This window comes from Drosophila mojavensis, unplaced genomic scaffold (genome assembly GCF_018153725.1).
Source record: "Drosophila mojavensis isolate 15081-1352.22 unplaced genomic scaffold, ASM1815372v1 contig_136, whole genome shotgun sequence".
In the NCBI taxonomy this organism is placed as follows: Eukaryota; Metazoa; Arthropoda; class Insecta; order Diptera; family Drosophilidae; genus Drosophila; species Drosophila mojavensis.
Window position 1 is genome coordinate 13705620 of NW_025318667.1, and position 72089 is coordinate 13777708.

The 72089-nt window shown below is 39.1% G+C and overlaps 3 protein-coding genes and 1 long non-coding RNA gene across 6 annotated transcripts in view; 3 read left to right on the forward strand and 1 right to left on the reverse strand.

The window, feature by feature from the left end:
- Positions 1 to 213: 213 nt before the first annotated feature.
- LOC6583785 lies at positions 214 to 20344 on the forward strand. 3 transcript variants are annotated; one of them, XM_002009414.4, is made up of 9 exons: positions 214 to 1172; positions 10751 to 11682; positions 13514 to 15920; positions 15990 to 16116; positions 17216 to 17856; positions 17922 to 18017; positions 18871 to 19005; positions 19066 to 19589; positions 19661 to 20344. In XM_002009414.4, exons 2-9 carry the CDS (start codon positions 10760 to 10762, stop codon positions 19794 to 19796), a joined length of 4989 nt encoding a protein of 1662 aa, XP_002009450.3. In that variant the 5' UTR covers positions 214 to 1172; positions 10751 to 10759; the 3' UTR covers positions 19797 to 20344. The 3 variants fall into 3 exon arrangements, with proteins under 3 accessions (XP_002009450.3, XP_015016914.2, XP_043864002.1); XM_015161428.3 differs by having other exon boundaries at positions 215 to 1172; positions 10751 to 11499; XM_044008067.1 differs by lacking the exon at positions 10751 to 11682 and having other exon boundaries at positions 1015 to 1172.
- Positions 20345 to 22974: 2630 nt separating this feature from the next.
- Positions 22975 to 24738, forward strand: LOC6583786. The gene is made up of 3 exons (XM_002009415.4): positions 22975 to 23085; positions 23155 to 23511; positions 24385 to 24738. Exons 1-3 carry the CDS (start codon positions 22990 to 22992, stop codon positions 24535 to 24537), a joined length of 606 nt encoding a protein of 201 aa, XP_002009451.4. The 5' UTR covers positions 22975 to 22989; the 3' UTR covers positions 24538 to 24738.
- A 24324-nt stretch (positions 24739 to 49062) lies between these two features.
- On the reverse strand, positions 49063 to 53516 carry LOC116804522. The gene is made up of 2 exons (XR_004364509.2): positions 51129 to 53516; positions 49063 to 49506 (listed from the first exon to the last, which is right to left on the reverse strand). It is a non-coding gene; the product is annotated as an uncharacterized LOC116804522 (long non-coding RNA).
- Positions 53517 to 63858: 10342 nt separating this feature from the next.
- LOC6583787 (UNC93-like protein) overlaps positions 63859 to 72089 on the forward strand; it is a 30908-nt gene continuing 22677 nt past the window's right edge. Inside the window, exon 1 of the mRNA XM_015161429.3 lies at positions 63859 to 65006. The gene's annotated coding sequence lies outside the window, so the exon portion shown is untranslated. The remainder of the gene's footprint in view (positions 65007 to 72089) is intronic.

Below are 72089 nucleotides of genomic sequence, written 5' to 3' on the forward strand. Positions count from 1 at the left end.
TAAATTCATTGTTTTGTATATATATTTGAAAACTTATGCGTGGGGTGTAGGCAAAATTAACAGCCAGTCAACAGATTATGTTATCATCGTTGAACAGCGCAACTAACATAGCTGAGATCAGTTTAGCAGTAACAGCCAGCCAGCTAGCAGCACGTTTTGAGTAATAACATAATGGCAGCAGATCATTTGAGCAACAACAGCGAGTCAACTTAACATAAATAGTATTTTAGCATTAAACAGCAAAAACGCAACATCGGTAACGTCGCAACAAAAACAACAACAACGAAACGGTCCATCAAATGTATAATGGGCAGTCAACAAGTTGTTTGCTGTTGTGCTCTTGTGCTCTTGCCGTGATTCCAACTGACCGACAACTTCGTTTCTGCTCGTTCATTGCGAGAGACTGTGTCAAGTGTGTAGTGTAGATACGTGCGTGCCTATTATTGTCTTTCAACTTTATATATTTTTGTTTTGTTTGTTTTTGTTGTATTTTGTTTTCGTGTTTTATTGAAGCAGTGCATCGAGTATTGTCGCCTAGCGGTCAAGAAACAAATACGCATAATCGCAATCCAAATTCCATTCCGTTCGCGAACCGCGACTCATTTGGCTCGCCAGTGGAACAGAGAGACGGCGGAACGGGAGCGGCGACCTGCTGGTCGTGATAAAAAGCGCTGCGCTAGTACTAGTATTCATGGGGCATGGAAATGAATCATTCCACTCAGCCCGTCTCGTTCCCGTACTAAAATAAAAAAAAATTAAAAAAAAAACAAACAAAACGTAAAAGACAAGAGAGCGAGCACCAATCATAAATAAAGTGTATGTGTCCCAAGCTCAGCGAAACGATAAGAGTAGTTGCAAATACAGCCCCGCGCCGGACCCGGACCCGCTGCCTTTCCCACTCCCGGATTCCCTATGTATCAATTGCTTCGCGTTGCAGTTGCCGTTGCAGTTGCGCGTAGGCTGTCGCAAATGTGGCCAATGAGTGCAGTTCGTTTTTTTTTAATGTGAGCGTAGCGTGCCTCTCTGTGTAAGTGTGTGTGTGTGTGTGTGAGTGTCGTGCACAGGTTGAACAGTTTTGTGTTAAATGTGGGCCAGCGGCGACAACAACAAACAGCGACACAAATTTCGCATAATTGCATAGAAATTTACAGCTGTCCAGCGAAAAGCGAAAGGTAAAAGTTTGTTTTATTTTTGTTTTTTATTATAATATTATCTTTGGCTGCTATTGGGTTAATTTGCATAAATTGTTCACATACATACATACACATGCATGTGTGCGCGTGTACAAAAACATCTGAATGCGTGTCGAAGACAATAACAAAACAAAAACGAGAAAAAGAAGCAGCAGGCATCACAGTTTCGTCTCTCTCTTGTCTTCTCTCTTTCTCAATCTCTGGCTCTACTTCTGTCTGTTAACCTTTAGGCGGGCGCCTGCATGTTTGACAAACAATGCACGTCTTACGGACTGCATGTATGTGTGTGTTTGTGTGTGGTAGTATGCGGATTTTCTGTTGTGCTGCCTGGTAATCCATTATCTAACTCTTAACAGTTGCTTAACACCCGAAAACGCTGAGCGCAGCGCATTCCAGTCAGCAATTGTCTGACGGCGCTCTCACAGCCAGTTTCGTTTTACACTTCACACGCAGTTGCTGCATTCTCATGCGCACACACACACACACACACAAGCATATGAATACATATGCATGTACGCACACGTCTGTTATTGTTGACGTTTTATGTTGTTGCTGTAACATTATCATTTTAGCACAAATTGTTGTTTCTGTGCCCAATAGCTTATACATAACTGCTTATCGGTCCAGTTCTGCAAAGGGAAACAGAGATAATAACAGTGAGACATAGGAGTGTGTGAGCGAGCGAGCGAGCGACAGAGTGTGCTGGAACAAAATGTTAAACTTTAAACGGTGTCATCCGTAATCGCTAGCCCTTTCTCTGTCACTCCTACGATAAGTTTCCAGCACAGTGTCCACCTGTTGCTGCAAAATGGGGCAGAACAGGCGCCGCTTTGGCCATGGGGCAAAATTCGCATTCTGCTTCTCGTTCTCGTTCTTGTTGTTGTTGCTGTTATTTGCTGTTGTAGTTGAGTACGCGGTTTTTTAATTGTTTGGCAATTTAAACAATTATAAACATATTAACTCTGATGCTGCTGTTGACGGCTGACACACATTCTATATCATATGTACATACATATGTATTATAGAAGTATTGGTATGTATGTTATGTATTTGTATGTACATACATATGTACATATTTGTGTGTTGCTCTGTCAAATTGTTTTGCCCTTTGGCAAGTGTCATCAAGAGTTGAGCTCGCAGTTTGATAATCGTTTATTGATATTGTTAATCATAACGGTATACAATATGTATGTATGTATGTTAGTGTCGGACTCTCTAAAGAATATCTATAAGCAGATATTAATTGGTTGCCTTTTGAGTGTCTGTCTATGTAATTATATTTTGACAAAATCAAAGCAAACAAAGAAGAAAGTTTAACAGTGCTTACATACATACATATGCATATGTAATCATGCATATGTATTCATGCATATGTATGTATTTTCGCTTGTTCTCACTGTAAATTTCCATCATTCGCATTGGAATGCCTTTGTATCTTTTGCAATGCGAGATGGCTGCAAATCGAATCGAACCGCAGTTACAGGGTATTTATATGTATATAGGCACGGATTGAACAAGTTGTCATTCTGTTAAGCTGCACACACAAGCGACTCGTTCAACTTTTCAACTTGTGCAAACAAAGCACATCCAGCTCCACAATTGCAGACAAAGACAACAAACAAGCAACAACAACAACATCAATCTGTACGGCTGACAAGCCCAAAAACCAGATGGGTCAGCATTCGCGCGACACGTTGCCTTCAAATGAACAGCGTATTGAAGCAAACACATACTCACACACACACACACATGCATACGTACATACATACAAGTGTATTTGTTCATGCTTAACTGTCTATGTAGTTGCATATCAGCTTTGTTATTCTTTGTCAGCTAATCAAGCAACGCATGCGCCCCCTTGATCTTTTACTCTCCCAATCCCTCTCACCTTCGCTCTCTCTCTATGTGTCTCTCTTTCCCACTCGGTTGTTGATCATTCATTCGTTCGCTCTCTGAAGTGCATTCAAATGCTATGTGCGCCGGCGCGTGTATAAATCAAATCAAAATCGTTAAACCTACGACAAAAATGTTGTTGGGCCACTTCACTGCATCGATAGGATCGATAGTAACAAGTATGTATCGAAAAGTGTACAAATGTATCGATGGCAAGCATTAAGAAATCACTTTAATGACATGACCCAGTGAAAGGTTAATGTAGAAGGAATTGTTTAATTCAAACTACTAGGCAATTTTATATATTATATTATATTTATAGATATATAGATGGTTTTTGGGGTGCCTCCATGCACAATTAAACTTAAAACTAATTCAAGCAGCCCAGCATTTATGACTTGTATTATTTTAAAGTATAAATCTAGAAATATTGTACATAAAACATGCAACATTATAATAGTAATACAGTAATACAGTACAGCACCGTGGCAGTATAAAAGTTCAATAGTATCAGTATAACACCATAGAAGTATATTCGCATATCAGTACAACAATATAACAGCATATCAGTATAACAGTCTGACAAGGCAATAATATAACAGTAATGCAGTAAGACAGTAAAACAGTTTGCAAATAAAACCGTATTACACATAACTGGATGGCTGTATAACAGTATAACTGTATGAGACTAGAACAGTATAACAAAAGAAACCGCAATAACTGTCTCAACTTGAGACTCTCAAGTCTAATTACGGGGCATCATAAATGATGTTGATATGCATGAATACTCAAAATGGCACTTTTTGCTCTTACTCGCGCATACATATTTCAGTCTGCTGCTATCGCCGCACATATCATATACTGTACAGTGGAGCATCGTTAGTCCACGCTTTGCCATATAGTTTATAGTTTTAATCACGTTCGTACTCACATCCCATATCCAGTGGCTCGGAATGCAACTTGAACTCCTGCGGCATCAGCGTTTTTATTCTTAGCCGGACATGCCGGCAGATAAACACGAATGGTATCAATACTCAGAACTGACTACTACGAAATTGTTTATTCATTTATGTATATGCTTGCCTTTGCATACATACATAACGTATGTAACGTATGTGTATGTATCTACATAATTGTAAGCCATGCGAATGATTCACAATTGGCAACAGAGATAGCATTATGCGATGATAGCAACAACAAAGATCGCCACCAGCGAGAACAATCAAATGGAAGGGCAAATGATTCATGCGCCGCTGTCCCACTCGGCGCGTACATAGGCCGTCCTCAGAGGCAGCGCTTACTAAATTCCAGTCTAAGCGAACTAAGCACAGCTCACAGAGTGCAAAGCAGCTCCGACGAACTGTTCCCATTCGACGAACGTTTCGGAACATGCGGAACCACGCTCAATTAGTTCCCATACTAATAATCACGAAAATAATAATAAAGTTTTTATATGAAAATGCGAATTTCGCCAGAATATGACTAAGGGGCATTCCGAGTGCTTACATATACTATGTATATTATGTTCTCTTTGTGTCAATTAAACGCAAATTATTGGATGACAATCTCAATTGCAAAATGCATTGCACAGTAATCAGTTCAGGACTCTCCATAGTAAAATTATTAATCAAGCTTGTATATAGTTATATTTAAGTATATAATGATTCAGCTCACTTTGATCTAGTCGATATATATATTTTATGTGTATCTCTATTATAATTATAATTATTATTATGCGCTTTCTTGTAACTTAAACTGAAGAATATGCGCCGATAGTTCACACTCAACCTGTATCTATCGATTTAAAAATTTAAGTTTGATCTCCCATTCCTCAATATTTACTTTCAAGCTGCTACAAATGGGTGTTTTTTCTTCTTTTTAATGAGTTTTTCGCTTACACTTGTGCATTTGTGTAAATAATTGAAATTTCTCAGCCAATTTCGTTCAGCGTTACATGTACTACATTAGTATTTGTTGATAATACAAATGTTCAACAGCTGATAAGTTACTGCAATCGACGGATTGAGTCGAGGTTCCTTCTGTGCGCCTGGCTCAGCGTATGTCGCGCTGATAACAAAGCTCTGATTGTAAAGCTTAAAGCTGCATTCACAATCTTTCATCTGACTCGAGGGCACTGGGTAAATGTTATGAGCAATATGTTGAGGGAAAAGAGAAACGATGTATTCAAAATTATAGGGTATTGAGCGACGTCTCAATATATTATCTCTCTCTCTAATATATTATAATGAAGTTGGATATATCTATAAAGATATGTACCTTGGTATGTAAAGGTAAATACATATACAAATGTAGTCATCAAAATAGTTGTACGAATGAGCACTACTCTTAGGCATGCATGTAAATAAACTCTAAATGGCTACAAATCTCTGAATCTTCTCAAGAGTCTAAAGCGTATAGAGAAAAAAGAGATTAAAGATGATATAACAGTATAGATGCCCTTGTCGAACATTAAGTGCTTTGTCGCACGACTACTTTCATGAAAACAGCTGCATATGTATGTACATGGATATATAGATTATCATCTACCTGGTATTTCGGGTGGAAACTGTGGCAAATACACATTTTCGCTAGGCAAACAAATCATAATACAATATTTAAGAGTCGTACGTCTATGTATACAAACCTTGGGGTCTAAAACCGCAAATTTCGATTATAAAGACAAACAGCCCGATGGGCGGGGTTGCTTGACAAACAATAAAAGATTTTTTTTTTTTTTTTAATTATTATATTCATGTGAATATAGTTTATAGTTTTTGAATTATATTATTATTATTTTTTTTTTTATATATATTACATTGATTAGAGCTAAAACTAATGTCAGATCTCGACATTGTAATCGCAGTTGATCTAGCTCAGTTTTTTGTATGTTGAATTTTCAAAAACAATTGACCTATTTAAAAAAAAAACTTTCTATGTACAGAGCCCCCATCTCTATGAATAGAATTCCAACAGTCTGAATCGATAAAGGGACGACAACTATAGATAAGTATATACATATATCCCAAGTGTGCCTTAGGAATCTCCCACTAAATCAACTTTTTACCAGACATGCGATAAGTGCAAGATAAGAAAATACTTCTGTAGCTACACTCGTTCCGCTTTTGTCTTTAGTCATTTACTCATATAATGTATATGGATATGTGTATATAGTTCTGGTATATCCAGAACACAGAGTATACGATATACAATATTTATAAATATATAATATTATATTATATGCTTGTGTGAACTGAAGCGAGCGTCATGTGAACTTGAACCACTTTAGTATGAGTCTCTCATGTGTCCCGCCTTGTGCTGAATATTGGCTTTCGTCACATATGCAAGGAATTTGATATGTCATTCGTCAGAGCTGCAGAATGCGCAATGAGGTATAGGGGAGAGCAGGCAATTGCTGCGAGTGCGCACTAATAATGATATATCACAATTGTCTGGGGAGACAAACTTGGGAATGGTTAATGAATTTAACGAGCTGCCATTCATGCCTTATTTGTGATTTATAATTGTCGCAATATCGTTCTCGTTGTTGCTGTTATCACAAAACTGTAAGTGAAACAGCACAGCTCCATGCGATACGCAGTCTATATATGCGATATATGTATATAATGTTTATATACATTTGCAGAGCCATTGATTCATTGGGTCGTAAACCAATTGCCCAAAGCAACTTTACGATTAATCATTCGGCGAACTTTATTCGATTGACGGGGGAGCGGGATCGGATGGCTAGATTGATAGAGATGGATATCTCGGAATGAGTTCATAGAAATTGTCGCCCACTCTGAAGATGTTCCGAGCGTTGTCAATCTATTCATCTTCAACTCTCCCTTCCAGGCAGATGCACGGCCATGTGCATCCACTTATTCAACTTGTTGCACAGAGCAACAACAAGTTTATTAAACATTGTAAACAAAATCATTGAGCCAGATGCCCAGAGCAACTTCCATTTGAAGCCACTTAAGCAACAGCAACTGCAACAACAACAATCGCATTAGCTCCAGCCGTCCGGTTCCCGGTTGACAGCTCCAAATAACAGCTCACAGAGCCGGAGATATCCAGAAATGAAATATACATATAGCAAATAGTTAATGGTGCTGATAAACTATGGCAATCGCACTAATCTATATGAGTTTAGGCTGTGTGGACAAAGTGAATGATCCCTATAAAAATGTTGATACAAATTACAGAATTACAGCCGGTTCTAGGGCAGCTCGCTTCGCATTGAATTTCAGAAGTTATTTGCACGCTGTAATGCCTAAACTGTTAAGCCAATGCTGTGAAGGAAGCGCTGTTAAGTTAACAGTAATGCATTGAAATACTCGGATTCTTATTTCTATTCCCATAAACGAAAATCAAACTATCTGCATAATATACCATACCATATACGTATATACTCTACTATATATATATACACACTATGCACCATCTGTGCTGCTTTGTTTTCGATTTATATCCATCTATCTATGTATATGTATATGTTTTTGTATGTATGTTTGTGCATCTTAATGGCGATTCGCATTGGCTTTCTTTGTGAATTGGCCAAGTTAAAGTGTCATTAAAGACTCTTCATTTTTTTGCACAAAGAAAGAGAGTGGGAGAGAGACAGACAGCGATCAAGCTGCACTGTGAGGGGAGCGAGATGAAAGCGGAAAGTGAAAGCTAAATGGACAATTAATGATGCCTATCGCCTATCGACAGCGATTGCTGTGTTTCAAATTAGCCCATGCTATATTGGCTGAGGGGAAACACGTGTCTATCATTTTTGTCGAATGTTGGTTTTCTTTCATTCGCTTCTGTCTCTATTCATCTCTATTGACCTGGCCATTTCACTTTGTTGGCATAGGGAACTAGATGATGCCCTCTAGTTAGCAATGAGTTGAGGTTCATATAGATATAAATGGATATTCTTGTACTCGATCCTGTTCTAGAGCTGTCCATTGATGGTAAAATTGATACTATCTGTGGAGACTAATCATTGTTGATCGTCTTACTTGGTGAAGAGCTGAAATAACTCTTGGGAGTTAAATAATACATCAGTGTAGTAGTAAGTAATATTGCATAACTTCTTCATGATGTATGTCTTATTGCTTAAATTTTATATTGATAAAAATAAATTGATGATAAAAATTGATTGATAAATTGATTTGAATACCACCAATCTCCGTTAAAGTAAAGAATTATTAAATTCAGAAAGTAGATTTTATTTAATTAGCTTTATCTTAGTATTTATAGGAAATGAATCATGAAATTTGTGGACTTAAATTCTTATATTTAAGTTAAATAAAAATAATCGATAGTATCAATTGTTATAATTATCGTTGGGATACCCCATCGAGCGGATCAATTGCTAATAGTTTTACAGTTGGAATATGTAACGTATGCGTGTTCACACTTAAATTCATTCATGATTCAGTACAAGAAGTATTTCCTGAGAACAACATTCTGTTTGATATATCTAGACAAGATATATTTATAGATCAGCGCACTTTTACGAACTGACTCAGTAGTTGATGCTGACTAAGAATATATATATACCTATGTAGTATAACTTTATTCTGCATAAGATTGAAAGAGTCTACGAAATTTCCATTTGAATCTGTATCTTTAGGCTCGTCTTCAGATAGATCAACTGGTCAACTATTATCTAATTTGATTTGATTTAGATCTGCGTTCAGCAGATTTCATTTGTCGCTGAATCGTGTGTTCCTGTAATTAGAGACTTACTGAAGGTACTTTCAAGTTGCTCTCGCATATATATAATCACTATATATGTATATACAATATATTCTATATATAGCGATGTCTCTGTGCAATGTTCGATAAAGTGCACTTTCATTCCCTGGCATCCAGCTGATAATTGCGTATTTAGTTTGTTGTTTTTGCTGCTTTATTGGTCACTTTGTCAGATCTTCTAGTATGATAATTTCCACTTAAATATGCTAAACTTAAACTACTTAAGAGATAAACTGCGTACGAGCAGAGTGCGCCTAATTGCTCAACTCGAACTCGAGTCGCCGTCGCGCCAGCTCTAGCCTCAGCAGACGCCGCTGCTCCAGCTGCTGCAGCTGCTGTTGCACGAGCAGTCGATGCAGCAGCTCCACTTTCTCATAGCCCGTCGTCGTCGCCGTCGCTGTCGCCGTCGCCGTCGTCTTCGTCTGGCACTGGGCGGCGCGTGGGCGACGCAGCTGCTCTGTGGTCTCGAGGGCCCTTGGCAGCGACTGCATCGTTGTCGTCATGGCAGCACAACTGAGAATCGTACAAAATAACTGGAAAAGCAGGCAGCTCAGCAGGGTCCACAAATTGTACTGACTAGCAACGTGTTGCATGCTACTGCACTGACTGGATTGCGTTGAATGCGCTCCTGCCACAAGCTAGAGCACACTTTTATACGCAACAGGTACGCAACTGGCCGGAACACCGTCCCTGCCTGTTGCCCAATCCCAGTCAATCGAGCCCTTAGCTCCATATGGCCCAAGGTCGGCACAGGCAAAACCCAAAAGGCAAAAGCCATAAAAACTTTGACTTTATTTCAAATACCTAAACTACCTTTACGAGTCTTTGAGGAATCCCTTGACATTTGCAAGTTTTAGATGTTTCCCAAATAATTTCTTTTATTTAAAATAATAAATATTTATTGACAAAGTATTCGTATTAAATATTTATATTTATTTTATATATGTTACCTATTTGTATATATTAATAAATATATTTAAAATGCATAATTTATATGCTGCCATATTATCAGCAATACTTTTTCCAATATGTATATAACAATGTATATATCTAAATATCGCTGTATATTTAAATATTAAATTAGACAAACTTCAACCCATTGACAGCATTAACTAATAAAATAGCCAAGTCCCTAAGTTCAGTTCAGTTCAGTTTTATACGAAAATAAATTTAAGGCTAAACAAATTTACCTAAGTGAAAAGAAATCTAACGTATATCTACCAGGTTCAGTTCATTAACTACATATTGACAACGTCACTATCGTCAGGGAACTGTCGATTAGTATATATAAAGATAAGAGCTTTGTAATATACTTTATCATCTATCATATAGCCATAGAGTTACATGTGTGCATAAGTATGTACATACATATGTATATGTATATGATATATCATTTAACTATAGCATGTATACACTTTTATATATGATAGATGATAAGGTGAATGACACAGTTCATATCTTTAGCTCTTACAGATATAGACAGAGTTATAAAGTTGGCAAAGTCATTGTATAGTTGACGTACCCCAATATCAGAATATCGGAATATCGAAAGCATCAAAATAGAATTTTAAGCAGAATGAAGCGTGGCTGAGCCTATAAAGTATATATATATATTCTTGATCAGGATGACGAGTTGAGTTAATATAGCCATATTCGTCTGTCCGTCCGTCGGTGTAAATATATATGTATATATTCTTGTATTCTTGTATACCCTACGCTTATTTTGCTATTACCCATCCCATTTGATGAGTAATGGTAAAAATTGATTACGTAAACGTAAAACCTTATGCGAATTAAATTTTATTGTATATATGTAGTATATATGCGATATTTGCTTTGCTTAAGTCCGTCTTTTGTATATATCAAAATTTATGCTTATGCGAAACTCTTTTCGCTCTTTGCTCTGCTTTTAGTCCTTGGCCATGGAGAAGGCGGGCACGCAGACGCGTCCAGTGCCGGCACCGCGTCGCCTCTACCCGGAGATACGCGCCGCCAACTATGAGAATATTGAGATCAATGTGGGCAGCAATACGATTAATCGCAGTCCAGCGAACGGCAACAACATCAACAGCAACAACAACAATAACAACAACAACAACAACAACATTGGCATCAGTAGCAATAGCAATAGCAATAGCAATAGCAATAGCAATAAGAAGAAGCTCAACATAAACGCAGAGAATCTGCACGGCGGCTGCGCGGAGAAGAAGCTGCCGGCCAGCGGGCAAAGCAAACTGATACTGCAGGAGCAGAATGTGGAGCAGCCGATCTATGGGCCGGATGCCAATGAGAATGTGCCTGCCGAGCCGTTGTACGCCACGCCCCGGCCAGCGCCCAGGCAGCGAGCGCGGGCTGAGCTGCTGCCAGCGGCTGAGGAGGAGGAGGAGGAGGAGGAGGAGAGGAAGAAGGTGCAGGAGCAAGAGCAACCGGCAGCAGCAGTGCCTCTGGTGACGCGTGCAGCCCCACAGGTGCCATCGAAGCCGCTAAACATTGAGCTGGATCGCCGGAGGCCCGAGCGCTGCTCCATCTCCAGCGAGTTCTCCACGACGAGCGTCAGCGGTGCGAACGGTCAGCCGGAGAACGATTCCCGGTACACGTCCAGTGGGTCGCTGAACTGCAGCGAGAGCTCGCAGAGCGGCAAGTTCAAGTCGCCGTCACCCGGGTACGTAGACGAGGGCGAGCAGGTGGCTGAAGATCAAGTGCAAGATCATGGGCGTGATCTTGAGGGCGATTACGAAACGAACACGGAAACAGAAACAGAAACGGAGGCAGAGGCGGAGGCAGAGGCAGAACGCGCCGCCTCGTCCGATCAGTCGGAGCTCTCCGCCAGCTGTGACGATGACAAGTAAAATTTTATCTACAATTTTCCATTTGTTTTTTAACTCTTCTCTCTCCGAATCTCTGGTGCCTTTTTTTTTATCCTTTTTTGCTAATGGTACTTCCCAAATTGTTTTTTACTTGACTCGCACCCACCCTCTATAACTCTAAGGTATACGAATTGTTTCATTTTGTTTGGCAACTAACTTAAAGTACTGGTTCGGGTCCGGTAAGTAACCCCGTAGAAACGCTAACCGAATCATTCAATCGCCGTGCACCACAAATTTCCCCTAAAAGAAATGAAATACTGAAACACTGAAATACCTTGGTTATGGACTCAATCACAATTTGTGTACAGGTAGACATGGGTAGCTGATAGTTGAAAGCACTGTAAATTAATGACATTCATTGAATGCCCAAAGATCTTTTACGATTATATAATAATATTTACCATACTATATATACTATCTGTACATTTCTAAGATCATAGGTTGGATCTCTTTAAATACGGCCTAGTTTTGTATGATAACAGTTCTAAACACTGTAAATTTCCATAGCTGGCATAATTTGATTAACATAAAAACAATTATATGAATTAACATGCACTTTGACAAGAACTTTAGAAACTAGGCCCGAATACGTTTATCTTGAGATTTTGTTTGATGTGTGTGTGATTGATTCTTGTTATTTCTCTAAGATATTATTGCAAATTGTTAATTTAACATGCATTTCTTATTCCTCCTTATTTTCCTGAGTCAGATGGGTTAGATTCGTATAATCGATGAAGAAAATATATATAGAATTCTATATGTAGCAAATCATATGCTCGATTCATTTATTCAGCAACAATCCCAAAATCAACTGAAAACTTCTTTAATATTCTTTTCGACACGTGCTAAATATTTCTATCTAGTTCTAATGAACCAATCCCAACTGAACAAATATAAGCTAAATTATTGCATACGGAAAAATCTCTAAAAATCGAAATTTTATTATGTTCTAAACACTATTAACATCAGAGATTAAGAAAATGAGAACAAATATCAGAATATATTTATATATATAAATATCAGAAACGAGCACCTCTCAAAAATAGGTTCACATTCGATATATGTATTATTTTACCGAAACGTTGGGAAATGCAATATGAATATTTGGAATTCTGGTATCCGGAATAAATTTCTTTGTTTGTAGAGCAGTAGAAATTGAAAATTTGTTGTTTTGATTACGATCGATAGTAATATTCGTGTTGCGATCTTGCTCCATTCTTGACCCTGGGTCATTGATCTGACAAGTCAAATGCCTTAGCCTTACCACAGCTAGAGACAGGCGACAGCTGAAACTGTTTAGGGAATCTCAGCTCCAATTGCCCAAATCTGGCACGCTGCGCACACTTAACTATCTCTGTGTGTGTGTGTGTTTGTGTGTGTGTGTGTGTGTGTGTGTGTGTGTGTGCAGCTGATCTGCCTTAAGGCTGGCTGGCTTGAGGCTCTATTGTACGCTCTATTTATAGCGTCCCCTGTGACTTTTGGAACTCGAACTTCCGCCGACGCATTAATCACACTCCTGTCGGGCGCATCCAGAAATAGTCGCCCGCCGATTGCCATTTCAAGATCAATGACAAGAGATCTGTGGGCTCTGCTCCGCTCGATCTAGTTCCGTTCTTCGCCTCGGCTAGTTGTGGAGTTTAGTTGGGGCTGAGCAGTTGGGCGCGAATGTTCGATAGCGAAGTGTAGCTGTTATCTGGGACTAACTGTTTTTTTTTTCTTAGTTATCTTTCTACTAACCTCGAATGGACTCTGGGCGACTTTGATCTATTCAAATGAATAACGGAACGAATTAATCTGAATTTATCGCAGAAATTTGCTACGTTCGCTGGGCAACACGTCGAAGCTGCTCGGCGAGGCGATTGGCGAGCGGGTGGCCTTCAAGGCAAAGGGCGCCAAGAAGCGTCTGGACAAGAATCTGAAGAGCTCCACGGAGGCCATAAGCAGTCTCAGCGCCGACGCCAGCAGCCGGCTGAAGCACGCCGGCAAACGATTCGGATCCAATTTCTCGCTGGGCAGGAGGGAGAAGACAACGGGAACGGCAACAGGAGCGGGAACGGGTGCCTTATCCGAGCTGGAGCAACAAATGGAGCTGGACCGACGCTGCACCATGCCCAATACGGACGTCTTCAACACGATTCAGTTTAGCAGTCCGCTGCATCGCAATGCCGTCGGCGGTGGCCAAACGGATCTCAGTGGCGCCGGCGGTGACGGTGTCGTCCGATATGAGAAGCAAACGTTTCCCGATGAGCAGGAGTACGAGGTGCCCAAGTCCAAGGCGAAACCCAAGATCAAGTCCAAGCCGCCCAGCTACGATGAGGCGCTGCGCTCTCGTCCCGCGCCCCATTTGCCGCTGGCCAAGAATCTGGCGCAGGAAGCCGCTCAGGTGGTGCAGTTGCGCAATCCCCAGCCGCAGCGGCAGTCCAGCAGCGGCGACTCCACGGGTGAGGAGCTGCCCATGCCGACCTTTCCTGCGCCGCGCCTCTCGCAACAGTTGGACGCAGTGCAGCCGCCGGCGCGCCATAAGCGCCGCAAGAACTACGAGAACATCCAGTTGCGTCGGCCCAATGTGGACTCGGCCGAGCTGCAGGAGCTCAACCGAGTTGCCGCCGTGGCCGAGCGTGAGGAATCGCTGCTCATCTCTGCCAACATCGCCGCCGAGGAGGCCCGTGCGCCCAAGCCCGAGCGCAGCGATTCCTGGCACTTTTACGGCGACGCAAACGACCCCGAACCTGACCCCAATCCCGACCCCGATGCGGAGCCAGAGCCAGGTGCGGAGTGTGACTCCTGCTCTTCGCCAGAGCCGCTGTACGCCAACCAGGAGGCCACCTACGGCAAGCTCTGCGAAATGGGCACCAGCAGCACCAGCCGCAGCAAGCTGCTGACGCCCCAGCTGGAGCTGGCCTGCATCAGCGAGGACGGGGAGCTGGACAGCAACGATGGCGCCGTTGGGGGCTGGTCGTCGCCAACGCCACAGCCGCCGCCGCTGGAGCTGATCGAGGAGTTCGATCCGCTGATGAGCAAGTGCTCGACCCTGGCCCGCTCCAACAAGAGCAACGAGCTGCTGCTGCTCGAGCACCTGCTCGAGGAGGACACCTACGGCACCATCAAGCGCGAGCAGGACGATGTGAGCATGTGCACCTCCGAGGAGGATGGCCGCAACGAGGCCCCAGCCGCCAATGGCAATGGCAGTGGAGGACCCACGACATCAGCTGCCGCTGCTGCGGCTGCAGCTGCGACAGTAGCACGCAATCAGCCGCAGATTGTGCACCAGAATGCGCAGCTGCTGAGCGACAGCATGGAGAACATGCTGGATGATGCGGACGCACTGAACGTCTCGGAGCTGCGCGCCCGGCCCTATCTCAGTCGTGTGGAGGAGAAGCCAGCGGCCAACCAGGCAACTGTGGACCTGGCAGCGCCGTCGCGCAATCGCACCAATTGGTTCGTGGGCGACAAGGCCCAGGCTCCGGCGCAGGCGCATATCGAGGGCGACAGTCCGCCAACCTACTTGGAGGCCATTGGGGGCGACGGCCAGCCCGTGGCCAGCGCGGCGGCAAGCGGCAGCAGCTCGGAGTCGCGAAACACGTTCGGCTCACGGTTCCGGCAGACGATGAACGCCTTCTCCAATGTGAAGCTGCGCGTGGACGCCATGAAGCGGCGGGCCAGCTTCAAGGCCGCCAGCCAGCGGCAGTCGGATGTGAAGGTGGCGCTGCAGATGGTGCCCAGGCCGAGCCTGTCGCCGCTGCTGGTGCGCTACGAGGGGCCCCTGGTGCGATTCCCGTCGGGCGTCGTCGAGGACATACTGAAGGAGATGCAGAACCGCAAGGCCATATTGCGGGATCGACAGTTCCAGACGTACCTCGACCAGGAGATGAAGACGCCCAAGGAGCTCATTCCCCTGGAGACCATCACGACGATACAGTGCGTCAGCAATAGCCGCGTCACCGACAGCGCGACGCACTTCTACTGCTTCGAGCTGACCACGTCACAGCCAAAGAACGGTGCCAGCGGCGTCGATGGCATGTCCTCCAATCCCAATCTCCTAATGACGAGCAACAACTGCGGCAACGTGAAGCAGCTGCGCGTCGCCCATCTCTACGGCGTTGGCAAAGAGTCCGAGCGCGGCGTCTGGATGCAAAAGATACTCGAGAGCCTCACGAACATTGTGCCCGTGAAATACACCTGCCACTACTATCGCGCCGGCTGGTGCTACTTAAAGGTAAGTCCCCCACTCCCCCACATCCCATCTCCAAGCCCGTGCAGCTAATTGAATTACTTGACTTTGCAGAATTCCATCACCTCCGAGTGGAGCGGCACCTGGCTGGTGCTACGCAAGAGCCAGCGTCGTCTCATCTTTGTCAGCGAGTCCAATGGAAATGTAGAGAAAATGGACCTGAGAAAGGCGCGCTGCATAGGTGAGATCAATGAAATACCCGCGAGTCCAGTTGAGTTGGGCGTACTGCATATGAGACTGCCGTTACCAGGAACTGTACCGTATGGAGAGGGTCGAGCAAACCTAATCATTCGTTGTTCTTTTTAATGTCGAACTTTTGTTCTACTTGGGAAATGTGTTTATTAATTTAATTCCAAATTATGCCAAGTCGAGAATTCCAGCATTGAATACATAGGTTAGGGGGAGAAAGAGATTTAGGGTTTAGAAAATAAGGAAAGAGTTTATAGGACCTTTACCACATTTTTGCTTAAGCCCAGACCCATAGCGGAAGGCCTTGAGGGAGGAGATTAAGTCATTTCCAGCACTCATGCCATAACTTCTCGTATTCCTTATGCAAATTCACCTAATGGGCTTTCCGAGTCTGACGCTTGTTGGCGTAAACTCCATAAAAACAAGTCTGGTATAATAATCGATATAATCAGGTCATCTGATCGACCAGAAACGCGAGTTTAAGCAACCCGGAAATGCTGCCTTCATTTTTCACTCCGTACCCTGCGGAATAAACATTTCCCTTAAAGCACATAATTACTTTTGCCCCACCCTGTAAATGTGTGGAAAGTTCAGGAAAGAATTTACTGGCAATATATCAGACATGTAATCCACGAAAGTTATCCCACACAGATATTAGCCTAGAGCAGTCAGCTTCAGATGGCTTCGACTACTTGTCTACTAGAGGCTAATAGAACTCTATTTCATTTGTCTTACAGCAGGAACTGTTTAAGCCAATTACAATTTTTGAGTCGCCAAGAATCGTGCTAATGGTATAACCATATTGATAAGATTCCGTTGTAGTTTGTTATGTTATAAATGCCCTACCTAGTCGATAATGTTGGAAAAGAAGAAAACAAAACAAAACGAAAATATGATTGATTTGACAAATATTAGATACAGCTCGCCGAGATAATAGATACATAGAAAGAAACTCACGTCCATTGTCTTATCAATAGTTTATTTGTTAGCGGCAGCCGGAATGAGTGAAGAACCGAGCATCGATTAAAGAGGCGACGCCTTCGCCCTCTCACTTCAATTCGATATTCACCTCTTGCTCTTGTCGTTTACAGTTCTGAAAGAGAACGACGAGTCGATTGACAATCTGCACGTGGAGAGCGGGCCAATCCTGATGATCGACTGTCCGCCGTACGCTGTCTACATGATAATGAGCTCGGCGCGCGAGACTAAGATCTGGCGACACATCATCCGGGAGGTGGCGCACAATAACGGCTTCTCCCTGGGCGATCAGCAGCTGACGCGCTACGACGTGCCCGTGATTGTCGACAAGTGCATCAACTTTGTGTACATCCATGGCTCCATGTCGGAGGGCATTTACCGGAAGTCGGGCTCCGAGAACTCCATGCACAAGCTGATGAGCGCCTTCCGTGCGGACGCCTTCAACGTGGAGATCACACGGAACGAGTACAACGAGCACGACGTGGCCAACGTGCTGAAGCGCTTCATGCGCGATCTGCCGGAACGGCTGCTGGGCAAACTGACGGACAGCTTCGTGTTTGTCACCGAGCTGGCCGTGGCCAGCGAGAAGATACCCATCTACAAGGAGCTGCTCAGCCGGCTCAGCACCATCGAGCACGAAACGCTGCGTCGCATTGTTGGCCATTTGGTGTTCATCAGCTCGCAGCAGAGCAAGAACAAGATGAGCGTACAGAATCTTACCATGATATGGGGTCCCACGCTGCTGGCCAAGAAGGTAAGGCCACAGATCCGCTTCCACTTTACCATGTCATGCCTAAAATGTTGCCTCTTTCTCCACAGAGCGACGAGCTTATCTACTCACAGAAGGAGGCCGATGTGCTCAGCGATCTGATTCTTCTCTACAAGAATCTATTTCCCTGCGGTGCGGAAGAAATGGTAATAATCAAAGCAACACTCGGTGCTTTTAAATTGTGATTAATTTTGTATTCTGAATATGACCACATATTGTACTTGTGACTAACCTTCACATTAATGGATATATATTTGAGTATATAAACCACAACGACAATGATTAAGAGAGCTCTAATCGTTGCTGGTCGATTGTTCAATATCCCTAGATTGAATTCTCTTTGAGATACACCTCTGGACTAGAATGAAATCTTGCCTGTAGTTCGATCTGTATGAATCATACAGAATTTAAATCCTCATTCTCATTTAAAACCTCATCCAGTTATCGATCTGTCAGTAGATATAGTGATATTGTAAATCGAATTACCTTATATTATATATATAATTTTAAAATCTCATATCTCTCTATCTGTATGAATAATTAAAAATTTTGAACTAGTAGTATGTTGTATAGACGGAATTTAAATTCTCATCCAAAATGTTTTTTCCGAGCTCTGCAAAGCTGCGAGATATTCTTGAGAAGCATCTGCAATAGTCAATTGCTATCGATATCTCAGTGGTCAGGCGATATCATAATAGTTATATTGCAAATCGAAATCTCTTATATTCTCTAATTAATTTTAAAATATCACAACTTTCCTATCTGTATGAATAGTTAAGAATTTTGAGCTGGTTGTATGTTCTTTATACGGAATTTAAATCCTCATCCTCCTTATTCAGTCATCAATCAGTCAGTAGATATTATGATAGTTATCGAATTCCCTTATATTCTCCAAAGATAATCCTAAGACTGATTGCCAATTAATATTGATCGCATAACTTAATACTATATTTAATTCTGTTTCTAAATTCCGCATTCTTCGATGTTTCTCCCTTTTAGAAAAAAGAGCAAGCGATGTTAATGTGCCTGCAAAAATACTATGCTGCCGCCGAGACACTAAAGGATGCTGTAAAGCAGTCGGGCGACATCAAGATCTGGATAAGTCTCAATCCCAACCCGGACAATACCACAGAGGTGAGCATATATTTAGCATCCAAATCCAAGACCTTACCAAGTCCATATATTCGTTTGCAGGAGAAAACTCAGGTAAATGCCACAATTTCGCCCACAAAGACCGCCTATGAGCTGTGCCGCGAATACTCGGCCAAGATGGGCCTGCCCACGCATCAGCTGACGCTGTACGAGGTCATATTGAACGACAGCCTGGAACGGCCGCTGCACCATGACACCAAGGTGTTCGATGTCATCCTGAACTGGTCCTACTGGCCGGAGGAGGATCGCAAGCACAACTATCTGGTGGTGCGGCCCATCGAGATGCTGCGCGAGGTGCAGCGCGCTATCAAGAATTTGGCAACGGTGACGCCTGGCAAGGAGCTGCGCTTCGCTGACTACCGCACCAAGTCCTTCAAGCCGCTGCAGTGCGAGCTGCGCGACGGCAAAATTGTTGTCTCCAAGAAGGACAAGAACGACAAGACGAGCATTGTCCGCGAGATCTTTCTGCACAGCTCCACGGCGTACTTGGGATGCGAGCGCAAGCGCGACTTTCCCTGGAGCTGGGCCATCACATTCGTGGAGCGCACTCAAGCGCAAATTATGCGGTAAATAACGGAGCTTATCCATTTGTCTGCCAATCTACTGATCTCCCCCTCTCTCTCTCACTCTTTGGCAGTTCACGCGATGCACCGTACATTGGACACGTGTTGGCGGGCAGCGAGTGGGTCGATCGCACCATCTGGTATTCGAGCATTTGGTACTGTCTATACGGCGACAATATATTGCCACCCGCAGAGATTATCATCAAGTGAAAGCTGAACAGCCAAGCATTCGCTTGATTGCCAACCCAATCTGCCTGCTTCAGCATTTAAATGATAGCCAATCATGACTGCAATTTTCCACTTTCTCATTCGTGCGTCAACTATTTTGTATGGCATACTCTTGGCCGCCAATATCGCTGGCGCTTTAACTATTAGACAGTCCGAAAAGTATGCAATACGTATACATGTTTGTAGAGCTCATTTGAAATGGAATTTGCAAGCATGGCTGATATATATTTTTATTACACAAAATTTTTTTTTTTTTTATAGTTTAAGTATAGCTTGCAATATCGCTTAGCTCGTAAGCGCGTTATTTTGTAGATACTTGGAATTTATTTTAGCTACATGCATAGATACTTGTATACATACATACATGTGCTATGTATGTACATATATTGTATGTAAACGTATTTCGTATTTCTACTCAAATTCGATTTTCTCACACGATCGTGATAGCAAATGTACTAAGAACTTGTCAAGAGATATTTGTCATTTGTGCAATGCGAAGAATAAAATGGACCTAGCCTAGACTAAACTTAGATGGTTTAATGCGTGCATACATTACACCAAAACTCTTAAATACTTCGAATAGCCATTCTTCTTTTAATTACTACTATCCAGAGATAGCCTGCTCTCAACTTAACCTCCTAATCAGATCTGTGTACTTATGAGTAATCTGCCAAAATCACGATACATTCAATTCGAAATCTTACAGCAATCACTTAAAGCCCATGCCATTTGTCTTCAATGTAGCTAGTTCTCTAAAGGGAAAGCTCTTTCAACTGAAGATCAACTAGCATTCCGCTTAGCTTATCTCTGTTCTTATCGCCTTTCCTGAATACTTATATGACATACTTACCAATTATAAATATATATATTTATATGACTTTATTTATATGACTGTCGAACAACATTCTGATTGTACGCACTGTAACCATATTGAAAGTTCGAAAAAAATAATCATATGATGCACAACAATTGTTTCATTGCCAATGCAATACGATATTATAAGAAAATAAAATATAAATTTATTAAATACATTGCATGATTGAATTATTTAATTAAGTGAACAAGAAATGAATTAGTTGCTTACCCTACTTGAAATGAAAAAGTAGTAGAGAACAAGGCGCAGTCAGTAGAGAAGTTTTTTGTGAGATGTTGACAATGGAATACTCTAAATTAATTAGGGTACACAAAAGCCTGAAAGACGGATTTAATATTATCTGAAACTCTTGAAAATTGCATTTGACTGTATAAAGATTTTGCGAGAAATGTATCTAACAGGCGGAGTCATGTCAGGCTCCATATGGTATATATGTATATAAATATATTTATATATCCAAGAGTTACCTGACTGATTGCATATCATTCTAATTTAGTACTTTTAAACTGTGCCCAATAACGAATTCTCGGTTTGCTCTCTCTTAAACAATGTGCTCTATGATTTGGCATACACTCCTGGACCAAGTGACTACCCAGACAACTTCTGTCAGACTCCCTATACCTAGTCTCTTCGTTTATGGCAATCATCGTGACCTATACGAAAGTCTTCACTCTTTCGGGACTACGTTCTCAGATGGCTCTCTCTCTCTCTCGCAGTGAGAATAGAGAAAAACAGAATAGAGATGCGTAGATCTAAAACGCAAACTCACTGGGATAATGCGAGCTAGTCAGACTCTCTCTAATACTATGACAACAGCAGGAGCCAATCCCGACAAATTAAACAGATACAGAATATCCTAAGCATCAACGACAAAGCGTAGAGCAACACAATAACCTACTGACTCTGTTTTTAATTTTAAATATCATAAATAGTGAGAGGTCGCAGTCAAATATATGTATATACGTTTTAGAATTTATATTTTTTCAGGACATTTCATTATTATTCATAAAAATTGTTATTTGACTTTTTGAACGTAACTAAAATAACCCAAAAGCTCCCAATGTAAATATGAGGCCACATCCATGATCTGTGTGATCCCATTGGTACTTCAGTGTAGCTAACAAATTAAATTAAAAATTAACTAGTCAAGAAAGCTAAACAACACTTTTGAGATCTTAGAGAAGCTCTTTTATAATGCTGAGTACTATTTGTATTATTAATCGAGTTATGAACTCGATAAAAAGTTTTTCAGATTCAGCATCGCCAATAGAATTTTGTCCTCTTAAAAGTCCACTCTCAGAGGGTAACTGCCAGTCGAATACTCCCGACGGGAGTACTCCTACTTGCTTTCTAATCGCCTTAAGATAATATGACACATTATAAAACTTAGCTAAGCAAATTTCTGGAAAACTCAAATTTGGGTCTTGCGCTAGTTGTTTGTCTTGTTGGGTATTCCAAGAGTTGGCAATTGGTATGAGCCATAGCTGAGTAAACAATTTGGGATTTATGACTGTTGACAGTCGGACGAGTGTGATAGAGGATCTTTCGAGATAAATGATGCGCTTGTCGTAAATGTCTAATTAGCAGAGAAGAGCAAATACGAACTATTAAAAACATGGACTATGACTATGCGCAAAGGAAAAGAGCAGACGGCGCCACGCGCTTAGGCGCTATCGGGTGGGTCGGTTGGCTGAGCTAGGCGTGTGGCACACATTATTTGCATTTGGCCAAAAATAAAGCGCTGCGCACATTGTTTGCAATGGGCCATGGCCCACAATGCGCCCTCACGCCGCTGGTCGTCGAGGTCAAGTCCCACAGGCGCACACGGCAGGCGCGTGATCAGTGCAAACGGATCGATCGACCCACTTGCTCGAGATATGCGTGACATAGTCTCTATCTCTCCCTCTCTCTCTCTCTATATATATATATAGTATATAAATTTATACACAAGCATTTTTGTGTTTTGCATTTGCATGGGGCCAACTTCCGTACAGGACGGCCTCGCTAGCGCCTACGCCGGCGGCATGCCGAGCGCGGGACATCTATTTGGGTGCCAAGCGAGACGACCATAAAATGTTGAGTGCGATTCGGATCGGAATCGGAATTGGAATTGGAATTAAAATTAAAATTGCCATCAAAATCGAAATCAAAATCGCCATCAAAATCAGTGGCAATTAAATGCTAATGGCTCTGGCTCTGTCTCTGGCTCTGGCAATTAGGCCGATAGACGGTGCGATAGCCGCAGTTGCATTCTAATTCAATTGCCGGCCAATTAGTCGCCGGCTTCTAAATGGGCTATAAATGAGCGGCATCTGCTGCAGCCGCACGACGTCCACAATGCTGCAGCTGCGCCGCACTGTCTGTCTGCTGCTCGCTCTGCTGCCGCTGCGAGCTGAGGTGAGTGAGTCTCTCTTAGAGAGAGAGTTCCATTGTAGCTTCGGCTTTGAATCTGAATTTGATTGGCAGCTGGCCACCTACGATGTCTTCCTCGATGAGAACATCTTCCAGGAGTCCTGCGACCCCAACGAGGACAGAGGCAATGTGGCCCTGAGTGATTTGCTTGAAAACAACCTGACGAGTGTCATGGTCGACGACACATCCTACATTACCGGCGAGGTCGTTGTCAAAGTCCAGCTCCCACCCGGCCGCATCAGGCTGGAGGCGGACATCAGGCGTCAGGAGCGCGGCCGCTGGGTGCACACGTTTATTTCCATCAAACGCGACGACTTCTGCAAATCCCTGTTCGATCCGTTCGAGCTCTGGCACATCTTCATCATAACAAATATACCCAGAAGCCAGCGCATATGCCCACCGAAAAAGGGAGTGAGTAAATTATCTATTTATGCAATTAAACATTTTATGGGGGTTAAGCAAGGGAATGGAATTAGAGCTAGAAGTGTCTTTGATCCGTAGGAATCGGGTGGGGGAAAACGCTATACAGTAGAGTCCGTTCATAACGACGCTCAAGGGACCCTCTTTATACCCGGAAGACGCAATAGCCGTATAAGTGGGGACCAGAATCGTTATAATCGGATTCTACTGATTATGCTAACTCAGACGAGTTATATCTATAGATCAGCTAATACATATGTATTCCGATTAGTAACGGAATTTAGAGATAGGTTGGGGGAACATTTTCTAAAAAGGAAGAAAATTTTCTTTTACATATTATTTGTAATAATCTCTTTTTAATATATAGAAAAATGTAATTATTATAAATATTTCACTACATAACATATATAGTTATAATTTGTATATAGTAAAAACGAGCGATCAATAGAATTCGTATTTCCTAGACAGATCCATACATAGATAGAAAAAAAGGCAGTTAAACAAATGGATATACATACAATATATGAATATATGAACACACCCAAGAATATAATTAATTTATTTATTGATTAGACATTCGAATTAATATAAAATGAAGACTAACTAGCTTAGGTACTAAGCAAGTGGAGTCTTCGACATCCAAGACTATTATAAACTACGTATATAAATACATACAGAGAGAGATTTAAGATTCTTACAGTTTGCATGATATCACGTGTATGTATATATCTATTCTGTACATTAAAAAAAATTATATTTTGAATATGTCCTCCTTATAATAGACCACATTAGCCTATCGCCCAGCAATACACTACATATGTATATAAATGGAGTTTCTGTTTCCGTTTCTCCTTTGTCTTCCAGCATGTTTATACCTTTCAGAATATAAGCAATCGAATGCATCTGGAGAACATGCCCCGCTGGAACGTCTTGGGCAATGTCAAGGTTGTGATGCACTTGAGTGTTGGCAATCTGACGACTTGTGTGGCGCTCCACTGCACCGTTAGCGACGATTAGGGCAACCACTTGTGCAAATAGTACACATATAGTTCTTTTAGATGGGACATCAGCTCTATATATAGCCCGTGGATATGCACCATTTTGCTCGCTGGCTTCCCCGTTGGCAGCTTATTTGATGTTTGCACTGATTTAATGGGGCCGTATTATACTTCTATCTAAATTATATGCAAATAAACAAGATTTCATGTTCAGGTACGACAAAAATGCCGCGTAATTTGCAGCCAAAGTTCTCATCCGCGGACGCGATAAGCGGCCGTCGTACATATTCGTAATCCCAGTGAAACGAAATGGAACGCTCTGCTCCCGTAATCCCCGTTGCTATTTGCCCACGGCTCAGAGCCAGCACCATTTCAGCAAACTGAACTCATTCGCAGCGTCTATCTCTGTTCCGTTCCCATTCCACAAGTCGTTGGCGCGTGATGCCCCCCAAACACCCGGAGAATTTATGACATCTATATTATTCTGGCAGCCTGTACTGATTCTATTGTACGGATTCCCTCGCCCATTATCTTGGCCATATCCACGTGGTAGCGCTAGCTGGCACTGCCATGGTCATGGCCATTGTCCCGAGGTCGCTAAGATCCAGCAAAAGGCCAGTTTACAACAGATGAACCTGAACGGATGAATTCTGATCTCAGTACAGTAAAAGATCTAGGATGTTCAGTGAATCACTCAAGATACCTACAAATTTTATCTTGGGCAATATAAATTATTTATTTATATAGATCCCAACGTAATTCCTTGATTCATTTATTTGCTGGACTTAACAGTCGCTTAACATCAGAATTTAAGACTATGAAAAAATTGCTGACACTGATAATGCTTAAATTTTAAATAAATAAAGTCGAGCAAAAAATGGGGAAAAATGAGTTGTCTCTTTTTAGCCTTGACCAAATGACTGTACTACATATGTATATCTATTTGGTTGACAGCGAGAAACTGTAAAACTTAAAATGGAATAAGCAAATATAAACTAGATAAAATATTTGCTTTAAAACTAAACAATACACTTTGGGGACGTGTGACAATCGATAATAATCGAAAACAAGTAAGAAAGCTCTAGTCGAGACTGCTCGACTACGAGATCCCCTGAACCCTTGGAGCAATAGATATTTCAATACTTTTTCGCGACTTTCAGCTTACAAAAAAACACGCACACACACACACACACACGCACGTACGCACACACAGGTATACATACACACACACGCATACAGACACACATACACACACACACGCATACAGACACAAACGCATACACACACACACATACACACACACATACACATACAAGCAACCACGCATAAACACGCATGGGCTGCAGTGTGCGCTTACTATGAGAACTTAATTGTTTAATAACTTTTTTTATGGACGTACGATCTTCATGAAACTTTTAGATTATGATTATAACATGAATATGCATGTAATTGCCAAAGCACAAGTCTCTAGTGTTTGAAATACGCTTTTTACAAAAGTGAGGGTGAGGGGGTGAATTTAGAGGTGGGGGGTAAATTTTAACAAAAACCGAAATTGTATAAATTGCATATAAGCATACATTAAAAATTTGGAGACTCTAGCAATAAAGGTGTAGAAGATATAATTTTATAACTGGGTTTCGATAAGGTTTTTTATCGATAAAAAAAGATCGAGATGAGTTATCGATTTTTAATGATAAACTTGATATGCGCGCTGTAATTACGGACATTTTAAAAAAAATTTGAAGTCTCTAGCTCTTATATCTTCTGAAATCGACGCGTTCATACATACGGACAGACGGACAGACGGACAGACGGACAGACAGACGGACAGGGCCAAATCAACTCAGCTCGTCACCCTGATCAAGAATATATATACTTTGTGGGGTCTGCCACGCCTCCTTCTCCCTGTTACATACATTTCAACAAAACCATTATACCCTGATTTCCCATTGAAAATGGGTTCAGGGTATAAAAAAAAAAAACTTAAGGCCGATGAATATGAATAACAGCTAGAAAAGGGCTAAACATTTTAAGTACATTTGTATGTATGTGCATGTATACGTAAAAATATAATATATCTATAATATATGTATGATGCCGTTGATAAAAATAGTAGTGTTGTAGTCTACAAATCTTAATCTAAATGAAACTGTACCTTTTTCGTTAAACGAAATGTTGCCCATGATTTGCTTGGGAATGCTATAAAAGAGAATTGAAAAACAAAAGTCACTATTTTATTATACCCTGAACCCGTCCGTCCGTCCGTTCGTCCATCCGAATGTATGCACGCGTCGATCTCAGAAGATATAAGAGTTAGAGACTTGAAATTTTGTTTCCTAGGTACGTGTATATCACGCGCATTTTCTCTATATATCGATAACTACCCCCGATATTTGATTATCGATTAAAACCCTTATCGAAATCTAGTTAATTAATTATATCTCCTATACCTTTAGAGCTAGAGCTTCCAAATTTTTAATGTAGACTTATATGTATTTTATATAATTTCGATTTTTGTTGTATTTGATACACGACACAAAAATACTACTGCGCGGTTAGAAGAGCGCGTTCTAATACGTGCGTGTGTATGTATGTGTGCCGAAAAGAAGTGCAGAGTGATTAGAATATCAGATTGGAGGGTTCAGGGTATCTCCTAGTCGAGCAGTCTCGACTAGAGTCTTCTTACTTGTTTTTCCTTTCATTTAGTTTTTAATTTTTATTTTTTTCATGATCAATTAAATTTTTGTTTTCATAATGGTATTTATATATGGGATATCTGGAGAACAGTATTGGCAAATTAATGATTAGAACAAGCTGCTGTAAACTCCTTTCCTTAGACTAGTTATTCATTCCCTGATCAAAACATCATAATTATGTACACATTTCTATAAATAAGAACTGTCGATCAACGAATGAAACCAGTCTGAGGAAAGTTGTTGACTGCAGTCACCTTAATCTAAACACTAATTTGTCACTTCTGTTCCCTATTACGTCAGTTAATCCACTACATACAGTCATTGCTAAAAAATCGTGACTGATAGACTAGAACATACCCTGCAACTTGGCTAGAGTCCTCTTGCAAGTTTCATTCAATTTAAATAAACAATAATATGTATATTAATATATATAAATCGAAAATTAATATATTTGGTGCAAATTATATATTCAAAAGTTATTAGCTAAAGCTCAAATGCTGGAAAAGCTGAGCAAGTTTCTAAAGGCTTAGGTAAAATGTATTTCATAATCAACAAAGCAGAAACCGTTAACTGTCCGCAGTAGGCATAGTAGCACTTCCTTCCATATATTTCATTTATATACCTTGGATAGATTATTTGATGCAGCAATAGCTCTGTCATATACTTATAGATATATGGCCTGGCGAGTGTGTGGGTCGGTGCCTCTGTTTCGCAACGATAAAAATGAGTTGAGTAAATAGTTGAGGCTATTAAGCCTAAGCCCCAACAAATAATAGAATCTATATGCACTTAGATTTTCGCCTATATTGTAAATATCAATAAATTTCGCTTACGTGACGTCTGATATCTTCGCAGTCTATACTTAATTAAAAATTTACATATTTTACGTGAAACATGTGCTGCCTGATATTTTTTAATTTTCTCTAATGATAGGATAATGAACATCTATTAGGTGCACCTATTATAGTCTAGAGTCTCCACAGCACCCTTTGACAACATAAATTGTGCTGTAATATAGAGGAGATGGAGTATATGAAATAAGGTCATTAATATCATTGGATTGAGGTGGGTGAACTCGCATTATGATTGTTTGATACACTTCAGAGTCTTTGCGCTGGAATGTGCCAGACTTCAAAAGTGATTTGTATTCATTTCGTCTTCGCTGGTATTTATAGGGTATTTGGTGGCATATCCATTGGGCACAATGTATACAAAGTTAGTTGAGCGCATGAAAACAAGTTTAGTATACGTACCAGGTACGTTTCGCGACCTTAATATGAATGCAATCCAAACTTCTGGGTAAACAAATTGAGACGCAGACTAGTGTAGGCTATCTAGGGGCAATGACAGTGGGGGGCAGTGGCAGCGCTAGAGAGGTTGACTCTGCCTGAAATTCGATGTGATTGCACAGCTGACATAAGCCCGGCACCGGCGATCATCGTATCGATCGAGGTGGCAAAGGTGTGATGGATGTTGTGGCCAGTCGCCGGGCTATTCGCAATGCAAATAAATAAATAACTTAGAGGCTCTTATGTGTCTTTACAGTCGCACAGTGTAGTGCAGCCATAGTTTCGCATACCCGCTGCCACAATAATATAGTACTAATAATAGAGCCACATGTGAGCTGCCCCGTGTTTACATCATACATACTTATTAACTACTTATTTGCTAGTCGCTCGACTTGCGAGTGCCTCAAACTAGTCGTGACCTGTTATTTGCGGACTGAGGTTACAAAATACAATAACATAAAGCACTCATCTACATATACATATATAATATATATAAAGTATATATAGTCCAACTTCAATATAAAAAATTGCATCTAATTAAATTGTGCTACGATAAATCTACCATGAATGAGCATTAAGCAATATCTTGAAATGAGCGAACACAGCAGAAAACAAGCTGCAGGAAGCTGGGTCTTTGACTGGCTTGCTAACAGGGTATCTGACTGTCGGTCTAACCGACTAGTGCCATCTCACCAGGAACAATGAATCATACTCCCAAATAATGCTTCTTGCCTTGAGCACTTATTTAACATTGAAGTCATATAGTTCCGTTATGAACTGAGCCTAAGCTCCTTGATCTTCACTGAAAATGATTAAGAATTTGAGATTGGAATTGTGTTATAAAGATATTTATAATAATACAAATACTATTAAGAGTATTATTACAACACATCTAGACAGCTCGTATAGACCGTCAACACATCTAATCTGAACACCAACAACAACAGGCGAAGGTTGCAAAGATTACATCTTCCGGAGCGCAGGGGGATCTGATGAACTTGAAATATTGTAGAATAAGATAGTATAAGGAATAAAAGTCTAGATTTTAGATGTACAGGCTTACAGCTAAATGAGCTACAGAGTCTAAGAACAATACGTTGCAACAATATGAGCTGACTACAAGCGAATTAGAACGTGGCAATCGGGCGTTACCGACTGCATAATACTCATTAATGTTCAATAAACAGTTGAATATTATTTGGCAGAGGTGTCTGAAAGCTTTTTGGAATTCTTTCTCATGTGAGTCATAGCTACAATTTGGACCGACCCCAAAAATCATACATATATAATTTTGAAGTAAGTCGATAGAGGAGCTCAACAGTAGTCATGTAGCTTTAAGTTTCTAAATGTCATATCGTGGATGCATATCTTCCCTATTTGCTAAGTTTCCAGTAAACGTAGACATGCAATATTTGGCAAGTCCTTAGAAGGAATCTAGGTGTATGTAATTACATGGAAAATATGTTATCCCTAAACAGTTCAAGAGTAACTAAATTTTAAGCTTCCAGATTTCTTTTTTTCTTTTTAATTAATTAAAAAGTTCTACAAAAAATAATTACAATAAACTAATAATGATCATAATAAATTTGATAAAAATAATATAAAATAAAATTATAAGAATATTCTAAGTAAAAAATAAAAAATAATAATAATAATATTTATATACAATATATAATATTAATATAAAGAATAACATAATTACATTTTTGAAATTTCGAAATAAAAATTTTGTTTTAACGATTATTAAAAAATAAATAAAAATAAAAGAAAAAAAGTACTAATAAATAATAATATTTATTTTTATATCTTAATACATATAGCAAAATTCAAAGGCATTGTTGTATATTAGGTATTGCCTTATTTAGACTGCATCCACTTAGAGCCTTAGTATAACCAAGCCTAAAAGGCTAACCCCTCTTCGCACAGCCAGAATCAGTATAATTTAGCAACTTCAACTCTCAATCTCTCAATCTAGATGAAGTTTCCATCTGGTTTTTATACCCTGAACCCATTGAAAATGGGAAATCAGGGTATAATGGTTTTGTGAAAAGTATGTAACAGGCAGAAGGAATCATCTCAGACCCCATAAAGTATATATATTCTTGATCAGGACGACGAGCTGAGTCGATATAGCCCTGTCCGTCTGTCCGTCCGTCCGTCCGTCCGTCCGTATGAGCAAAAGGATCTCAGAAGATATAAGAGCTAGAGAGCTGAAATTTGGCATGCATACTCGTGTATACCATAGGCAGTACAAGTTTGCTTTATTTTTTCGATAACTTGTCCGATAACTCTTTTATCGAGAATAATCGAAAAATCGACATTGTTTTTTCAGCTTAATCTGAACACTTTTAGACCTGGAGACTTCAAATTTGCGTTGTATATAAAGTTAATAGATACAAAGATTTTGTAATTTACAGATTTTGGATACCACGCCCCCTTCGCCACCAATTTGTAAAAAACGCATTTCAAGTACTAGAGACTTGTGCTTTGGAATGTACACACATTAGCCATATGATTACGCTCCAAAAGTTTCATTAGGATCGTATGTCTACAAAAGAAATTATTCAACAAATAAATTCTCATAATATTGCCCACACTGCAGTGCAGCCCAAGCGCAGCCGCTGCTAGCTGCGCAGTTTGCAGAGCGCGTGCTTATACGTGCATGTGTATGTACATATGTGTGCATAAAAGAAGTCCAGAATGATTAGAATATCAGTTTGGAGGGTTCAGGGTATCTCCTAGTCGAGCAGTCTCGACTGGAGCCTTCTTACTTGTTGTTACTGCTATCTAAATTTTTTCGTAAGCATGAAGCGAGCAGTGTGCAGTCGTGCATAGCCGTTCGCTCTGGTGCAATAATCGCTGTCAACTGATAGCTGAAATCGGTTTCGCCTGCACACATCTGATGTCAAAGTTAGCGCTGTAATCCAATCCACGTTACTCCATCATGGGTCGTCCCAGTCAGTATGTTCAGGAGGCCTTTGCGTGTGGCTTGGCCGCAGCTTGTCCCTCTCTAGGGATAATTTTGACAGCTGGAGCTGCCAGCAATAACAATGGCCTGACGTAATTTTGCTGTTGGCTGATTGCTTTCCCAAGCGCTTTTCATTGTTGTGCTGTTGCGAGGGCTTTTCCAGTGCACTTCCTTTTGTTAATAATTTAGCAAACCCCTTTGTATATCACTCATACGTAGCGTTGGCCCTGCCACGTAAATTGCATGAATTAGGCGCCTTATTTATTGTATTTATATAACTGTTAAGCACACACACACACACACCGAGATAAATGTTATGAAATGCAAATAGAATGTCACTGTTAAATGCCACACACACACACACATGCACGCATACAGAGAAGCGTGTGCAATTGCTGTTGTGTTGTTGTTGTTGCTGTTTGCTTGCATTTTAATTTGTCAAGATTGTCAAGAAGTTACTGCAATGTAACACAACAAAACAAAACAAAACAATACAGTGAGAAATTAAAGAGAATAAACAGCAACAAATTCGCAATATTAATAAAAAAAAAAAAAAAAGGTTGTCGCACCCCGCTGTCAGGCGATGTCATGGCGCCCCCTCCGCTGCCGCAGCCCCTGCCCCCTGATGGCGACTCCTGTGCTGACTCTCAATTCATTTCATTTGATTAAATAAAGAACAACATTTAATCAAATAAGGGGAAACAGTCGAGTGCAACTGAAAAGTGCAAACAAAGCCCGGAGCCAAGCCGAGCGTTTCATTCAATTCATCTGCTTCTACTTCAGCATATTTATTTTATTATTATTTTCCAACTGCTTGTATGTTGTTCTGTAAACATTAAATAAATACAAATTAAATTAATTAAATGAGTAAACAAATGCGCCAGACACGAAAAATGTTCGCGAACAACAACAAAATAAATATTATAATAAATATAATAATTAACTGCCCAAGATGACACGCAAATGGAAGGTTATTTTGCACTCCTTCAGCAGTTCCCCCAAGCCAAAAGCTCAGCTCTCCCCTCCCCCGGACGTCGCTTAAACACGTTGAAGTATGTCAATCACGAGACTCCGTCGCGCTTAGCTGCATTCCCCGGAAGACTGTAAAGGGGATGTTGTGGTAGTAGGGGGAAGTGGGGAGCGGTCAGCAGGCTTACTTACAGCCAAGAGGCTAAATATCTTTATTATTAGCCTAAACTATTTTCAATTAATTGCATTCAATTTATGCATTAAATGTTCGAGATTAGCTCCGGCAAGCGCATGCAACAATTTTCGAAACGAGATGAAGGTTGCCCCCGCCTCCGATAGGCTTTGACTAATTGGAAGCCTTAATTATAACAATTGTGACTTAACAATTATATAATTGATATCATCGCTTAGCATGCACTGTGAGAACTGGCAAAATGCCTAGCTCGATAGCCAAACCAAATTGCTCTATCAAACTACCGTAGTCAGGCCTTAAGTGCCCAGAGGCGATCCGTGAATATTCCAATCAAATATCTACATCATTTAGCCTTATTTATTGAATGCACTACTATCAGACACTGTCCATAACAATGTTTAACAAATTGGCACTTTAGCTGTCGGGTCAAAAGTGAATGTTGATTCTGAATGAATTTGAAATCTGATCTGAAATTTATATTCAACTGTGCAGAATTTATATGAAACTGTGAATGAAAATTTGTTTATGATATTTGTAATTTATTTATGAAATGGTTTAAAGGATTAATAAATTAATATAACAATATTTTATATTATTATACATATGTGTATATAATATTGAGAAAAAGTATATCGAACTTGGTAGACGAAGTTTTTTATTATAATTAGGCATTTTGCCAAGTGAATTCCTCTCAAATTTCTATGGTATGGATTATCTGCAGCATATTGAGAAATGTTATAAATATGCAAAAAATTAAGTCAGCTATTTCAATGAGCTAGACCGTTCCAGCTATAGAATATCGGAAGGAAGGATATCGGAAGGAAATGTGTACAAAGCTAAGTGAGGACAATGTTGAGGAATAAAGAAAATTCGTTACATATTTATGGTGTTTTCTTGGTTAAGTCTGTCGTGTTGAAAAAAAAAAAAACAAAATTTGTAAATGATAGATTTTATTTATATAAATTCATTTTCCGCTAACCGAAAAAGGCTAAAGCCACCTGCTATATATACATACATATGGAATATGTTACTTAAATTTTGGGAAGTCCCCTTTCTTTTATTTTATTATTTACATATGTTGATTTTTTTTTATCATTTTTTTTTTTTTTTTTAATTTTCGTTGACCCCACTATTAAGCAGTACTAGGAGAATGTTGATGTTGACCTCATTTATAATTATGCTAAAATATACGAAAACGGTATATTTTTTGAGACCATCTCTTAAGGCTGCTAGGCATTATATATGCACGCATATTAAAGAGCTTGGATTATCGAAAGAAAAGCATATTTTTTCTCAGCCTTAGGGCTTATATCATCAAATGTGGATTACTGCTGACTTTCTGCAAAGAAAGATATATGTATAAATCCAAAATGATAAATACATTAAAAATTGAATTGCACTCTGGAACATTCTCAATTGTTTCATATCTGTGGAAGGAAATGCAGTTAGAGAACGGAAATAGATCGCATCTCTGTTTTACTCCAGGGCAACGGTTATGTGCTTATATGGATATTCAGCGAAGTCATTTTGAGCAGATCGCAATTCTTTGATGCAAAGATCTCCCATGAATAATCGCCGATTGCGCTGAGAATATTCGACAGAGTCATTCAGAGTCACGGAATGGCGCTGGGGTGAAGGTGAAGGTGTTTTCCATATACATATATGTATATGTATATAGTATATATATTTATAACTATTCGCAAACTCTTATTTAATTACAAACAAGTTCGAAACTAGTTTGGTTAATTAATTTTTGACAAAAATTCAAATTATTCGATTTATGCATTGTTCGCTCAAAGATTTGCGACACATATGGAAACAAAAAGTCGTCGATCGCTAACCAACTCTGATGACAAGGTAATTGTCTAACTAACAAACGCAATTAATGAAAACAAATATTTGATTACTAATTAGACAGAAAGAGAGGGAGAGAGACAGAGAGAGAGAGCTTAGCTCAGAATAAAGTCGATCTTGTTTAGTGAAAAAGTCAACACGATACTGTTTATTTGTCTTCCTTACTTAATTCATAATTTGCATTAAAAATTCCAATCTAGAAAACTAACTAGCATTGGTTAACAAATAGGTAAATAAGCTGATAACCAGATAGACTTTAAGCACAATCATAAAAAGTCAATATAGACCATAAACAGCGAAATTCAAAAAAAAAAAAAAAAAAAAAAAAACAGAACAAAATCAAATCAAATAAAATACATCTTTCTTTTTTATTGATTTGATGTGGATGAACTTTTGGGGTTTTTTTTTGTTTTGTTTTTTGTTTGATATCGTTTATGATATGAACACTTGTTATTCGACTATTGAAATTATCAGAGATTTCTAGAAATGATCAGAGATTCGCATATCTGGAGCGTTTGCTGTTGACCTCAGTGTGGGCAAACAGCCAAGTTTACCTAGCGATGTACAATAGTTGTATTGTGGCCCTACCAAATATTGCACCCGGGCATTAATTGGTGCGCCAATGCGAAAATTCAAATTACTTAACACTCTAATTGCATATTAATTGAGCGCACGGATGGCGCTCAAAACTTTCCACCAACTGCCAAATGTTTGCCGACTACGCGACTTTTCACACGTAAATAAAAAATACTTTTGAATGAGCAAAACGGACAACAAAGTTATGTAAATATGTATAAACGTATGTACATATACATTCATATATTAATACATTTATATGGACCCAGGAAAACAAGCACCCACACAAATTAGTGATAAATCCATAAGAGCGCAAACAAGCGATCGAAATGAAAAGGCCGTAAAATATTAAGTAAACGGCGCGAGGGCGGGCTGAAGTCTATCAATTCGTTGGAGTCCCGCGTGTCCGTGCCCCATCTCAAATCGCACCAGTACCAACCAGTTGAATTAGCAGTGCTCGTCAGTCCACATCGTAAAATCAATTTGCTGCTGTGTATACAAACTTTTATGGCGCACTGTACGCGTAAACGCAGCGCTAATCAATTGGGCAAATGCGACATATTTGTGGGACTTTTTGTTGTTTCTGTTTGTTGCGGTCCGTTTGCTTTTAGCGCCTACAATCGCATCATCATGATCGCCATCGACTATCGCCGCGATAATGACGGTGCTGCTCATCATGATGATCATAATGAAGATGAAGTTGCGTTCAAAGATGACTCCGCCCCCAAAACGGTGGTAGATAAAGCAAATATATTTTGACACCTCGCAAATTTGTTGGCTTGATGTTATTAATTGCGAAATTTCTCGAATATTATTGTTATACTTAATATTTATTGATATGAGTCATCACTCATCGCGTAGACAAATACAAATTAATCATCTCTAAGAAAATGAAAATTGTCATCCAAAGGATATCAGAATACAGGAAACATTAATCATTACTCATTACTTAAGCAATATGCTCAAATGTTATTTATTTCATCAGTCATTACTCATTACTCATCACTAATTACTCATTACTCCTTACTCATTACTCATTACTCATCACTAATTACTAATTACTCATTACTCATTACTCATTACTCATTACTCATTACTCATTACTTATTACTCATTACTCATTACTCATTACTCATTACTCATTACTCATTACTCATTACTCATTACTCATTACTCATTACTCATTACTCATTACTCATTACTCATAACTCATTACTCATTACTCATTACTCATTACTCATTACTCATTACTCATTACTCATAGCTCATTACTCATCACTCATCACTCATCACTCATCACTCATTAGTCACAAGTCATTAGTCACAAGTCATTACTCATTAGTCATTTCTTGAGAAGGATGCTCAAATTTTATTTGTTGCAGCATTCATTATTCATTGTTCATAGCTTATTAGTAACTTCGAGCACAGATAATATGTATTCAAGTCAATATAACAGTGGATCTTAAAGGACTTGAGTTTGAGTACATACTCAATCTAATTCAATGTGATAATATCATATAAATGAAAATATCCAGCATTCATTAGACATTAGTCATCTCCAAAGCCAATTACATATAATGCCTTCAAGTCAACTAATAATAAAATAATAAAATATATAAAAATTATAAAGAATATAGTAAAAATAATAAAAAGATATTAAATATCTCGCATTTGCTCTCAGTATTTATTATAAATAATTCAATATATTTTTAATTACATTTTATTATCAAACTTTACTATAACGAAAAAGTCTTTGTGCTTAAAAAAATCAACACACATACAACAATGCTACAAAAACTGAGGGTATTTCCTAATAGAGTACTAAAATCTAAGTCCAGTTTATTTCATCAATTATTCCACAGTCAATTCCTCATTGTAAACTTTAATTACCATTGCCTTTGACGGACTTTGACTTGGAAAATTAATGGTCGAAATACTTCTTTATTAATCATAAAGTGCATTGGAAAATTTTTAAATTACTTTGACATTATATTCCATACACATAGATATACAATTATATATATTTATATATGTATGTATATATGTAGACTTTTTGATTTCTATTTCGTATCATTTTTGCAGTCACGAGTCTAACTCATAAGCAACCCGTGCAGCTATAAACAGACGTCATTAACGAACAAAATAAGATACAACACAAAGACAAGACAAGAACTTGAATTTATTTCTTAAGTTCGCATCGAAGCAAGAATACGCTACTCAAAAAACAGAGCTCCATGCATAAAAATTGAAAACCGATTTGAGTGGCCAATCAGGAAATAATCCAGATTAGCTCAAGTGCTAAGAATATGTATTAGTATCAATATTAAACTACAGATCATAAAAGGGTCTAAATTATATACATTTAAATTCAATTTAAGTGCTTAGAGATTTATGAGAAATGAATTAGCTATGGCCCTCGAGCTTTTCAGTCCGAAGCCTAGACTAACTAACTAGTTCAGTAACTAACTAGTAATTCACTATTTAAATATGGCCCTCGTGAAGTTTTTCAGTACAATTCCTTAGAGTTTGAGTCGTCTTTAAACTAGAGTTCTATTTATTACAGTTCGCTTTCGATAAATTTTTTTAATATCTATTCACTATCCGATATATATACGCATTATTTTAATCTATATTAGCTAGTTTCTTTGTAAGCTCGGAGCCATATGAAAACGAGTTTTCGACTCGCTGGCAAAACTCTGTGAGACTGTGAGAAGTATGCGATGATAGAAGTGGTTAGATCGTAGGGTGTATTGGCTGAAAATAGATGTTACTCTATCTGAGAAACATGATGACATAGTTATAATATTGTTATTGCTTGTTGGTCTCTTATCAGATTTTGGGAAAGTTTGCTCAAGTGGCTAACGAAAACAAAGCAAAACAAAACAAGAAATGGGGAAGTGAAACCCGATTGCCAGATATCTGGCAATAATTCAACTATTATTGATTGCCGAAGTCTAATGGGTGGTCGGTCCTCTAGATGATTTAATGTGTTGCAAATAGTTTATTAATTAGCCAACACAAATGGAGCGGAACCCCCAAAGCCACAGACTATGCCAAAAAGCGCAACAAGAAACAAATTGTTGTTGCTGTTGTTGTTGCTTGTTGTTGCTTGTCTTGGGCATGGACACGGGCTCGAGCTTGGTCTGGGGCTGTGTACTGGAACTGGTATTGGCTCTGTACCGGTTCACCTTGTAAATCAACGCCACATACTAAAAATACCAGTGATCGTGTGCTGTTGTTGTTGTTGCTGTTCAGCTGGCACTGTGCAGTCGGCAGACTTGGCCAACATGGGCTTTAAGCTGGGCCCGTGAACCGCTTCTAATCGCCGTGCGCAAAAATAATACATCAAAAATTCCACAAAAAAAGTGCACAAAACAAAATTCGAGAAAAATAGTCAAAACAATTTCGAGTAGCCGTCGCCATTTTGTTTGCCATTTTCGCTTGGCTCTTGTGTGTGTGTGTGTGTGTGTGTGTGCTGTTTGTTTTCTGTTGTCTGTTGTCTGTTGTCTGCTGTCGATTGTTTATGTTTTTCTGTGGAGTTCTTCGAACTCTGCGCCGAAGTTCAAAATGCTGTTGACGAAATTACCTGGCCAGCCTGGCCAAATCATCTGAACGATAACACAGCTTGCGGCGACACAGAACGAGACAGAGGCTGAGAGAAAGAGAGAGAGAGAGGGCGAGGGGGTGATGTGGAGGCAAAGTGAGACACAGACGCGCAATGAGAGATCGCAGATTGGAGATTTGGAGACTCGAGCATGGATTTCATTGCGCTGCCATTGCGGAAGCTTTATTCATTTACGTATTCCATTGTGTACAATATCTTCAGCTTGTTTTTATTTCTTTATGAGACGACAAAACGTGCACATGGACCGAGTCCGAGTACGAGTCGGAGTACGAGTCCGAGCTCGAGCTCGAGCCCGAGTTCGATTCCGGGGCGGAGTCCGTTGTCTGTTGTTTGTTGTCCGCGGCTGATTGCCCGCTGACCGATTTGTATTGTCGCAGCCCTCCGGCAGATGTATCTCGAAATAATAAATGCTCATACGTCATTTCGCAAGAAGTCTTTATGAACATATAACATATTGCGCAGAATTTTTGAGTTTTGTAGAACCGGCTGCTCGGATCATGGATGGGTTTTTGCTCATTTGCTTGATTGTTTTGCCGGAACTCAGGGTTGCGAGTTTCTTGACACCGTCGCACAGTTCCTGATTGGCAAAATATGCATGAGAGTACGTGTGTGTGCGTGCGTGTGAATCGTTTATACATTTTTGCTAGTTAGACATTCATTTCTAGCCAAATGCCAGTGACACCTGTAAGTGGACTCCAATTAGAACGGTTCGACTCAGCTCAGCCCGGCTCAGTTCAGTTCAATTCAGCTCAGTTCAGCTCAGTTCAGCTTAGTTCAGTTCAAATGCTCGCTGGCCTTGGGGCCTTGCCGCACTTTTCTGCAGCGAACCTGTTACATTGTGTTGACCATTCCATGCATTCCGCATATTACATATGGTCGCGCCCCAGCGCTTTCCATTTCTAAGCCATTTCCAATTTCAAACACCCTTCCAACCGATTGAAGCAGCAGCAGCAGCAGCAGCAGGTGATTGTCTTGCTTAGCTTTCGCATTATTAATTACTTGAAACGGCATGTGGAATTGTTAATGGTTATGCCCGTGGGTCTAGTAACTGAATCCAAGTTCACCCTTCACTCCGTATAGACTTCGGCCGGTCAGCTCGATTCACGATCTATGCACGGGTCGAGATACATATACATGTGTGACAATAGACCAGGCCTGCGATCCGGTTAAATCTTGTAATATCTGCTCGAATCCGCACTTGCTTCCATCACAATGCATATAAATATATATGTATATATATATATACAAATATGATAAGCTTGCTTATATAATTTATATTTAAATACGTATTAGTTGTGTATTGGGTATTATAACAATATCACGCTTCGATTATCTGCAGCGATAAATCAGTGCTCACTCTGCAGAACCGATCCGAGCAACTTGATTGATCCATACAAATGCAAGTTTCACTAATGAAAAACAATTTTATTATCTTCAACGCATTTTTTTCGATCGTATCAATAGTCGTCATTCCACAAAACTTTATAATACGTAAGCGATCAAATCTTATGAACAATACAAATATCAAATAAATTCCATGGACGATTCGTTTAATTTGCTTATCTTAACACTCGAAGAGTCAAAGAACTTTTGCCAAGCATTGATTGTTTGATAAATGCAGAAGCCGTTCACTCGTAGCACCCTCTCGATTATACCTCTACTTTTACTCGGTAGTTTAATACTCTTATAGCTTATATAGTACAGCATATTTTAAATCATTTTAGTTTTGTCTTTCACATCGACAAAAATTGATATAAACTCAATCTCATTAATATATCTACGAGATTGCACCGAAATTATCAAATAGCCATACATACTTAGAATGAAATCTGACTTCCCCCCATAGAATATATCATTCTATTTATGTTAATCTATATATGTATAAGTTTAATTCGAGCTATAGCTATAATATTATTATTAAATATAAATATATATCAATCTAAGCTATAAATATCGAGTATAACTTAACTGTCGATTCTAATCGCAGCATCTAACAATTACCGATTTGTATGCCTATGTCGATTTCAGTCGCAATATCGATTGTAATCTAAGCATCCAGTATTTCCATCTATCAATTTGAATCGAGATTTAGATAAGTAAAATGGGGAATAAAATAACACATTAAGCACAAATTAACGGACAGAAAGACAGACGGATGGCATTCTGCTAATGAGCATACTAGTATATAATTGATGGGTTCGCTCACGCCTTCTTTTGTCTGTTATAAAACAATTATACCTTACACTGGCAATTTCAATTATTACAGCGCATATTCATATATAAACAATTAGATTCTCACTTTGAACTTAAATAGTGTAGAAAGTCAAAAAATTCTTAGTACCATATGGTATCTGGTATTAAGCATCTGATAGCTATGCACTTACTCAATGGGAATTGCCCAATTAGCAGGCCAATCACATATCTCACATTCCATGGGGCATATTAGCTACGGCACATGAAATGTAATTCGATCGCTATGTGAACAAAAACAAAAACAGAAATGTTATCTAGTAATATATATTATATTTCTTAGTAATAATAATAGACTCTAGTATATTTACTATATTTACAAGTAAGAGTATTTCGGCTATTATTTCAACTAATTAGTGAAATGCAATGAAATGACATGTTTGCATTAATGGGCCTCTTTCACCCTCTCTCTTGCCTGCTGAATGTGAATTGAAATTCACTTGATTGATACGTTAAGTTGATATTGGTGTGAGTGTGTGCACTTGCCAGGAAATCCCTTTAGACATTCATTTTCATAAAATGATTCCCTTGTCAAATCGAGCTATCATGATTCGAATAAGATTAAAAATATATGAAATTAATTCGAATTAGGGATATCTCATTTCAGATAATCTATAGGTGATAAAGCAAGTTACAGTCGAGCTCTAACGGGTGCTTAATACAAAGTCCAAAAACAGTAGAATCTTTTCTGGTAACGGAGAAGGAGGAACCAGAGTTGGAGCCGGAGTAGGAGTCGGAGAAGGAGCCGGAGAAGAAGAAGCAGGAAGAGCTGGAGAAGGAGCCGGAGAAGGATCCGGAGAAGAAGAAGGAGAAGAAGCTGGAGTAGGAGTCAGAGAAGGAGCCGGAGAAGAGGCTGGAGAAGAAACCGGAGAAGAAGAGGGAGGAAGAGCTGGAGAAGTAGCCGGAGAAGGATCCGGAGAAGGAGAAGAAGCTGGAGTAGGAGTCGGAGAAGGAGCCGGAGAAGAGACTGGAGAAGAAACCGGAGAAGAAGAGGGAGGAAGAGCTGGAGAAGGAGCTGGAGAAGGAGCCGGAAAAGGATCCGGAGAAGAAGAAGAAGGAGAAGGAGCTGGAGTAGGAGTCGAAGACAGAGAAGGAGTATACAGTATCTAAGCTGATCCTCTGTGGAGATCCACGGGTTTTTTCCTAGGGAATTTTTTCATATGCTACGTTCCTAACGGGGTGATATAATTATGTCATCGATAGAGGAGGTCAACAGATATACAATTATCGAATTTTTAAGCTCCCAGCTTTAACACTCAAGAAGTTCGTACAGCTTTTGCGGTGGCGAATTAATGAATTCGACTGCATAAACAATTGATTTGTATAGCGGCATTGTTATTTGTTTAATCAATAATTACTGTTTATTGTTGTGCAATGCGAGTCACTGCGTTGATTTGTTCAATCCGCCGTGAAATTGTTTACGATCGCCGACTATGATATATCCATCGTTGGCATCGAGTTTCGTGGCAGGTGCGTTAATAACTAAAGCACGTGTTTCTCATCATTTCGAATTGACAAATACTAAAATACACGCATTCTTATTGATCATTCATGAAGTTTGAATACGCTCGTATGCCCTGTAGCCACTAGAAACGGGCTTACTGTGCTTAAGCAAAGGTATGTAGCAGTTGAAACCATGAAGTATATAATGCTGGATTGAGGAATTTACGACCATGGAGTATGGGGATATACAAAAGATATATAAAAGAATATAGACAAGTTGTGCGGGAATATTAGATAAGAATAGCATAGTTCACTGTAGTACACACATCTCAGGGTATCATATTTTACTGTAGTCGATTCTATATACATTCCTCAGTATCATCCATATCCAGGTTCATCTAGTCCTGATCATTTTAGTCAATACATTTAATAATGATAGATATAGAGGAAAGATTCCATAACATTTAAATTTATTCCTCATAAACACTAGTTCTTGTAGCTCCCATATTTAATCCTTGATTTCTATGTTCGCTGCAGGGCATCTCGCTGTCAGGCATAGCCCACTGCTAGAGATGTTTCTCCTTTACCTTGTTGACAAGGTAAATAGTCAGTGATTCGCTTGCTATTTGGTTCGGTTCATGAACCTGGTTTTCAAGCACGTTTCTTTATTTTATTTGTTAAAATTGTCTTGCAAATTCGCTTTAATCTTAATGCAAAATGTTAAATGAATGTTAAGTAAAAGTAGATTTCCGGACTTGAACCGTTTCTTCAGAATTGTTCCTTAATATATATGTACATATATAAAACATTGTTTTTCAAAGGATACGATGTACAAAAAGTGGGCAGGATAATCAAGAGCTTGAATTTGTTTTCTGAACTATTCAACTTGCGATCTTGATAGACATTTCGAATCCTATTTATAGGACCACCCTACCTAGCATTAACCCTTTTAACGTAGCTCTGGGATATATTAGATTTGGACTTAATATATAATGCTATATTATATAGTATATATATCGGCTTCAGCCTTACATACGATTCTCAATGCCATCCTTTTGCCCCCATTCGACACAATAAACAGTAAATAAGCTCTACTTGATTTGGTTGGGAATCGAAGATCGGAATCTCTTGCATTGTAATTTCCTTTGTAAGTAGCGCTTGCTAAAGAAAAGGTAAAAATTATAAAAATTGTAATTACTCGTATAGTTATTGGTATTACCATTTAAATTGTCTCTCTTGTTGGGTTAGCAAGAGTTGCCTCAGCCTGTTCAGCCGACTGGATCGCGTCCTTGGCCTTCACACACTTTTCGCTTCGGCCAGCAGGTCCCAAAAACTGGGTCTGGGTCTGGGTTGGGGTCAGGTTTTTTGTTGTTTTCATTGTTGTAGTTGTTGTTGTTGTTGTTGTTGCTGTTGTTGTGTGCTTGGGCTCCATTGGGGCTTTGGCCTCTGGGCCTTAGCTGTCCTCCGTCCGTTCGGGCGTTGCTAGTTGGCTACCTGACTTGGGCACCTTGTTTGTTGATTGTTTGCATTGTTGCTCCCGTTAATAATTGTTATTGTTGTTGTTGTTGTTGTACGTGCTGGGCAACAGTGATTTCAATTATGGGACTCAATGTTGCTGTTGTTGTAATTTATTGACTCGGATGCTACGTGAGTGTTATTGAAAATGGTCATTTTGTTGTTCATGTTGCTGTCATTTGTTGCCGTTGCTGTTGCTGTTGCTGTTGTTGTTGCTGTTGCCGTTGACTACATAGCTATGCCGCTACCTCCACCCATATTATTATCATTATGGTTAGTCCGTCTGTTCTGTCCGGCCGTCTGTCTGTCCGTCATTTAATTTATTCAAACATTGAACTTTTATTCGCTTTCAAGCAAGCGAAAAGGTGTCGCTCGCACTACACGTGGCGCCGGGGGAGGCGGTGCGGTAGAGGCGTTCTGCCCTGTGGCAGCTATGCTCACTGAATGAGGTATGTTGCCAACGGTTGTTGCACGTTTTTCATTTTCTTCTTTTTTAAATATATTTCTATCTTATTTTCATTATGTACTTTCATAATTTTGTTGCATTAATTTATTTTAATTTTTATAGTTTTATGCTAAGCTTCAAGGAAAATGTACAGAATACTTTGCATGCGCACATAGAGCAGCAGCTATAACAACAGAGGCAAAACAAAGGCAAACAAACAATATAAATAAATAAATGAACTTAAAAAATAAATATATAAAAAAATCAATTATACTTTGAAAATTTTTATTTTTATGAGGAAAAATTAAAGTTTTTATTTGGGTATTATTTTTAAAGAAAATAATAAAATGTTATTGAAATATATAAGCATGCAAATGTATTTAAATATGCAATAAAATTATATGTGTAAATATAATATATAAAATATATTTTATTTGAGCTGGCTGATTTCTATATTATCTCACATAGCTAGAACTTATGCCTCGAGGCTAATATAATATAATGGAGCAATATTATTGTTTATTATGTTATTAGATAATCATATCAGGAATTTCATATATGTATGTGATAGTTTGATGGACTTAGTATATGTAAATCTTTGCACTGTCTGCGACTTAAAGGGGAGCTCAGACTACTGACAATGTTAGCTCAACAACTCGGAAACTAATTAGCATAGAATCAGATTGACGGACGGACAGACTAAGCTCGACTCGACTCGATTGTATATTAATAGCATCGCATGTGGGTTACACACTTTGTAACAGTTTTAAATGCACTCCATAAGTCTACGGGATAATTATGAAACAATAAACGGTAATTTCTCAAACTCTTCCTAATATATTTAATTTTTCATGAAATTTTCTACAAAATAAAAATTTGGGTATTTTAGATTAGCCAATCTAATCCTTATAAGTAGTAGCAACAGGTGTACTTCCTTATCATACGCTATATTTCTACTTGAAGAGGATTACAAATTAAGTAAACTTAGTCTTAGTCCGACTGAAATTGAAATCTTCAATATTTGTTCCTGCCAGAAATCAATCCAGATCAATACTTCTTATAATTTGTTAGCATTGAGCTCGATATTAATATTTTCTTAAAGTATAGTATATAAATAAAGTTGAAGTACTGCTACCTTGAATGGAGCACGAGTCCTGGCAAGTATGGAATTTCAAGAGCCGGATTATCTTTCAGGCAATCTTGAATCCTCTGAAAGTATTGGATGTTCAGATACATATTCAAGTATATTTTATATGCGAATATTTTGCATTGGTGAGTTTTGGTATCATATATGTACCTCCTGTATATGGCGGTAATTTTTAATATACAACTATTTTGCTTGGATGTGTTTGGACTCGACTTTGATTTGAGACAATTCAAAACAAAACAAACAAGTAAGAAGGCTCCAGTCGAGACTGCTCGACTAGGAGATACCCTGAACCCTCTAAGCTGATATTCTAATCATTCTGCACTTCTTTTATGCACACATATATATGTACATACACATGCATTCACACGCACGCATAAGCCTGCGCTCTGCTAACTGCGCAGTAAGCAGCGACTGCGCTTGGGCTGCGCTGCAGTGTGGGCAATATTATGAGAATTTATTTGTTGAATAATTTCTTTTGTAGACATAGGATCTTAATAAAACTTTCAGAGCGTATTCATATGGTGAATATGTGTGTACATTCCAAAGCACAAGTCTCTAGTACTTGAAATGCGTTTTTTTAAAATTGGGGGGAAAGGGGTGGTATCCAAAATCTGTAAATTACAAAATCTTTGTATCGATTACCTTTATATACAACGCAAATTTGAAGAATCCAGGTCTAAAAATGTTCAAATTAGGCTGAAAAAACAATGCCGATTTTTCGATTATTCTCGATAAAAAAGTTATCGGATGAATTATCGAAAAAATAAAGCAAACTCGTACTGCGTATGGTACACACGAGTATGCATGCCAAATTTCAGCTTTCTAGCTCTTATAACTTCTGAGATCGACGCACTCATACGGACGGACGGACGGACGGACGGACGGACGGACGGACGGACGGACAGACGGACAGGGCTATATCGACTCAGCTCATCGCGCTGATCAAGAATATATATACTTTGTGGGGTCTGCCACGCCTCCTTCTGCCCGTTACATACTTTTTCACAAAACCATTATACCCTGATTTCCCATTTTCAATGGGTTCAGGGTATAAAAATATCCAATACCTTATTTCGATAACTTTAAAGAGAATTCGAGGGTCTTCAATAAATTGATAGTCGTTGAAAGGACACGATACGCGATACTTTTTGGACAAACATCGTATATAACATGAATCCATTAAAAATGAGAATATTTATGATATCGAAAATCTTGTAGTGATAGAACAGGATCAGCTCTGTATTCCACTTATAAGCAATTCCGTATAGCAATTTGAACTTGATTTCCCTAGTTCAGTGAATTTAGCAGGGAAAGACTGCCTCAGGCAATATGAATATGCTTTGTTCAGTTGAAACAGTCAACACTATGATAAATCAACACGTAGATCGATTCCAACTTTTCATTTCTTGCTTAATATTTGCTAAATAGATTGTGACTCACTAAAGAACTGGCTTAATTAAGCGAAATCATAAAAAGAACAAATACATAAATTATTATTATCTAATGATATTCGGCAGACAGAGACAATTATAATAAATTGTGAAGTGAAGTGAAGTATTTGACTTCCCCAGAGCTAAGCCAATTAGCTCAAAATAGAATCGAGAGATTCTAGCGCCATTGCTTAGCCATAAATTAGAGCCCAAATGGAGCCACATAATAAGGCATATTGCCGTCATATTGTCAATAGTAATACAGAGCTTTGGGCTAGGTAAGACAATGTTTTCTCTTGGCCTTCACACGGCAGAGGGGGAGGTAGACACAGACTGAGAGAGAGAGAGAGAGAGAGAGGAACAGAGAGAAAGAGAGAGATGGCAGTGTGTGTGTTTGCTCCGAGACAGACTGAGCTAACAAAAAACCCCCCTCGATTTGAAAGATCCAAATTTGTAGAGCATAAAGCCATTGACAGTGCGATCTCGAAACGATCGTGAACTGCTTATAGTGCCATAAAACACGCTACTTAGCGAAAGAAACGTTTTCTTATTTATTTCTTTTTTTTTTTTTTTCTGTTTATTTTGGGCGGGCAGTTTGATGAATTGGTATGTGTCACGGCGACAGCATTTACAGATATTATATGATATGCTATGATATATGATGTGTGTGTGTGTGTGTGTGTGTGTGATCTATTGGAACTCGTTTGGACTGTGTGGGACAGGCCTCCCAGGTTCGATGAGCGAGCTGATGCCCGCGGCTAAGGCCTTTCGCAATTGGCACAAAAGCCCAAGTTTTTGGACGAGACTGCGACTTTCCATTGATTAACGATAATTAAAGAATTCCGCCCGGCTCAGCTGCTAATGGCATCGATATTGTGTCGCTCTGAATGAAGCGCTTGAATGTGAATTTGTTGATATGGTTGGTATCGATATGGATATGGATATGGATCTCGATGTGGATGGGGATATGGATATGGATTGGCAGCTCACATCTCGAGCACTTAGCGTGTCAGCGCTAATGCCCTCTAATAGAGCACGAATACAATGTGATATTAATTGAAACATGCAAGCAGCCAACTGGCGGGCAGAGCAAACAAACAAAACAAGAAAAACATAACAACAACCACAATGGGAACAATAACAACAACAGCACAACAACAACAAATAATCATAATAATAAAAGCAATAAACAAAATGCTCTCGTCTCGAGGGGCAAATCCACGCCGATGACGTCGACTAGGAAGGCTATGCAAAGTCTAGCTCGAGTTTGAGCTTGAGCTTGAGCTTGAGCCGGAGTCTGGCGAAATTTACCTGGGCGGATGAACACACAATTGGCACTCATAATCAAATGTAGAATTTATCAATTAGAGGAGCGTTTCTCACAGTAGACGCAATGCCTTAGCGCTTCCTATTGCAAAATGCTGTTAATTGCAATTTACAATAAGTGCAAACTGATCGAGCAATAAAAACTCGCATTCAAAACAACCATATTCGTTCACTTAGATACCCTAACCAAACACAGATTTCTCTGTTCTCGAGGATTTTCTCTCTCTCCCTCTTTCTCTCTCTTTTTCCCTCTTTCTCTCTCTGCTTAAGTGATGTTTGCATTTCTTTTGTTCGAATGCGCCGTTAAGCTAAATCTCGCGAGATTTATTCCAAACCGAATCGAGATGTAAAATGTTTCTTATGTTCACAAATATCATTCTCGAGATATCGCAAAATACTCCAATTAATTTGAAATTTAACAATAATTTCTTTTTTTTTTTTTCTTGTGTTTCGCTTTAATCCACATAAGGGCAGATTGCTAAATAAATTTGATACTTAAGCAGCATTTCAGCTAATTTAAAGAAAATAATCGTCTTTATGTCATTCCAAATTTCTGGAGAGTTTTAAAATGCCGTTAATCTGGTTGAAAATTCAATATATATATTATTTATTTTATATATTCTATACTATTTAAATATATTAGAAACATTAATTTTTTACTAGCAAAGAGTTGGTATTACACAAAGAAACTCGTTTGGCAAAATGCTGCAAAGTGGAATGGAAATCGCAGGAGTTTTTAGAAAAAAAAACTTTAGTAGATATTAAAACTAAGTTTTGTACAAAAATAATTGTTGAATTTTAAATAGCAATATATATTCAGTGAATCGAATTATTATTCATAATAATAGTAACAACAATTATTCAACAATATATGCTTCTATTCTAAAATAAATATAAATTTGAGTATACCTACATTACACAAATCTAAACAGAATATGTTTTATATCGAACTATTCGGAACCAACGAAATTAGTTTCTTCTTAACTAAATTTGTGACTATAATTATTATGTTTAATTTATTTATGTAGGTTTTATTGACTTTACCGTGCTTAACAGAGGATCAAAATAACAATGCATGAATAGAATATTGACATCGGCCGGTTCTACGGCGGAAGAGGCATGTCCTGGATGCAGGAATAAAGATGGCAATGCTCCGCAACCTTAACGCCTAATGCGGGATAGGTCCTGTTTCTAAGGTGGGAGGCAGTCTGAGAAGATCAGGGTTTCGGTCATCATACAGAGGAACGACCTGCTAGACCCTACGTCAGGTACATAAAAAGAGGAAACAAACAAATATGAAAAAAAGCTCTGATTTTTTTTCTGAATCATTATTTTATACATTAGCTTAATTATTTGTATTATTGTCAGTCGTTATATTACTATATTATTCATAAATTTAAAATACTTTAGCCACAAAAAAATGTTAGATTTACATATTACTCAAAATGTATTATTTTTTTATTAATAACATTTTTTATAGGTAAATTAAAAAAAAAAAAAGAAATAAAATATTACTAATTTATTATTTAATTTTATTATGATTTTCATTTGATTTATTTATTTATATATTTAAAAATAATAGATGCATAAACTCAAAATTTATTATTTTAATTAATATTTTATAAAACTTTATTGTTCTGAAATTATTATAGGAAAATTAAAAAAAAAAAAATAAAAATAAAATAAATCATTACATATTTTTTGTTATATTTTTTTTTGTTTTATTTATTTACATAATTTATGACATTTTTATTAATAATTTGTTTATTTACATATCTAATATCATTTTTTTAAATATTATATTCTATTTATTTATTTAGGCATTTATTTAAATATTTAATTTGTTATTTAAACCGTTTTTTTTTTATTTGTTAATTATTTATTCGTATATCTACCATTACAACTAGTGCAGTTATTATTGCTACTAGAACTATTACTGTAATTATTAATTATTCATGAGAGCTCATATCTCAACTCATTTAGACCTCGCACGACGACTGTGCATGCGAACCAGGATCGCAGCCCGAAATCATCGGTTCGACACTTGGCGAAGGCTGCCTCTGATTGTTATTAGCCCAAATGTATAATCAAAGGCTAATTAACTCAAAGTTCCTGCTGAGATAAAGCTGGTACTTAAGACCACATACTATCATTAGGCACCGCTGTAAGTACCAGCCCAATGAAAAGGCGCTTAAACAATATGCCTGTTGTCGTGACTGGGCTGCTGGGTATCGGAATAGAATACAACAATTTGAACAAAGCGCGCAAATAATTAAGTGAATATTGCGGATTGTTATACTCCTTTCACGAAAGTGAAATGAGTATATTGGTTTTGTGCCATGTCCGTATTGCTGTCCGTTCCGCCTGTCTGAATTAATTTCGAAAATAAAGTATCAAGAGTGACTCTATCGGCCCACTAGGGGCGTGGCAAAGAAGAAAATGCATTTTCAGAATCCAAGGTAGTTGAAGTGCCAGAGAGTTGTAATTTGGAATATATACTCAGGCTGACAGCTCAAAATCATTTAGATACGGCGGATACGTCTACGTGGCAAATCAGATAAAACTATATATTCAACAGCTTAAGAGCTAGAGACTATCATTTGATATTCTCTATTGATTTGCACAATATGTATACCCATTTGGGGGCGTGGCATATCGGAAATTAGGGCCGCGAATGAGCATTCTGCAGTCGATGAAGCCCGATTGCAACGTTCTTACTTGTTATTAGTTTGGCTTTCGGGAGAGTGTGCGGAGCAGGGGGATGGAGGGAGGGAAAGTGATGACTGGTGGGCGGTGTGCGAGAGGGTGAGCCGTGTGGCCTCAACATCTTCTGTTTAATTTGTTGCAAAAATATTTGTATTTATATTTTTCATGTACTTACCGTTTAATACACATTTTATACGGCTACAACTCGCCTTTTGAAGCACCTGTGCTAATTTTCCCGCCATTGTGCGGGCCAACTAAGGGAAAACTGAGCAACGGAACGACGACGTCGGAGCGCCGCCACGACGAAACGGCTAACGATGAAACGTTGCGCAAATAACAAATATTATATGTAAATAATGAAAAAAATATTTGCCAACTTGTTGCTGTTGAATTGTGTGCTTAGAAAGAGCTACGTCAATTTGATGTTGTTGTTGCTATTGCTGTTGTTGTTGTTGTTGTTGTTGCTGCTGTCTAGTTGTTGGCGTGTGGCATTAGCTATTTACTCCCGAGAAGGTCGCCCATAGAGAGACCGAGCTATTCTGAATGGAAGTACTCATCAAATTCGGGCTGTACGACAGAGTTGAATTGAGTTAATTGTTTGCCTATCCGTACAAGTCTTTTATTGCGGCTCGTTGGCGGTATTATTGATCTTACAATTAATTGGCTTTAGCATTTGAAATCTTGCTGTGCCGGTTCCGAGTCGAGTCTCAGCTGCGATCTTCAATATCTCGCAAATTGCATATTTACATTAGCTGCAAATTTTAAAAGATATTATATGAGAGAGCGGGGTCGGGTGGGGTGGTCCTACAGGTTTCGATTGTACTTCCCAAAGTTGCCAGGTTCCAGTTTGCGACCCGTGTAGAAGGGAGGCATTAAGCACTAAGCATTAGCAATCGAGACTTATACAGCTCAAAATATATTTTGCATTAATAGAGCCCATTTCGAAGCTACAATTGGGGCTTGGGGAAATACTTCCATGAATAACATCATTCAAGATTATTCCTAGTAAACCCAATTAACATCAATTTGGCTCTCTTGGCGAAAGCTCAACTTGTTTACAAAACGTTTTTTAGCCATCATTTCAGATGAAATCAAGTGGGAGTGGTCCAGTCGAGAGTGCACGACTAGGTGATACCCTAAGTCCGTTCGAGCTGCATGAACTTTTTTATTGACTTTTGCATTTCCTTAAAAAATCTACAATTTGAAATCCTTTTTTTTTTTTTATTCTATTTAAGAATGTGAACTATCTTATACTATTTCAGCAGTCGAAGCTATAGAGGTTTTTTTGGTATTATAAAGCTAAATTAGGTAATCGATTTTAATCGATAATAAGGCAATGGAATGGGATAGAGCAGAAAATTATAAAATCACACTATATAGCTCTAGGGCAAACGAATGGACAAACTGCCGAACGGACAGATAGCCTATCGAACTGATTTAGCTCTTTGTTCTAATTAATCTAAATTTCTTCTAGCTTCGTATAATAATTTCTGGTTCTTCTTCATTATTAGCTGAATTCCCATATTGAAAAGGTTCATGAGTGCGTTCAACAGCCATCAAAAGTATTTGTATCTGACAAATATTTGCTGTCAACAACCACCAAAATATTATGAACTATATTATATCTAAATAAAAGTAAAGTAACCTTCACAAAAAATAGAAGACGAGCAGCATAAAGCTGAGATGCTTGCCAAATGATTCATTTTACTGCTCTCGGCTTTCTACTCGAGGCAATTATGCAATATATTCAATAATATAGAAAATCAAATAAGTATTACTAACAAAAACTGATCCGATAAGTAAATGCAAACAGATCACAATATGAATTAATGAAGGAGCTTGAGCATTTTTGATGGAAAATATTAACTAGCTCTATCATTCCATTAGCGTTGGGTATTTATTGCAATCCTCTGGCAATATTTCTCAAAAAGAGAGTTTAGAGCTCAAAAGCATAAAATCCAATAATAAACCCAATAGTCGCCTCAGAAGGAAATGTAAATGTTGGATTACACACTCGATTCGTGTGCGTAAAATGTTTTTTTTTTTTTTTTCTTTTTTCTTTTTCTTTTAGGCCGTTGGCAACGTAATGGCTCGCAAATTATCTGTTGTACCTGCAGGGCTGCTCATTAAGGCCCGTTAAAGTCGACTGAAATCAATGAGAGGATGATTATAATAAACAGCTCGATGTGGACTCCGGCTGTAGCCATTGCATGGGCATGCAAATTATGCAAGAATTAAGTGAGCCAAGCTAAGCAGTTAGTGGGCAAGACGGCAAGCCCTGCTGACACAGAACCAGTGCACCACACTGCACCACTGCACCACGGCACCGCGGCACCACTAAACCACTGAGCCACTGAACCACAGAGATCTTAAGTGACTGCCAGCCGAGCTGTGGGCATTTGCTGATTTGTTTGCTGCATCGATGCACGCGGCGTATGCGCAATATTTGTGCAGCCTCCCGCCTCCTGCCGCCTCCCAGCTGCCAACTGCCAACTGCCATCGACCACACCCAAAAGAATGTCGCGCCTTGCCCGCAATCTTTTGTTCGGCTCGTTTCCAATTCGCCTGTCGAGTTTTTTTTTTTTTTTTTTTTTTGCTCTTTTGATATTTTTTACAGTGTTTTACGCGACGCTTTTTATGAGCCAACAATAAGATTTTTTTTTGTGCAAGGCCGTTGGTGGCTCGTTTTGCTCAATCGTAAAAAGCCAAAATGCGATTGTTGCTGGCGCTGTTTGCCGCTGCGATTGCGCGAGCCTTTTCCAGCCTGGCCCAGTTGCTTGAATGGATTTTTATTGATTTTATCGTTCTGGGCGATCACGTGCCATTGCAGCGCGCACAGTTCAAGCCAGTCCAGGCCCAACTGCAAAGCCTTTGGGCCTGGCCTCAATGCGTGCGTTGTCCGTGAAACATAAAAGAAGCACAGATCAGACAGCTTCCCATACTAGATACGGGATTCGTGTTTAAGATAACAAATGCCGTACATTTCCTTGGGTAAAAGTCAAGACGTGACTCGGCCAGAACAGATGGACCAGTTCCACTTGCCGTACCAGTTTCGTATTGCATTTCCAATTGCAATATCAACACGGCTAACCGCAAAAGGCGCCAGCAATGCGAAAATGCAAGCAAGAGCTGTGTAAACAAGTAAAAGTGATGCTGCAGCCAATGATCGACTAGAATGCACCCATTAGGCGGCATCCGTGATATAAGAGAATCTCACATCGATATGCATATCGATATATATCGAGTTGTATGCGCGAGCAAGTCTGAGTTTTAATTGAGTAGAGACAGTCAGAGATCTCTTTTAATCTGTTGCATGCCTGGTCAAGCTATAGAATTTATGTGGACTATAGGGCATAAATGTTTGCAAGAAATTATTGGTAAACAGCTCAAACTAATGATCGACTAGAATGTACCCAGTAATTAGCAGTCGATGGGCACACTCATCGGGCATGCCTGATATAAGAGAATCTGAGATAGATACATATGTATATATATATATATGTGCGTGTTAGCTTTCATCGATATTTATCGACTTCCCCGATTTATCTAAAAGAGTTTAGTTTTAGCTGAGCAGAAACATATATACCTGGACACATTATGGAATTCATTGTGTCTATAGGGTATAACTAAAAAATAAAACATAATTTATGCTACTTTATTGCTATATGCTCTAGACTCGACTCCAATAATTTCAACTTTACTTGTGCAACATCAGCTATGCATACCCAATCAATACAGTTTATGAGGTGGCAATGTGAGAAACAGGAAAATGGCTAGACAGATAATTAGAAAGCGTAGGAAAAGTGAATAGAATCTCAGTAAATATTTGAATAAAAATAACGATCGTCTTTGTAGCTCGATCATGTTGAAAGGAGGACCAATATCCATCGCTACGAATCTACAGCCAGTTTACAGGGCATGTGGCAGTCCAGCTAGTCTAGCTAGAACTTAACAAGACTTGCCAAAAATGCAATTGTCTAGTGGTAAGGCTGATCGAGCGCCTGGTTAATGCACGTCCTTGACCATCGTAAGCAGCCAATGAGCATACGAGCAGAATTCGCAATGCGATAAATAAGTGAATAACAAAACGAAATGCATAGCGACTTGCATCGTTCCATTCGATTCGATGCGATTCGATCCAAGTCAATCCGATCCGATCCAATCGGATCCAAAGAGGCCATATGCAGCTCAAGATTTATTTATAGACAGCGCGGGCTTTTAGCCTCCATTCGAAGCACGCTGCGTATGAGTTACGCCAAGTGCAGATCGTTACAAATTATTAGCCATGTTTTATGTTTTTTTTTTGTTTTTAACTCTTTACATTTTCATACTCTGTTTATAAACGCGATTGGGGTATATGGAGATTATTTGCGTTGTTCAGCTCAGCTGATGAAGAATTTCAAATTGGAATGTTGACTAATATAAATGAGAATTCTTATGCTAATGATAAGGCTAAAGATAATGATAATGCTAATGTATGCCAATACTAATGTCGATGTTAGTGAATTGATAGACAATAATACTAATGATACTAATGCTAATGCTAATGCAAATGCTTATGTTAATGCCATTATTTGAGCTAATGCTAATAACAATGATTATGATTATAATAATGTTAATGTTGATTCTGATGTTATTTCTAGCCCAATAATATAATATAAATGCTAATACTAATGTTAATGCTAATGCTAGTGCTAGTGCTAATGCTAATACTGATGCTAATGCTAATGCTAATGATTATGCTAATGCTAATGCTTATATTAACGCTAATACTAATGCAAATGCTAATGCTACTGCTAATGTTAATGCTAATGCTTATGTTAATGCTAATAATAGTGTTAATGCTAATGCTAATGCTACTGCTAATGCTATTGCTATTGCTAATGTTAGCGCCAATGCCAATGATGTGTTAATGCTAATGCGAATGCTAATGATAAACGTTAATGATAATGCTTTGTTAATACTAATGGTAGTGCCAATACTACTGCTAATACTGATGCTCATGCTTTGGTAATGGGAAATATTGCTAGTGATAATGATAAAGATTTAATCTTCATTTAATACTTCTTCATTTAATGCCAGTTCAAGGGACGATGCAGTCATAATGATCATAGCAATGCTAATAATAATAATACCTCTTATTAAAGCTAACCCTGTAATAAAACTATAAACGCGCATTGAGCAGTCTGTTACACCCGATAGTAGCATTCTTAATTGTACGGGTTTATCGTGTCTTCTTTTATTTTATTTGCTTTTGTGCATCGTATAGCATTTTAAAGAAAACGATAGCGCTCACTGGGTGCGTCCGAATGCACATGAATTTCGGTGTCGATGTCGACTTAATGCACCTTTCGCAGCAGCCCGCGTGGCTCTTTGTCAAAGAGCTGGCTCAAAGCTGATGATGAAGCTGGCAATCGCTGCCCAGAGGCCCCGTATCGCACTTGGCTGTTAGTTTTGGCTCAGATCCAATGGACAAGCCACAAAACGATTATTGCGCCGATGCCCGTTCAGCGATTCTAGTTTGAACTGGCCCAAAGCGGTTTCAAGCTGTTTAACGGCCGCTGCCATCGCTGCCATCGGCCGCTTGCCGGTTTTTCAAATGGGGGCTTGTTGGTGTCGCCGTCGCTGCTGCCGCCGCTGCTGCTGCTGCTGCTGCTGCTGACGTCGCTGCTGCTGTTGCGGTTGCTGTTGGTTGGCTGTGTTGAGCTCTATCCAAAGCTTGTCGTAGGTACACCAAAGCCAAAGCCAAAGCCAAAAGCAATTGAAAGATTGATGGCTCTACTTCGGCGGGCTAATGATTCAAAGCAGACCGACGCAGCGGCGGCGGCCTCACCGTTTCGTCCCGCTGCTGATACTGAACGCGATACGAACATGCTCCACACCCACCCCCTGGGTTCTATTTAAAGTATAGATATCCCCCCTCCCCCCACACACACACACACACACTTATTTGTTTTTACCGTTTCTTGGCTGGCTTAGTCGATGGGTAGGGCTAACCGTCCAAGCAGTTTCCAAGTTAACAGCTCGAAATTTAACCAAATGATGTGTTAAATGGGCCAACGATTCTTAGATAAGAATAGAGGTGAAGAAGAATAGAAGAGCAATAAACCATGCAAATTAATTGACTTTCCAAGTCAATGGATTCGAATTTCTGAATCAAATATTATAATCAAATTCATTATTGCTATCATTTGCATTACTATTGTCATCATCGATGGCTTCGTTGATGATTATTTATTATCATCATTATGATTCACTCTCACTGTTGCTGCGGTTCGCATAATCATTGTCATTAGCATCATCATTAATAGTAGTTAATCATTTAGCTAGCATTGTCATCTTTATTAACATTATAATTGAAAGTATTATCATTACTATTGTTCAATATATATTGTCGCTGCTCTGTAGTATTATCATGATCATTGTCATTATCATCATCTAATTAGTATTAGAATGATTATTGTTATAATCATATGAATTGTTATTTTCATTAGCATTGTTATTGCTATTATCATTGCTATTATCATTATCATAAACAATTATCAACATCAACAACAATTATCATAAACAATAGTTTAGCCATTATCTTTGTCATCATCTAATTATGATTAGAATGCATATTAATCATTAGAATTGTCATCAATATCATTTCTAATTTTATTATTATTCCCATTAACATTATTATTCATATGAATTTTGCAATATAATGTTTAATCAAATGCTAAAATTTGACAACCATAAATTGGACTCCCAAGTAATAATATCATCGACTCCATCTGAGGCGCGAATCTCTCTGACAATCTCGAAACGACTCGATGCGTAATATAGTTGGATATCGCTTTTGCGCAGCTTTTCTGAGAGTTTTCATGGCGAAATGCTGCTCAGCTGCCGCAAACCAATATTTTCCGGCGTGCATTAGCTGGCCGGAGTCTCCAGCGGGGTGTTAATTGGCCTTTGTTTATATTGAGAGAGAAGTGAACGAGTTTGGCCGTCGAATTTGTTCTTCATAATAATTGATTTAATTATGAGTGCGTGTGGTGCAACGCTTATCCGCAAAATAACAGTAATGCCCGGCCGGAGTAATAGTTTTATTATTCCTCCTTCTCAGCATTTCATCGAACAACAAAATATTGCAGCAAATGTTGAAATATTTCTCTTCATATTTGTGTTTAATTGGCAGCAGCGAGTGTGGATGGAAAGCCATACAGTGGTCTACATACATACATACATGCAAATGTGTGGCTTGTGTACGTGTGTAACTGTATTTATATCTAACACGCATTTGCATGTAGAGCTGGTGCTAAGTCAATAGACCGATCCCTCCGCTAACCCCTTTGTAAACGGGGTCCAACTGATAGCCAGCGGCAGCAAAGCGCGTTAAAGTTGACAGCACAGCTATCACTCACACACACACATACACACACACACACACACACACACACACACACACACACACACACACATACACCCACATAGTGAACTTGAAAAGGTTATTAAAAATTCAAGTGCGGTAGTTGGGTGCTAAGGTAAACAGTCGACGACAATGCGTCGCGACGCCGACGCCGACGCCGACTGCGACTGCGACTGCAGCTGAGCAGCGAACAGCGAACAGCAAGCGTAGCGCCAGTTGGTTATATAGCAGTTGACCCATATTGTCGCATGGTCGAGATCGCTGGATTTGCCACAACAATGAATTATGCTGTGTTTATATGCTGCCTATCGCCCCCTCATTGCCTACGCGCACAGTCTGCTTAGCTGCTCGACTAAAATATACCCTATTTTCATGCATTATCATTGTCAGTAGCATTACCATAATCATTATGCTCGCACTACTTTCATTATCATTGTCATCGCCATTGTCACATCTGAAACATGCTGGGAACTCCTGGGAATGCCTGAAGATACTTTCCAAATAGTTAGCGGGGCAATCATCGATGCTAGAAATGAAGAAATGAAGTTCTATGAAGTCTTATCCTAGTCATGATACCAAGTTCCCGATGATTAGAGCTTGATAGGTATGAAAAAGAAATCGTCAATTCTGTTTTTGGGTTAGCCTAGGTATATGATAGAGACTCAAGGACAATGTTCAAGATTTGACTAGAGAGTAAACCCAGACTTTGAAGACAGGTTCTGTGGGTGACTGACGGAAAACAAAAATTTCTAATGAAAGCAACAAATGGGGTCCCTACTATATAAAAGCAGAAGTATGGCGCAAGTTAATGCTGTCCGTGCAACCTTGGGAACAATTTCAGCGAGCTGGCATGTTTATAATAGCTGATAGAGACATATAGTCGAGCTGCGTGTACTGGAACTTCTGAGATCTCCGGCTTGATTAAAAAATTGTCAAATTGTCAGTGCAGTTGAAAGCGCACCTGCAGCGAACCTCTCTCTCTCTCTCTCTCTCTCTCTCTCTGACTCTCTGCTCTCTGATAAAAAAAAAAAAAAAAAAACTACCGACATCTATAAATTCGCAGTAAATGAAATCAAATCTATAAACTTTTTTCTCATTTACTGCAAAAATGCATCAGAAGACATAGAGCATACTTGATGGACTGAAGAGAGAGCCGACCTAGCAGAAACAGTCGATAAAGTTCAAGTAGAGGCCTTAATAGAGCAAATGAGCCACAGGAAAGGTGTTGGAAAAGAGTGTGCGAAAAGGACAGAGTAGATCTTTACTCTCTCTACATAGAAAGCTCCACTATGAAGTTGTTGCTGGATAACGCCCAGATCCAAACTGGGAGGCAGCCCAAGCCAAAGAATTGAGCCCTAATAAAGAATCATTATCATTACTATAGCTATTACCATGATCAGTATCATAATCATTATGATAGTTAATGATAGTTAATGCAAACGAAGCTCAGCTCAGAGAGATACAGCTGCAGGCTTGGTAATCCATATTCCACTTATTCTACTCCAACTTATACACAACTTATACACACACACTCACCGACAGGCGTCTGAGTTGAAGTTCGCATAAATGTATGCAATGTAAAATAGAACTGAACTCTGCTAGATCTTGCTTGCAGATAGGAAATATAGAATAAAACTCTGTTGATATTTAAAATAAATTTGATTAGCTCATTTAAACTATAGAACTATTGTAATAGATGGGTACATAATACAAACTTCTTCTTTCATTTCTAAGAATAATCGAAATAAAAGAGAAAAACTATCCATTGTGAATCGCTGTGTATTTTTGTGAATTTTTAGGGTATCCACAGTGCGTTCAGTTGGGCGCAATTCGGTTGCCTTCACATTTCTAAGAAGCAAAAATTTACGAGCATTTGCGGTACTCGTAAAAATTATTTGCATTTTTCTCTGGGCCGCAGATACGAATGTGTGTGTGCGAGTGTGTGTGTACTTTTATATCAGCTAGATATATACCCGATATATAGATAAATAGCGAGCCGTACAAGTCGTTCTTAGTCAGCTCGAATATGGCATTCAGCTCAGCGCATATCATCATAATTATATTTAAATTCTAATCTATTGTGAATATCTCTCACTCTTATACACACTATATGCATATATGTATGTGTTTGTCTATTGGGATCGTTATGCAATACAGCGGATTGGACACGTGTCACACGTGTCCAACAAGTGACGTCGACGCCGACGCCGACGCCGACGCAGAGGTCGACACAGTCGATCTATATGCATATAGCCATTTGATATAGCTTGCACGATAATTGCAGTGAGCATTACTTAACTGTTGTTACTCCCTTTCACTCCCCGCTATCTGCTCCCCGCTCCCCGCTCCCCGTCCTCCCCTGCCTTCAGCTCGGGTGAGTCGGCAGCACTTGCAACTACGTCACGTGCTGCTTGAACCGTGTTCACTCCGGCGTGCACTGGACCCCGGGGCGGCTTTTGGCAGATTTGTGCAGATTCTGTGCACTCTAATTGGCAGAGAACGTTCGCAAATTGAATCCCGCCAACTGTCTTATAAATAAATTAACAATTAATAGACTCGTTCGCGCCGCGCCAACACCAAGCGCTACTTATAGTGGAAAAGTATGTGCACATATGTATGTATATATGTATCTATATTAATATATTTATATAGAGAAAGAAATGTTGCGGCCTCAATACATGGAAAATTTATAGCTAACTAATTTGACGACAGTATAAGACGCCCATGGAACTGCAGAAGATTCTGCTTGGATGGTGACTGTGCTTTACATTACATAGATATGTAAGTTGTCGCTCTTTATAAGCGACTATTAGCAGACCTCAAAAGACGTCAGCAGAAAACAATAAAATGACTATTGGAAAGCTGCACAAGATTATCTTCTTAGAGGAGTATAACAGCAGTATATGAGTGTGCGAGCTGTAAGACCATTAAAATATACAAGTCTTGGTCAGAATCAAATAAGAACGAAGTGCACAACAGACTGAGTCATACGTCTTTATAAGAGTCGAAATATATTCCAGGGGTATGGAGCGCTGCAGCTTAGTATAAGACTAAAATTATGGCATAATTAACTATGTAATCCGAATCGTATAAGAATAAAGTGCGTTTTCAACTGTTTGTATAAGTTGATTTACCATAAAACTGTTATTGTATTACATAGGTGTATATGTTATCTTTATGAGACTGTTACAAGTTATTTTCAGAACTACGCTTAATCCAATAGGAACAACACGGATATTCGGCATGACTATGTTAGCTGTTGCTCACAGAAGCACTATCTGATAAGAAACTAGTGAGGTTATTATGCAGATAGATATGATTTAAGTGAGATTTATTTGATCGACTTTACAAGCCAAAATAAATTTGTATAAGACAAGCACTAATTATCATACGTTTAATCTTCGTATACGTAGCAAGTCCCTATAATAGGCTGTAAATAACTGTTATACACATAAACTATAACAATCTGGGTTTCATTACTAGAAAATTACAAAAGAAATAAAAAGAAAATAGGATCAATAATACTGTCATATTTCTAGAAAAATCGATCATATAGATAATACTTACTAAATTGTATAAAAAGCTATAAATTACAACAGTTTTGAGCAGAAAATGCAAAAGTAACGCGAAAACAAAATAGGATAAATAATAATAGCATATCTCTAGAAAATTCTGTAATACTATATATAATATTCTGCCTAGCATATTTATAATTTGTAGAAGACGTATGGAAATGTGCCCAGTGTCACGTAAACGAAAGCAAATTATTAAAATGAAAAGTGTTTTTGTGGCTAAAATTAATTTTAAAGGACACGAAATGAGACGAATGCGTAGCAGCCATTTGTATAAGACGAAATCGAAAGAGCTGAGAGCAAATGAGTGCGATTAGTATAACATATACTTACAGTATAAGAGCTGCTATGCAAATTCGGCGCATGCACAAAAAGCATAGGTAAAAGAAAAGGGAAATAGAAATAATAAACAATAGGTATATACACAGACACACATGTGTGCGTGCGTGCATGTAGGTAAATAGCAGCCAGTCTGTGCGCTCGTACTTTTAACGAATATAAGAGTGACATTTCAGAGGCAATTAACGGAACCCAAATAAGTTGCCAAACGGCAAAAAGACAATTCGAAGCAGATTCATAGATGAGATATAGATAAACGGGAATAGATATCTGCTCACATACATACATAAGTATGTTTGTAGGTATGTGTGTATGTACATACATATGTCTGTTAACATTTGTATAATCTCGTGACGTTTGTCGATGACGACGGCGATGGCAAAAGATGACGAAAATCGAGGCGACTTTCGGCGGCGACGTCGTTTCATTTGGGCAAACAAATAAATAAATAATTAATAAATTTCAGACTGATACGATATAATGGCCATTTTTTTGTCTCGCTACAATTGTTGTTGTTGTTGTTGGTGTTGTCTTTGTTGCTGCTGCTGTTGTTGTCATTGCCTGGGTATACGTATGCTGCGGCTTGTTTGGCGACTGCTACTGCGCAGCTACTGCGCGGCCACTGCGCAGCTGCCGCTTTTGTTTTCTCGTTTCGTTTGCCTTTCGGAAAGCATTCAACAATTGACGCAGGCTCTGACAGTGACACACAAAACGGGATGCCAGCGCATTAAACAGTAGCAAAAATGAGAGCGCGAGGGGGACAGAGAGAGAGAGAAACAGAATGCGAATGCGAGTGTGAGTGTATGTGTGCGTCAGTGGAAGCATGAAAGAGAGGGAGGAGCGATTTATCAATCACAGCATGCAAATCGTTTTTCATTAACGGCAATTATTAGCAATTATTGCATTATAAGAGATGCTAATGGACAGCCGAGACGCAGCGATGCTGCGACCGCGACCGCAACCGCGACCGCGACCCAGACCTAGACGAAGATCGAGAGCATCGAACAAGGAGCACACTCTCACGCACATTGTTACCGAAGTAGGCGTGGCTGAGCGGCGCGCAGTATCAATTTCTAATGAAAGTTGAAAAGCGCCGCTTGTGCGATTGGCTGAATGGTTGTAGCAGCCCCGCTGTCTGTCCGTTAGTCCGTCCACTCGCAACTCGCAATCCGCAGCGGCGAGCGCCAAGGGAGCCACAGTAAAGACAGGCACGAAGCGCCAGCAGCCAGCAGCCAACAGCATCGAGCAAGTTTGAAGCGAGTTCGAAGCCGCAGGCAACGATGCTGCGCAGTCAGCGCCAGCGGCAGCAGCGACGCAGCGTGCTCACCCGCGCACAGACGACGCGACGCACGAATAGAGCCGAAATAAAAAGCTTGCGATTGCTATGAAGCTGCAGCTTCGCTTTATTTGCGCTCTTCCACTCATGGCGCGCTCCCTCTCTCTCGCTCTCTCAAACAGCTGCTGATGCCGTCGTCAGCAACGTCGACGTCGACGTTGACGGCGTGTAAACAGGATCTGAGCGTATATTACGTAGCGACTGGCTTTAAGCCAACATCATTCCCAAGCCGAACGCCAGCAACAGCTGCCGCAGCTCCACAACACACGCTCCACGCTCCACGCTTCAAACACAACAAGCTCCACACACGAATAGTGCACGACGATCTGCGATAACGAGCAGCTGTTATATATTTTTTTTTCGGGCCCGTTGTCAGTGTCAGTTATCTGGCCGCATCTCTGCCAAAACGCAAATTTCCAAAGCAGCAGCGGCAGCGGCAGCAGCAGCAGCAACAGCAGCAGCAACGGCTCTCCTCAGCCCCAACACCCTCGCAGGGCAGCGACAAGTGCAAAAGTGAAGTGAACTCCACCATACCGATAAGCATCGCTTCGTCGGCTTCACTCTCTCGTGTCTCGCTCGTGTCGCGCTCGGCTCGCCATCGTGTCGCTCTGCGCCCGACGCTCGGCTTGCGCACCGCTTCAAGTCCCATTGTAAATTACTTGCAAAGTAAAATTTAGTCTCGGCTTTTAATACCGTTTTAGTGCGTTTTCGAGTTGGTCGTGTTTTTTGTTACCAAAAAACCAAATACAAAATAAAATACAAATTTACAAAAATCGTAATCAACAAATAACTAGAAACATAATTTAAAGGCTTAAATCTGTGTCTGTGATATATCCAAAAAAATTTAAATACAAAATAATTTCAACTAGATTATCACGCAAAACCAAATTTTTTTTTTGTTCGGTTTTCCTCAGTTTTTACACAAAAACTTTTGAACAATTTGAAAACAACTAAAAAAAAAAAACTTTTCGCACGTCCTGCGTGCGATTGGCACAAAAAATATTTTCGGTTTTATTTTTTTGTAAAAATTTAACGGAGATGTAAACTATTCGCCCCCGCCAACCGAGCAGCGCTTCCTATAAATTAAGAACAATTTTCTCCGTTTCGCACGCCGCAAAATAAAATAAATTCAAATCGAAGAGCAGCAAAGATTACGTAACACTTTGGCTGCAAGTACCATAAATAACTCTTATAAAAAGGCAAAACGATCCACTAAACAAAAAAACACCATAAATATTCCAAAAACAAATTCGAGACGGAAGTGTAACTGTTTTTTTTTTCTGCGCACAGCGGCGCATCCTGTTTGAGCTTATCGCGCACTTACACACACACACACACAGAGTCAGAGGAGACACTGGCTGGCGCTCTCGCATACGTATAAGAGCTGTGCAAACGGTAAGTTGTTAAATACTGTAAATGTAATTTTACATTGGATTTCAGCCTTAGCATAAATAGCAGACAGAACTAAGCAGCATACTAACAGTGGTATAAGAGTATAAGAGCGTGCTCTGTTGCGACTGGCCATAACATGGCTCAAATTCTAGTGCAAAACTATTGGCGGTATAAGAGCCGCTGGGCAAGGCGAAAGGGGGACAGTCGGTCGCAGAGCACAAATAAACAAAAACAAACAACTATTGCATAGTGTGTTTCAGCAACAGAAACCATAAATAACGCGTCGAAATCGAACTGTGGGTGGAGGTGGAAGTGGAAGTGGAAGACGAAGTATATGATCAAACAGTTCTAATGAAAGCCAACCACCCCGCCCGCAAGGCCAAGGGCCGGCGGGGAAGGGCGGGCCCTGGCGTGCGTGCATGTGTGTGTGTGTGTGTGAGTGCAGTGCAAGTCGTAAACAAAACAATAAAAGTACGAAAAAAATAATACAGATATATGTTCGTGTATGTCTCTGTATATATGTATACATATACATATATATAAAATATAAAGTTGTAAATAAATACATTGCCTAAGCGCATGCAAATTTAAATGCCCAAAACTAAAGAGTGTATAAAAAGGGTAAATATATATACATATAGATATGTATATATATATATATGTATATGTATATATGTAGGGCAGGCTGTCAATCAAGCGAGAAGCGTTTAATTGACAGCTGGGCCTAGACACAAAGACGCCGCATTTGGCAATCGTTAAGTCAAGCGCCCAGCTTAACAATGCTAATATTAATAATAGTAATATTAAGAAGAATATTCATTATAATAATAATAGCCATCCTAATAGTAATAATAATAGCGATTCGCTGTTTGCCATTCACGAATCTATAGCCCATTGCCCAAATGCGGCCAAGTGACGCGCGAATGGAGCTGCGAATTCGAATGCGAATTCGAATACGAATGCGAATGCGAATGCGAATGCGAATGCGAATCTGAATCCCAATGCGAGCGGGCGGAGTATCTTATGGATATGTCCGCTGCCTGATGATCGTTGGCATGCGCGACCGCATGAGCTGTCGCTTGGTTATTTAAGCGCTCGACGCACATGCGCAGTTTATCAATGCCCGAGCTTAGGCCAGATGTAGCCACACACAAAAAAAAAAAAAAAAAAAACAGAGCCCAACTCCAAGACAAAATCAAAAACAAAAAATCATACAAATATACAAAAAAACACACAAAAAATCAGCATAGAAAACTTTCACTGCTTACGACGTTCCAGTTTTAATTTCAGTTTCAGTTTTAGTTTTTTTCAGTTTCCGCTTGAATTTGAGTTTCAGTTTTCGATTAGTCTAAAAATGCGCTTCATGCTACCCAAAACTCAAGAGTCAAATGGGCATTGATATACCCTATACAGTAGGAAATAAATACAAGAGTTACATATTGAGTTAGAAGAGATCTATAGATATAACATATTTGATATAGGCTCTATTTGATCATTTAAGAAGAACCATTTAACCAAATCTCATATCCAAAACACTTATTTGTATATCCTGAACTCTTTGAAATTAAGAATTAGTTAAATTAGTTAAGACTACAGAGACTTCACTAAGTATACATATAGATCAACAGACAAACTTGCTCTGTCCCATCTTTCCATCCCTCTATAGAACCTGTATAACTTGTAAAAACTTAAGATCTATACTTCATGTGGAATCTTCTAAAATGGCTTTCACATAATCGATTTTTTCACTTCTTAATCGAAATTGACTTGGAAAGTTACCGAACTAGAGTTATTTGATTAAATTTCTTAGAAATTTCTGGCTAGATTATTAAATATTTCTCATATTTCATATAGATTTTCTGCAATTTTTCATTTTCGGTCGAGATATCTTCGAGTTAAGCATACCCGACACTAGAACTTTCCAACAATATGATTGATATTGAATGCATATCCTGCTGCACTCAATCATCTCGCCAAGTGCCATCTAAGCCCCCTTAAGCTTCGACTAAACATTTAATCTTTTGTGCGTTTTAAGTTTGTGAAGTTTCGAGCGGATTTCCGCCGATGTAAATTGTTCACTTCCAAGACAATTTACATAAATACTCTGACGATAACAAATCACCTAAACAAAAAGCAAAAGCAAAGCAAAAAAAAAAAAAAAAAAAGTACAAAGTTCTAATTAAATGTTAGTTACAACTGCAGCAACAACAACAGCAGTGGAGGGAAAAAAACTAATTTGCATTTTTTGGAGAGCGTCTAAAAGGTGAGAAAATTATTGCTACGTCGATTGCGATTGCAAATGCCGACTGTTCGAGTCAAGTGCCTACTTGAGTGGAAAATCAATGCACTTCCGCAAAATGGTCAAACACACACGCACACACAGAGATACACATACGCAGATACTTGCTGACAGTTTGAGATACTCACACGAAGATACAAACAGCGGCGGGGCAAACAAAACTATTTGACGAGCGCGCAAACTTTTTAATTATTTATAGCAGCTGCGACGCGAACGGCGACGCTGGCAGCGATGCGACGCAACGCGTCGAGTATAACATTCGCACTGCGCACTGCATTAAATAAGTTAATAATTTGCCAACTGTAAACAGTTATGCAACGATAGATAGGGAAACATATAGATCTATATATCCTACATAAAAAAAAAAAATAAATATATATATAATATATATTATATTACTTTATATATATTACTTTACAAGCTAATTAGAAATATCGCTCACAGATATTTCAATCTAGCGAATCGATTGCCTAAACAGCTTCGATTTTTCCAAATTCTAAAATTAATTTTCAGCTGACAACGAAAATTTAAAAAATAAATAATTTTAGTTATTTTACAATTGTAAATAAATCAAATCTTTCTTATTTAGCCATTTATTTTTTATTTCATTCAAATGTCAGGCAAATAAGGGATAAATCACTAAAAGCTGACAGTGTTGTATACCAGCTGTAAAAACAAAGTTAATCTTCATGATTTGCCCATTGACTAGCTCTGACTAGCTCCGTAAATACTTAATTTGAATTTAATAGCAGTGTTGTATAACAGTTCAAATGGTGCTAATAAATTTTAGTGCTGTTGATATAAAGCACTATTAATCCGTTACTAAAGGAAATTAGTCTATTGAGTTCCATTTTCATTTCACAGTGTTGTATAACAGTTCAAAAAGTACCGTTGCTTACGTCTCGTCAAAGAAAAAAGAAGTCTATATAGCTTAGAGGCAAAGCGCGCAGTTAATATTACAGTGGTACATAGTATTAGTGTTGTATAACAGTTCAAATGGTACTTTTACTGTTGTTGATATAAAACACTAAGGGAAATAATTTGAAACTCGTCAAAGGAAATGTTAGATTAGAGACAAACCACGCAGCATATATAACACTGGTACGCAGTAGCAATGTTGTATAACAGTTAAATAGTTGTGCACAATTTTGAGCACTGCTAAAGTAAAACTCTCGCATATATGAAACTAAAGGAACATTAGGTTAACCTTTCGTTTTCAAGTGTGATACGGTAATTGTATTGTATAACAGTTCGATTAATTAAGGTTAAATCTCTGATAATATTTGGATAAGGGCAAAAATGTCAATTGTATAATCACTACTGTATAACAGTATAACGTAATCCGTAACCTATCTTAACGAAGCCCGAATATGCCAATCCAGGGTATCTTCTAGTTGGGCACTAAGGTTCAGCTACCGTTTGGCACTCTTGACAAATTTGCAAACATTTCAAATTTTTCAATTAAATTTTTCCCCGTTTTTGTTTTCGTGTTTTAATTAAAGCACATATAACTAAATCAGCTTAATGTACAATATATGTTTTGTATGTATATATAAACAGATATATGTATATTTTAGCTGTTATAAATAAATGCATATAATTGAAATTCCTTTTGGTGCACTTATTTCTTTTTTTATATTGCTGCTTAATGCACACAAAAATAACTTTCGCCCTTTGTTGTTGTTGTTGTTGTTGTTGTTGTAATTGTTGTTTGCCTTTTGCCTTTTGGCTTTTGGCTTTTGTTGTTATTAATTTGCTGTGCACATTTTGCGCAATTTCTTGACAACGCGACTCCTTTGCACTGTTTGTTGCTGATGACGTGTTGTTGTTGCTTTTGTTGTTGTTGTTGTTGTTGTTTTTGCTGCTGCTGGTGATGATAATGATATTTTGTTGGGCTTGTTATCGCAGCGATCGTTTGCACAATGCTGACGAGCAGCGGTTGGCAGATTGACTTTATTACTCATACGCCGTGTGCGCCTGCGCCAGCGCCAACAACAGCATCAGCAGCGCCGGCGTTGGTACGGCAGGTGCCAAACAAGCGTACAAATATTTGGACATGCCCGATAATAAAATTTGCAAATAATTTATGCGCTCTTGCAGACAGTCACTCAGTCAAGCAGTCAGGCAGTCAGGCAGTCACTCAGTCAATCAATCAAGCAACAACAACAACAACAACAGCCAAGCGGAGTTCTTGTGTATCTTTTGAGCCGCTGGCATGTTATCACCTAATTAGAAGTCGCATGTTGCCAATTGATATGCCTAGGAAATCGAGCGAAACGATCGAGCCTTAACAATAGCGCCGTCGTGCATATCTTTGACACGAAAAAAATCACCGAAATAGCAGAAAACGAAAAAGAAAACAAGAAATCGAATGAAATCAATGAAATCTTATTAGGTCTGACAGACACTTCATTTGCATGTCAAACACGAAGCGATTCGCGGCAGAAGCCACAAAGAAAACCGCAATAACAGTTTAATCTAAATAAAGGAAATTCATATCAACATATTTATGCTGAGCTGCTATTCACTCTCATATAGCACATAGAGTATCGAAGGTTTTAGCTTTAAGTTGCGACACTTCAGCATTTCAACTGGCCCCACTTCAGCCTGTCAATTGACGTCCAAATTACTTAAACTTATCAGCCTGATGTGAACAAGTGTGGCGAAATACCGCTAAAAGCGCTCCCACTCCAATTGTGCACAGAAAGAAAAAGCGGGTCAAGTTCTTACAGGACGCTAAGGGGGCTTTCAAAGTATTTCAATGTACTGCCAAGATACTTAGATATCAATTAGATTATGTTTATAAATCTTAGAGGAATCAAATTTTGTCTTTATATATAGTCAACATGCGTATAAAACCATTCATTTCTTTCAGTGTATGTTTTAGGACAAGCATTAAATAGAGATTTATGTACATATATATTCAAGGAATCCAAGTTACCCTCAACCTTGACTACATAAGTCAACATAGTTAGAAATCGAAATCTCATACATTAATTTCTTCCAGTGTATGCAACATTTTAGAACAAGCATTAAAATAAAAAAAAAAATATGTAAATATATATGTATATATTCTTTACAAAACGAACCTTCGTTTATAATCAATAGAAAACGACAACTCATACATTGATTTCTCTCAGTGTATGCAGCATTTTTGGGCGAGCATTGAATATCAAAATATGCATTAGTATATCTGAAAAGAAGTGAATCAAACTTCATATATAATCAGCATAGGCTGATCATTATATTCACACACATTCATTTCTCTCAGTGTATGCAACCTGCGACATTTTAGGGCAACATAAAATAGCAAAAGCAATTGCTGTTGTGTTGACTAGTGTACACTAACACTGCAGCTGCTGGCATTTCGGGACTCTTCGAACTCAGATTGCATAAGCAACAAACAACTAGCAACAACAACAACAACAACAACGAGCAACAGCAACAACAACGAGCAACAAACGGCAACGATAAGCTGCACAGCAGCAGCAGCCCTGATCGAAAACTTGTTTTAATTTACTTCGTTTATATTAAAGCATATTTGTTGTAGTTGTAGTTGTAGTTGTAGTTTTTTTTTAATTTTGGTTTTTCTGTTTTTTTCCTTTTCATTTTGTTTTCTTTGTAAACGAAATTAACATGAAATGCGAACGCGAAGGCGAGCGCGACCTTAGAATGGAATTCAAGGCGCTCGGAAAACCGTCGAGTTTGGTAATTTTCCACAGCTGAGAGGCTGAGGCGTATGTGTGGGGTCACGGCTTTCACCTCAACGAGAGAGAGGGGGGAGAGAGAGAGAGGCAGCAGCTGCTGCTGCTGTCTGCCGTAGCAGTCAGCACTGTGACGCTGCATGATAATGCCGTTGATGTGACTGCTTGATGATGTTTATGATAAGAGCCTAGCCGCATTTGCGGGCCAAACTTTTATTGTTATTTATGGCCAAATAATTGCCGCCGTCGGCGATAAGGCACCGCCTGTCCCTGTACAGGCCGCATGACTGGCCAAAGACGGTGCCACGTTTGAAACTGCAAAAACCAAGATCACTTTGCACCCAGACGAAAACGACGAAGGCGCAGAACCTGAAATCGGAGTCTGATAAGGCGTGCAGCTCGCATTTCATAACAGCTAACAGATAGAACGGCGTACCCCCCTTAGTCAGTCGGTGGGCAAACAAGAAAACATCGAGAGCCTTCCCCAGAACAATATTTAGCTATTTATTCAAATGATAACCGGTGTGAATGAATCTCACCCAGTCACGCAGCTGATGAGTCAACTACTTGTCTTTCCGCCTGACATTCAAATCAAAACTGGGGCCGATTTCTATTTTCGTTCATTTGCATTGAAAAGATCAACAAACGGATTAGCAGTTATTAGAGATAAATACTCAAAGTGCGATCCTTAACATGGCTATCTTTAACATAGTTGGCTTAACAGACTCAGCTCAAGCTAAGCAGCTTCCAATTTTTTGACAGCCTCAATCTCAGCAATACACACTTAACATACGCTCTTTAACATGCCATCCCTTAGCAGAGTTCATTTAACAGACAGAGCTTAAGCCTTAAGTCAGTACACATTTAACATACACTCCTTAACGTGCGCTCCACAACATATTCTTCTTTAACATTGTTCGCTTGACAGACTAAGCAGTTAACATACACTCTTCAGTGCACATTTAACATACATATTATATCAGCAGTACAGACTTAACATACGCTCCTTAACATGGACACCTTAACATAGTTCGCTTAACAGACTCCGCTCTAGCTACGCAGCTTCTCCTGTGCTGTGAGCCT

Coding starts and splice junctions, on each gene's coding strand:
- LOC6583786 (XM_002009415.4), top strand. CDS start 22,990: ATGAGCGGCATCTGCTGCAGCCGCACGACGTCCACAATGCTGCAGCTG. Junction 23,086..23,154: donor TGCTGCCGCTGCGAGCTGAG/GTGAGTGAGTCT, acceptor TTTGATTGGCAG/CTGGCCACCTACGATGTCTT. Junction 23,512..24,384: donor TATGCCCACCGAAAAAGGGA/GTGAGTAAATTA, acceptor TTTGTCTTCCAG/CATGTTTATACCTTTCAGAA.
- LOC6583785 (XM_002009414.4), top strand. CDS start 10,760: ATGGAGAAGGCGGGCACGCAGACGCGTCCAGTGCCGGCACCGCGTCGC. Junction 15,921..15,989: donor CCGGCTGGTGCTACTTAAAG/GTAAGTCCCCCA, acceptor TTGACTTTGCAG/AATTCCATCACCTCCGAGTG. Junction 19,590..19,660: donor ACTCAAGCGCAAATTATGCG/GTAAATAACGGA, acceptor ACTCTTTGGCAG/TTCACGCGATGCACCGTACA.